The following is a 70,682-nucleotide window of genomic DNA, read 5'->3' as shown; positions in this document are numbered from 1 at the left end:
TACAAAAAAATATTAACATATTTACTCCATCCGTTTCAAATACATACTCTTATTTTTTTTCACACAGATTAAGAAAAAATTATTGAGAAAGTAAATTTTATACAAATTTTCTATTTTATTCCTATTTAATGTATTAAAAAATAATTGCACAATTTTCAAGGTGTAGTTGATAAGGGTATATTAGTAAAAGAGAATAATAAAATATTACTAAATATGGTATATAATTATATATTTGGAACAAACAAAAAAGGAAACGTGGACTTTATAATTAAAACGGTGATTTTAAGAATTTCCTTCAAAATTGAATGATGTGTTCAGAAAATTAATGTGAAGAGGCCGGTCAGGTCACACTACTTACCTGTTAACAAAAACAATTATTGAATGCTGGGGCACGCAGTCTTAGGTCCATTAGTTTTCCAATATATCGATTGGAGCGATGAAGTGACTCCATTGGATTTGTTACTTAATCCTAATCCTACATAGCAGATCACGAAAAAGAAAATTGAAAAAGAAATTTAAGGTGATTCGCAGATCAAATAAAATCAAATATAAACCCTTTCTGTAACTTGAAATGATGACAAATAATAAAAACGTAACATTGTATGATACCATTTCAAAAACAAATGATTGGTAATAATACATTTTGTTAAAGTCTAGGATAACAAGAATTGCTGTTATAAAACATTCTTGCTGTGTAGAGTATTCCAAAAGGAACTTATTACTGATTAAATTTTAAAAGTTCCTATATAATTCAAGTATGACATTTTTGTTGATAATTATGTACCCTACATCAATACTCAACTTCATTTTGCTCCTGTCTCACTTTAAAATAAAAGAAAAACTTAATTCTGATCCTGTCTAAAAAGATTGATTCAGTGATACTCAATTTTTAAGCATGGTGGGAGTGGGGACTCTTCATGAAATCCACCACTATAATATATTGTTCACACACACACACCCATTTATTTCATTTACTGATAACCCAAACATAATTATTATAGAATGGACCTGAAAAAACAAATGTATATCTATATCTATATAAAAGAATATTCAAGTCTCTTTCAGACAGTAACATTTCTTTAGTTAAGTCAATTTTTTTTTCCAATAACGTCTCCCGCCCCACATCTTCTCCAAACTGAAGCTGGCATTGCATTTCCTAGACCAACCACCGGAAAATGCAGCGCCACCGCCATTTCTATCTCAATCTGCGATTCCTTCTCCTCCTCCTCCTATCTCCGCCGCTCATCCTCTGCCTGAACCAAGAAGGGATTTATCTCCAGAGAGCCAAGTTCGGGTTTGATGACCCAAATGCCGTACTCTCCAGCTGGAATCCCCGCGATGAAACCCCCTGTAACTGGTACGGCGTCGTTTGCGATCCCAACACAGCATCTGTCACCTCCCTCGACCTCTCGAGCTCCAACCTCTCCGGCCCCTTCCCTTCCATCCTCTGCCGCATAAAAAACTTGTCTTTCGTTTCCCTTTACGACAATTTCATAAACTCCACTCTCCCAGATGATCTCGCCACTTGCCATTCATTGGCGCACCTCGATTTAGCGCAGAATTACTTGACCGGAGCGCTCCCCTCCAAGCTCGCGGATCTCCCCAGCTTAAAGTATCTGGATTTTACTGGAAATAACTTTTCCGGCAGTATCCCCGAAAGCTTTGGAACGTTTCAGAAACTCGAGGTGCTATCTTTGGTGGAGAATTTAATGGAAGGGACGATTCCGTCTTTCCTGGGGAATGTTTCGACGCTGAAGCAGCTGAATCTTTCCTACAACCCTTTCTATCCTGGTCGCATTCCGCCGGAGTTTGGCAACCTTACGAATCTTCGAGTGCTGTGGTTGACGGAAACTAATTTAATCGGGAAAATTCCGGATTCGCTTGGCCGACTCGTTAGGCTCACAGATTTAGACCTGGCTTACAACTCGTTAACGGGTTCCATTCCGGGATCGCTCACTGAGTTGACGCACGCCGTTCAGTTGGAGCTGTATAATAACTCATTAACCGGCGAGCTTCCGAGCACAGGATGGGCAAGAATGACGTCATTGAGGCGGCTCGATGCCTCTATGAACGAGTTGACTGGGGTGATCCCAGCTGAGTTGTGCTCGTTGCCCCTCGAGTCACTTAACCTGTATCAGAACCAATTGGGAGGTGAATTGCCAGTGGGAATTGCTGATTCTCCTAATTTGTACGAATTGAGGCTCTTCCAGAATCAGTTATCCGGGGAACTACCTCCGAATCTTGGTAAGATCTCACCTTTGAGGTGGATTGATGTTTCGACCAATAGATTTTCTGGTCAGATTCCAGAAAATTTGTGTTATCAGGGGTTGCTCGAAGAGTTGTTAATGATAGAGAATTCTTTTTCCGGCAGCATTCCGTCGACACTCGCTTCTTGCACGAGCTTGCAGCGCGTGAGGTTGGGGCACAACAAGTTTTCCGGTAACGTTCCGACGGGATTTTGGGGTCTTCCACGCGTGTCACTACTTGAGCTTGCGGACAATTCATTTTCCGGTGGAATTGCGAAAACTATTGCTGGCGCATCCAATTTGTCTCAGTTGGTTTTGTGGGAGAATAATTTTTCTGGCACTGTTCCAGAGGAGATCGGATTATTGGAAAATTTGACGGAGTTTTCGGGCAATAGTAACAACTTTTCGGGTTCTTTACCCAGCAGTATCGTGAATCTTGGTCAATTAGTAAAGTTTGATCTTCATGACAATGGATTATCTGGTAAAATTCCAAATGGAATTCATTCTTGGGAGAAGCTAAATGAGCTGGATTTAGCAAATAATGATTTTTCGGGTGCCATTCCAGATGAAATTGGGAGGTTAGCTCTTCTAAATTATCTTGATTTATCCGGAAATCAATTTGACGGCAAAATCCCAGCAGGGTTGCAGAACTTGAAACTTAATCGGCTCAACTTGTCGAATAATCGTCTCTCTGGAGACATTCCACCATTTTATGCCAAGGGAAGCTATAAAGATAGCTTTTTAGGCAATCCTGGATTATGTGGAGATATCGCGGGTTTGTGTGATGGAAGCAGTGGAGTAAAAAACAAAGGCTACGTTTGGTTACTGAGATCAATTTTCATCCTTTCTGGATTGGTGCTTATAGTTGGTGTGGTATGGTTCTGCTTGAAGTACAGAAAATTCAAGACGGCTAAAAGATCAATTGATAGATCAAAATGGACAGTAATGTCTTTCCATAAACTGGTATTCGGCGAGGATGAGATATTAGACGCCCTCGATGAAGATAATGTGATCGGTAGTGGGTCATCTGGTAAGGTTTACAAGGTGGTTCTGAACAACGGTGAGGCTGTAGCCGTGAAAAAACTTTGGGGACATTCAAAACTGCGCGATGATGGCGGAGATGTTGAAAAGGGTAACCTTAAAAGTGATGGTTTTGATGCAGAGGTTGAAACATTAGGGAAGATTAGGCACAAGAATATCGTCAAGCTGTGGTGTTGTTGCACGACCAGGGATTGCAAGCTGCTGGTTTACGAGTACATGCCTAACGGGAGTCTTTATGATTTGCTTCATAGCACAAAAAGTGGCTTGCTCGACTGGCCAATAAGGTTCAAGATAGTACTGGATTCTGCCGAGGGGCTATCTTATTTGCATCACGATTGTGTACCTCCAATTGTTCATAGAGATGTGAAGTCGAATAATATATTGTTAGATGCGGAATATGGAGCTCGGGTTGCAGATTTTGGTGTCGCCAAAGTGGTTGATGCAAATGGAAAGGTTGTTCAATCAATGTCTGTAATTGCAGGTTCTTGTGGATACATAGCACCAGGTTAGCAACTTAAATATATTTCAAATGTCATTTGTTGCGATAATCTTTTTCTTGTTAACGAAATCACACCGGTATTTGCAGAATATGCTCACACCCTACGAGTGAATGAGAAGAGTGATGTATACAGTTTCGGTGTAGTCATTCTGGAGTTGGTAACAGGGAAGCTTCCCGTTGATCCCGAGTTTGGGGAGAAGGATTTGGTAAGATGGGTGTGTTTCACATTAGATCAGAAAGGGATAGATCATGTAATCGACCCGAAACTCGATTCCTGTTTCAAGGATGAAATATGCAAAGTATTGAATATTGGCCTCATCTGCACCAGCCCACTTCCTATCAATCGTCCATCTATGAGACGAGCAGTGAAAATGTTGCTAGAAATTAGCGCTGGAAACCAGGCAAACGCGGGGAAAGACGGCAAACTTACACCGTATTACTACGAAGATGCTTCAGATCAGGGAAGTGTAGCCTGACGGGTTTTAGTTATACATGTTCTATGGTAAGGTGAAAAGATGAAACTAAAAAGGAATTGGCTTTTCTCTGCAAAATGCAAAGGAATCATTAATCAACACATTTCACTGTCTCTTAGCTTGGAGGAATTTTTATCTCTGGAATCCTTCATTTTATCATCTAAGCAGTACTTTTCAGTTGGCTGTCGGAGAGATGAGTTGGTGCCTTTAATGGCAAATACCAGACATTTATGCAGGTTACAAAAAAAGTCCTATCTTATGAGTTTCTGTTATTTATTGCAACCACTGGGTAAGATTGCATTCAATTACCTTGTGACATGTATAAAATTTGTGCTGCTTCAAATTTTACGAGCCCACTTTAATTATTTTGTCCACTGTACTTGCATATAATTATGATTCTGCGATCAGGAGACCTCCAGACTGTACGATTAAACGAACCGTCAAGAAAGAAACTTGAACAAATTTTTTTTTAAAATGTTACATGTACACATTGAATGTACACATTGAGTTACTAGTTGGATTACACGTTTACTTTGAACTACAAAATTATCTTAATACTTTATTCAGAATTTTTTTTTTTCAAAAGTGCATTATAGTTTGGTAATTTTAAATACAATGTGCAAGCTAATATATAATCCTCAATTCATCATAACCCGTTTTAAAAAAATGTTTTTTAGACATCTGTTTTAGTTATATTTAAAAATAAAACAAATTTCAAAACCGCAAATGTTTTTTTTTTGGTAAAAAAATTATATTTACTTTAAAAGTAAATTTATTAAGTGTTATTTTTAAGTTACAGTTTTATATCTAAATTCGCCCGACATATTTAAAAAGGTTAACAGTGTACGTGTTGCATGTCTACACCGTCATTGTTTTTTTAAAAAAAATTCATCCACTATTATAACTAGTTCATGAAATATGGATAATTTTGTAATTTTACAAATATTCTCTATTTTTAACATAAAATATAATTAATATATATTGTGCTTCACCTATAACTAACATATTATATTAATTTGCAAATTTTTTGAAATTAATAAACTATTTTTAATCTTTATTTAAATTTTAAAAATATTAAATTGAATAATCATATCATTAGTAACTTAAGAAAATCATTAAAAAAGCTATAAATTTAGAAATCACCAAACATATCTAACCTAAACATTTTTTCATGCACATGTGCAAGCGTCGCATATCAAGAGGAGCTAGTTTAATATAAAACTAATAATTTATATATTAAATTCATATATTTAAAATTTCAATGAAAATGGAATAATTCATACTATTTTTCAATTAACTATTGAATAATGAAACCTAATATTGATAAAATTTTGCAAGACGTACACTTAACAATAGTTTCATTTTCATATGACTAGGCTTCGCAAAAACCCCAGGAAGGGTGACTAGAGTGGGCTGGTGGAGATCAACTCAACCCTTGTTTCTAGGCCCGATACTTTTGGACTTATCTGTTTGAAAGAAGCCCATATCATTTTAATAAAGAGATGAAAATATTTATACCGTTTGGTAAAAAGAGGCCCATTAGATCAAACCTAATAGCATTTAATTATTGGAGGGCGAGGCAGATGGAGGATTACCGGAGTTGTTTTAACTAATAATTGTCAGCGTACTAAATTTTTTGCTCTTTTCTTATTCAAAGTTGATATAAACCCTTTATTTTACCTACTTTGATCCCTAACCTGAAGCTTTGCCAATACATTGGAAAAAAAATATTATATGAAAAACATTGAATGGAATGATGTCTTCAAGTACCACAAAGACGTCGTATTTTGAAATGGAAAAACAACTAGCTTATAGAATAACTTTTTATAAAAAATAAATAAATAAATAATAGGAGTCGTTCATGATTTTTGAATTTCAATACTGTCATAACGATAATGTACATTTTTTTACAAAAACATTGAATTAACTGAGATATTTTATTAAGATTTGATTTCGAATCTACACCCCAAATCCAGAGCATCCATTAGGTTCAAAATTAAAGGGATGATTTGAAATCTTTATGTTACTTAGCAAATTACATTTTTATGTTTCAATCTCAAATATTTTATGATTTGAAATTCTCCCACAAATGCAAATCAATATAATCAATCCTAGCGTAACCTTAAGGATATGGAAATTTTTTTTAGCTTGAATATTTTTAAGCGTTTACTTTCAATTGATTCAATATGCATTTTAAAAAAAATGTTTTCAAATGTTAAATCATACTAGCTAGCTAGCTACCTACAAAATGTATACAATATTCTTTAAAGTTTTCTAAAAATATTAATGGAAATAAGAAAGCAACCAAACTGAGTGGCTTATCAAACAACCTAACAATTTCCTAACCTTAGCAAGTATGTCTTTCCACCATTTCTTACCCAATCGAACCTCAAAGAACACACACATGCATGTAAACAAGTTTAATTAATAGAGCCTTTTCCTTTCACATATTAGTTTCATGTATTACTCTTTCTGGATGTACTTGCAAGCCTTCATCCGCCCTGATTAATTCCTTTATAAAAAATCAGAAAAGAAGTCATATAATTCTGGAGGAAAATGAGTTATGGTGACGTTCCAATCATCTATTATGTAGTATTATGTCTCCTGTCAATTTGTATTATGAGTTTTGCTGTCACGCTTTTCCTTCACTGCAAGAAGAAGCCATTAAGGAAGCGGAGTACCCTCCCAGCACCCAAAGTTTCTGCATCTTTGTATCCGTTGATGGAAATCGACACTGCCACCGATGGCTTTAGCCACCGTAGGATCATCGGAAAAGGTCGGCTGGGCACTGTGTATGCAGCGGTGATGCCTAAGGGAGAGCTCGCGGCCGCCAAAAGAATTCATCCTCGACTGGTTTTAAACAACGCCGGTTTCGGCTTTTCTTCGACAATCAAATGGCTTTCGTTATCTGATCACCCGCACGTGGTTCCCATAACAGGTCTGTCCAAGATACTTGTATGTTTCATATGTTGCCTATATATTGTATATACCATGATATATGTTAGAAATTTACTTGGACCCGGGCTCTCGTACCCAAGTTATTTAGTCAACCGATGTACTGGACACAAACCAAGACACCAATAGTAGTTTAATTTAGTACTTTTTATTCCATCATTAACAGGCTTCTCGGAGGCTCCAGGGGAGAGAATAATAGTAATGGAATTTAATGGCATGCTGAGCCTGGATTTCTACTTGCACCAGAACCCCGACGGGTTGGCGCTTCTCGACTGGGGACGGCGGCTGAGGATAGCCGCTGGCACTGCACGGGGGATGGAGTACCTGCATGAGGTGGCGGCACCGTCAATAATACACGGTTGTGTGAAGCCATCTAATATACTTGTTGATTCCAAGTTTTGTGCAAGAATTTGCGATTATGGGCTGAATTTTTTGGCACCGCACGATAGGGACGGGTTAGTGGGGTATGTTGATGAAGAATATTGGATTGGGAAAAGGTGTGCTTCTAAGGAAAGTGATGTGTTTGGATTTGGGGTGGTTTTGTTGGAATTGTTGAGTGGGAGGAGAAGTGAAGGAGGGTTGATTGTTGAGTGGGCAATGCCTTTGATCAAAGAGATGAAATTCAGTGAATTGTTGGACCCTAGGCTAGTGATTCCGAGTGATTTCAAGCCATTGTTTAGATTGGCTAGGGTTGCATTGGCTTGTGTTGGAAATTCTAGGAAAAATAGACCTTCTATGGTTCAAGTGGCTACTATTTTGAGCAATTTGGAGATGTAGCTAATTTGTTGATTATTGTTTTAAACATGACCTAAAATTGTATATTTTTTGTCACCTTATATTTATCTTTAGTCTTGTATCTTTACTTCTTTCTAATTTTAGTCTTATATATATAATCAAATTTCAATCTTAATTAGTTCTGTATCTTCTAATTTTTGGCCAATTTTAGTCATCAAGAGTGTTAATGTAGTACTACACAAATCAGCCCGACATTGATGTCACATCAACATTATATCGTAAAAATGACTAACATTAAAAAAAGAAATAAAGTTTGCATAATAAAACTGAGACAACATAAAAAATTAAAATTATAAAGAAAAAAACATACATGATTTAAAAAAATGAAATTTCAAGGGGAAGATTTCTCCATTAAAAACACACGCCGCACACGCACACGCACAAGGAGAATGTTTCAAAATTTCCCGAAATGAAAATAACATAATCTAAGGATACACTTAATAGGATATAAAAATGTGGTATAAATAGGAATGTTTTGATGGGATATAGGGCAGTGACAAAGGTTCATTCCACCTAATTTTCCCACCGAATAAGCGTTGTTTGGCCATGTACGTAGTTCTTCTCATCGCCTCTAATTAATTTGTCTTTACCTGATCATTTGTCTGAAATTTGTTCAAAATTTTTCTTTCCTAACAATATAGAAAGATAGTAACAAATCCCCTCATATTTAGGAAATCAATCAAGAAAGAATTTTTTTTAAAAAAATAATTATTATTATTTCCCCTAATCTCACGAAGTTGTCACTTTCGGTTGCAAGCCTAAATGTGCATTCTCACCTTATAAATTCGGTCGTAATGTCAATAATTTATGCATCATTCAATTTCATATACGGTCGAGGAAGTATATTTGTGCAGGGACGGTTGCAAAGGAGGTGATGGTACCTTGCACTCGTTCTTCAACTTTGTTTAGCACTGACATACCGTACAAAAATATCGAATTATTGAGATATCGTATCGAAATGTTTTCGATATACGCACATTTTTTTCGGTATACCGAATATTTTTTGTATATGTACAGTATCAGTATGGATTTTTTCCATATCAAAATTTCGGAATTTCGGAATCAGTACCGGTATAAATTTTTTTCATATCGATATTTTTGGTACGATATATCGAAAACCCACTTTATTCTCTAGTATGTTATTTAATCTTTGAATTATAATAACATTTATTTTTTAAAAAATGATTTAGTCACGGTACCCCACCGCACCTCACCTCTCACCCGGTAAAAAGAATCATTTTGAGAACATTTTAATTGAATTTTTTGACTTCATCCTTGAATTTGTGGGCTAGTAAAAATTTATGAATAGATAATAAAATCATAAGTAATATATATCTTTATAAATTATACATATGTGTCATGTGAGATCCTTTGTTTTAAAACTTATTCATGCACATATATCTTTCTTTATACAGATGTGAAATGTTATAAATTTTAGTTTTTTTAAATTAATTAGGTCCTCTACGTAATTACAAAATTGAGAATTTTATTGCTAATAGTTAGGATTAATAAAATCTTAACCACATGGAGTGTTCTCTTCTTTCCTGGCTTTCAGGTCATATAGCTAATTAATAAGTCATGTTTTTTTTAAAAAAATTAAGCTAACGAACTCGTTTTAAATTTTTAGGTACGTAGGGATAAAGAAACTGAGTGTGAACTGGTTTATATTTGGGCCAGGAAATTCATTTGATGGGTCCATTACCAAAAAATTATTGGATCGAATTCCATCACCTTTCAGGACCCGTTAGTTTTTGTAGGCCCATACAACTCAAAGCTTTGAAATTGGGTTCTTGTACCTAGTCTGACCTGGAGTCGTATCAAATTCAATAATTAAATTCTAGTACCATTGAATGAAAGAAAATCAAATGGTAAAATTTATAGATTATATATGTGAACATGCATATGTAGGATATACGTACTAACATAATATAAATTTTTTGATGGACATGATTCATGTAAAAGAATTATGAAATTTGGAGAATATGCATGAGTTAAATTTAGAATTTCACATTTTTTTAGAGTGCGACATAATTATTAAATATTAAGGGTCATGCATTGTATGACGGTGTAAAAAATAAACTTTCGATTAAATCAAGAAAATGTAAGAAGATTTCAGTTATGTGAACTTGCGGAGAAATAAGACATCCAAAATTGGAAAGAAAAGTATGACATTTATCCAGAAATAAGAGGCCTACTCCATACGCTAATGTAAAACCTAATCCCAGAGAATTAAGCTTCCTCGTTAAGCTTTCTGTTGCGTAGCTTCTTTGGGAAGGATTTATTCATCATCATGCATTGTATGAAAGTGACATGCACCCTTGTCAAACATAGTTATATGTATGTCGTCTAGCTAGCTACCTCATATACATACATACATATGAATATTCTAAAATTATTTTGCTGACATTATCATCTTAATTCATTTGGGGAAAAGAATATATATGCTCCACCGAGTCATGTGTTACCGTCTCGGTGGGCAACAACGCTTGGATCACTGGGATAAGGAGTTGGTTTTTGATATACCTTATCAAAAATTTAGGCTTGAAAAAAAATTCATACCGGTATCAATATTGGATTAAATTCTGAAATTTTGATATAGAAAAAATCCATATTGATACGTATATATAGATATCGAAAATAAAATTCGTATAACGAAAAAATGTTTGTATATCGAAAAAAATTCGATACATTATCCCAAAAATTCGGTATTTTGGGTTCGGTATGCCAGCCCTAACTAGGCCGACCCCCAATGATCCAAGGGTTTGTGTCGTAATTAGAGTTTTTTAATTTGATATTTTCCACAACCCCCAAATCCTCCGATATATAATAATCGAAAGTTTGACGCATCAACGATGGGTCCAGTACGATGTATGAATTTATGATATAATTTCCGTAATTCAAGTTCGAGTTAAAATTAAATATAAAGATGTTTAAAATTTGAGTTTTAAATACAATATCAATGCTGATTATTTGCACTTTGGTTTCAATTTTAGACATTTTTAACCAGCGTAACTATATATGTAATATTATATTAGACACATACGGTGCAACAAATTAAATCATTTCCGAACGCAACAACAACGTTAGGTGAAAAGATAAATTGAAAAAAAAATACTGTAAATTAGGGTACTAAGATTGTAGGTGACCGATCGATAACAAACTAAAAAATAAAAATGCATAAACATGACAAAAAATTGTAATTCCTCACAATAATTTATGCACAAAAAGTTCTAATTAATATTAATTAATTAACTAATCTTTTTTACTTTCCATTGTCAACACCTAATTATCTCATTAAATTTCCAATATTTTCTCTCCAATATATAGTACTGCCTCTTATCAATAACAAAAAAAAAATGTCGATGACATTATACTAATTTTGGATATATATGGTGTTGTGCATAGTATCACCGTTAGGGAAAAGTCTATGCTACCCCAAGGGCACTGTCTTTGGAATGACGTGACAGAGTATGATTGGTTAAAATCAGTAGGCCCAAGACGATGCAGAATAATCCTTCCTCCATTATATTAGGTTTAATTTTCAGTTAGCATCCGAGCATCTAAAAACAATATAATATTAAACAAAACAAAAAGTTTTCATGTTCACAGATAAAGTCCAAATATATATCCCTATATACCAATAAATCTAAGCTACATGTGGAGATCATGAATTTGTGAGAGTTGTGTAAGAAAGAGAAACTAAAGTGTACGTGTATATCTAGCTAATAATAGAATTGAAATGACATTATACCTTGCTTGAAAGGAGAAGTCTACGCCAAGAAATTAACAGAAAGAGTATCCAAGGGAAAATTACAGAGGTTAGGTATAATATTTATTCAAACACACACCCACGCATATATAGTTGGCTACTTTCGTATTAGGTAGTACGTATATATTGCAAAACCATTTATATAATTAATTTGTTCCAGTTAAATTATACAGTGGACTCGACTGAAGAAGAAGAAGAAGAAGCTTTATGGAGACTCTAAATGGACAGTTGAGCTGAACCCCTTTTCACTGCTTAGGTAAAGAGGTGAAACGTCCCTAGCTCCCATGTCCTAAAGAATCACCTCTTGCCCATTATCCACTCTATCCCATATATGTATCTTATAATTAATTATTCCTTCTTCATTCATTTTTATGGAAGCTAGCTGCCTTATTTTAATTTAGGTGTGTATATATGGTCTAATTAATTAATTAATTAATGCTTGTACAATATCCTAAATAATAATTATAATAATAATAAATAAATAAATAAATACAATGGATGTATGTATGTAAAAATCTAGAAACAGTCTACATTTTCATACTATTTGTAAGAATACAGCGACCTTTAAATAGCCACGATATGTATGAATTAAAATGGTCAAGAAAAAGAGAGAAAAATAACAATAATAGATTAATGTAATTTACAAAAACAAAAGAAAAACAAAACTTGACGTCCAAGCAACCAAATAGTTTTTAATACATGCACATAATCTATCCTTCATTCTTTTGTACAATAATATGATATAATTCAGCAATCATCTCTCTCACCCCTCTGCTCAGGTTCTTATTGCGAATCCAAAACTCCAGTGATCAAGAAAAGACGACGGAGAATCAATTATTGAACAGAAAAGCGAGATATCATTTGTCCACAATATATAATTATTTGTACGTTTCTCGATCTAATTAATTAACCAACCCTGTTTTTATTTAATGTCACCTTTTGTTTTTTGTGTGTGTATACATACATACATATATTCAATCTCCTCTAGGAAATTAAAATCTTGGTAAATATTCTATGTATATATGTTTTCGTGTCGACGAATAATATATATGTGTTCTCAGAATGTTTTCGGCTAGCTCCGATTGATTTCAGGAAATTGCTGAAGAAGAAGAAGAAGAAACCCCGAAGTGGGATGGGCATAAGATCTGTATAAAAGAAATGACTTGGTCTAATCATGATGATCAAGAAACTTCCCTCCAAATCATTTCTTCTTCTAAAGATAACACTAGTACTGTTTCTAATTATCCAAATGATGATCATCCCAAGACTTTAATTTGCCCCTCATGTGGCCACGCCTTGAAATTCCAAGATCAGGTTCATTTATATATATATCTATTGAAATTTCTTAATTGAATTAAATTTATATTGATTTTGACTTTTGATCAAAATATTTGCTGGCCGGGAAATAGACTGGACTCCAAGATTTGCCGGGGCTGCCAGCGGGGGTGAAGTTCGATCCATCTGATCAAGAAATTCTTCAACATTTGGAAGCCAAAGTGATGTCTGATATACGCAAACTTCATCCTTTAATCGATGAATTTATTCCCACAATAGAAGGTGAAAATGGAATTTGCTACACTCATCCTGAGAAGTTGCCAGGTTGTACATTCTCTTCGCCGCCGCAATTTGATTTTTTTCTGGCCGACATATATAACAACATATGCGTATACGTAAAGGACAAGTTATATACATACGTGACCAAATTAGTTATATCTTGAAAACCCTAATTTGCTTTTAAAATTGGAAATTAAGTCGGTGTCTAATTAACTTTGAAATCTCTGGGTACATTTTTTTTAATTTTTTTTTATCGTCATTAATTTAGATTAATTTTGGACATAGGACAATATACCGATACTCTACGTATTAGGATTGCACTTTCACTTGTTTATCGATTCAATGAGAATGATATATGAGTGATTAATTAATATTAATCGTCGGCCATATATATGCTAGCTTTTGATGTGTATAACTTAGTGTTTTTTTAAAAGAAAAAAATTTTCCATCTTCAATTTGAATGAAAACTTAATATTTACAAAATGTATTTTCTTTTTGAATTTAAATTATGCAGTGTTTTTTTTATTAACAAATATTTATTATAATTTATATCAATACAAGTATATACAACTGATCTTTTCGGGGAAAAGAAACTGATTTAATTAATAATAATTGTACAGTTGGAAGAGTATGTGAGTTTTACATTTGGAATGTCAAATATTATATATTAATTAATGGTTTATTAAGTACTTTTGAATATCATGTTAAATATCATGATTAATATTAACATAACGATCAAGATTTGCGATTTGCATATTAGATAGCCTCTTTGGGGGAAAAAGCATTAATCCAGTTGATTCTGTATCTATTTACACATGATTGTGCATGAGGATTAACAAAATTAGATAATGAGATATTTTGTTTGATCAAATTTTAAATTTCATCCATATTTCAAGATAAACGATGCTAATTGACATAATGAAATTTCAACAGGTTGCATTTCTAGTCACGACTATTGTTTATTTTAATTATTAATTTATATCTTACGTACCCCAAATTTTGCTGAAGTTCTTGACCTATATTTACACATGCATGCAGCAATTAGCTAATTTGTCTTCTGTAAATTCTCATTGATATATATATACAGGAGTAAACAAAGATGGCCAGGTGCGCCATTTCTTCCACAGACCCTCGAAAGCATACACGACCGGTACACGAAAAAGGCGTAAAGTCCACACAGATGCCGATGGTGGCGAAACCAGGTGGCATAAAACAGGCAAGACCAGGCCCGTTAATTCAACTGCAGGAAATGTGAAAGGCTACAAAAAGATACTAGTTCTCTATACCAACTATGGCCGCCAACGAAAGCCCGAAAAGACAAACTGGGTGATGCATCAATACCATTTAGGAGACAATGAAGAGGAAAAAGATGGAGAATTAGTTGTCTCCAAAGTATTCTACCAAACACAGCCTAGACAGTGTGGATCATCTGGCATGAAAGAGTCACTCATGAATCCTAACAAATCGAGAGCTTCAAGCCAGAATAATAAAGAGAACACTTTCGCGAAAAATGGCGGTTTTGTTGAGTACTATAATCCTCCTCCCTTTATTTCATACAGTATTGGAAGCCAGAACCATCCTAATAGAGACAGCCCACCTCAGATTATTCCGAATTTGGTTGTTCATGGTGATGGATCAACTTTATTTCAAATGCCTTCAAGTGCAAGCAAAGGTAAATGAGGAAGTTGATGAAAGAAATTCAGAGAAAAAATAAATTGAACATTTGTTGTTAATAAGTTAACAATGATCGATGAGAAAACTTTTGGTGCTGGTAGAAGATATATGCTTGTTGGTTTGGAACAATATTTATAATTTAATATTGGAGAGAAATTAGTCATACTCATGAATAAATGATTATAATTAATTATATGTCCTTTTTCGTAGAATTTAATGTATATTTTAGACTCCTTGAAATATGATGTTGTTGTAAGAAAAATATTGTAATTTTCCTTCTGATATTTAAGTTTGTGCAGAATTTGTTTTTTATATTTTGAATGAGACGTGATTTATTTTGAATCAATCTTGGTTATCTTATGATCTCTACACAGAATCAAATTTTTCTCTGATTCAAAGGTTAGGAAATTTGTTTAATCCATTATAATTATGGGAGTAAAAAACAAAGAGTGCAAATTAGAAGTCTTTACAAAGAGAGAAAATATAAGTCACTGGTTTTTTTTAAAAAAATTCTTTTATCTCTGTTCTCACATGATTTTATTTTAATCTTCTTTAACTTCTGAATTAACTACAAAAACAAGAGACAATTCTTGTTGATCAAGAAATTTTGTTATTTTAATTATCGTGAAGGTGTCGATCAACATTTTTGGAATATTTATATACAAGAGGTACTTGTCATGTTGATTTATTAAAATAAAATTGTAATTTAATGAATATTTACCTTTCCATGTTATATATATATAAATCATTTCCATGTTAGATCGATATTATAACAAGAATAGCAATTTTGATAAGATAAAATAAAAAAGAAAATTGTGACTTAGTTGCTAAAAAATTTTACATCAAGTCGGCAAAAATTTGAAATTTATGGAGACAAGTTTCTATATATTTAAAATCGACGTTACACACAATTCTTAATTTAATCCGCGATATGATGCTAAGCTTCAAATAAGTCCGGCCTATTTTTAAAAACGTGTACCTACAAGTTACATCTTCAAACATTCACCATTGGAAGACGTATGAAAGTATTATGGCCACCAAATGCATGTACCGTCTGGTGTCTGCTGTGCATGTGTATCCGGGAAAATTCCGATCGATAAGATAAGGTGGATTATTATTACCAGTATCTGGAGATGCACAAATGCCCAAATTTTTTGCGAGTAAAACATATTGTAAATTGTTATAATCCAGAATCCAGATAGTGTTAATGTGTCCATTGAGTCACCCTGCAACCATAAAAATTTTAAAAAGGAACCAGAAAGAGACTAACAAATGAATATCAAACCTTCGAGTAAAGTACAATAACACTGTTTAAACAAGGCCATCCTCCGATCTAACAACTACCAACCTCGAGAAAACACACCTTCCTAGGAAAAAAAACAACGATTTGCACCCTGATAACAACTCAATGCTAGCCTAGCAACAAGTGCAGAGAAACCATTTTCGAACCAGAAGAAATATGGACCCAAAAAAGAAGAAACTGAAGGATTACATCACACCTCCGGAGTTAGTTGACTCACCCTAGCCTATAGGTAACTTCAAGGTACAAGACAACGAACCAATCTCTGCAGTAAAACCGCTGAGGAGTTTGCCGAACTGATCAAGAACATAATGCTTGCTATATTGACGAGGTTCAACTTACAAACACTAGACACAGAAACCAATTTGTTAAATCATGACTTCTGAAGAATACATTTTTCATAGAGTGCTAGAATGTCTTTTTTGTTGGGATTCCTCAATTGAAGCAGTTCAGCACCAAAATTATGTTTGGTAAGCTCTTGCTTCAGTTTCTGTACAGTAAACTTGGTATAGTCTTCAGAATTGGTTTGTTGACTATCGGCGTCCTCGTCACCCTTAAATACAGAACCACCATCTTCTGGAGAGGTGAATTTTAAAGGGCTCGTGTTACTTTTAGCCTTTTTATTTTCTCGGGTTGCTCGGTCATTTGTGCCTGTATCATGTACTGAGTCGAAGCCCACTTCATATTCATCTGTCCTACCACGCTTCGCATGAGAAGCAGTTCTTAGTTTGCCGTCCAATGTTGTTTTTTCACTAAATCGAAGAGTGTTGAATTCTTGAGAAAGTGAATCAAGTTTTCCCTGAGTAACTTGTAGCTGAACAGATAGGGCCTCGGCCCTGTTATTTGCTTCTGCATGGGCAACGCGCTCAGACTCCAACAAGCTCTCAAGTACGTGCACAGTATTCTTCCTCTGGTTGTTGCTCGACTGCAAGTGGGTCTCGATTTCCTTTTCCCTTTCTCTAACTCTTCCCTCCAGCATTTCCACCTTAAATAAAGCATCCTTTTCAGCTGCTTTATACCTCTCCACTTCATTAGCCAAGTCAGCCTTCTGCCTCTCCAAACTTTCTGCATACCTCTCGGCTCTCTCAATTTGTGCTAATCTTTCCATTGCAACTCGCTGGAAGTCACTCTTATCCTTCTGAGCAGAGACTGCTTCTGCCCTGGCTTCATCAGCCAATTCAGTTGCTCTTTTAGCCTGTATCTCAGCTGTTTTACACCTTTCATGAAGTTCCTCAAATCTGTTAAACTGTGTTTGGTATTTCTGCTCAAGGTATATCTTTTCCTGTTCCAGAATCTTAGCATTGCTTTCAGCTGATTGAGAAACAGTATTTGCATGTTCAACCTTCTCAATTAACTCCTTCATCTCAGCCTTCAACGTTGATGTTTCAAAATCATAATTCTTAATCTTTGACTCAGCAGCCTGCCAACAGCATAAGAAAAAAACAAAGAAGAAATGTCACATATTAAAGCTACAAATGCACACAACAAATAGATGCACTACTATTTGACATCACTAAAAATAAATTTGAGCAACATCAAAATCACAATCACAATCACAAGAGCATGGATAATAATTTTACATATATATTTTGTCCCAAGTCAAACAAGTACTAGAATCCCCCCATCAGCTTGCAGTAAGAAATTACATTCACTTTGTCAAGAAATAGATAGACCTCACAAATCAAGAAAACAGCCATACTGAGTAACGAATTCATGGACTTTAATAATCACATGTAAGGGTGAGCATTAGTTCAGTCCAACCGAGTAAAATGACCAAATTGAACTAATTAGCCGTGTTATTTCATAAAATTGCTTTATATATTATAGAAATGTTGACTTATTCAAGTTTGATTTCAGTTAAAAGTTTCCAAAACTGAACACCCAACAAATTAAATAAACAGAAGAGAGAAATTCAGCTTTATGCATATTTCGCTCAAGTTAGTTAGATTTATGTAAGCTTGATTCAGTTTGTTCAGTGATGGCAAAAATTCAGCTCAGTCAGTAATTAATTCTATTTATGAAAAATTCAGCCGATACATGTAATTGTTTGAAAATTCAGTAGTCATCAACAGAAGGCGACCTGTTTGAAAATTTATCAATTTTACTCATTAGGGCATTTCTGCCGAGGGAAATAATGAAAATAATAAGACACTGTAGAACGCAACAGGGGCCTGTTCACTTATGAAATACTGCATTAGACAGTAAAATAAGTCGCAAAAAGCAGTAGGTTTATCTCTACAATCTATCACTTTTGTGTCAAGCATACCTTTAATTCCAAACTAAGAGTAGTTAAATGCTGTTCTGCTTGCTCAAACTTGGATTGCTTTTCCTTAATTTCAATTTCCTGCCAGTTCATGCAGATAAAATAAAGTAAGATAATTTTCATATACTTAAAGAGGTTAAAAATGTAAGTACAATAATTGTTGAGATCCCCTAAGATTGAGTTGAGTTTTGTGAGTGTATATTAGTGTGTGTGTGTGTGTGTGAGAGAGAGAGAGAGAGAGAGAGAGAGAGAGAGAGAGAGAGAGAGATTTCCACCTTTTCTGCTAGAGAACGAGAGAATTCTGCCCTTAGAGCAGCTTCTTTTGCTTGTGATTGATGATTAGTGCGCTCTTGGATGGAAGCTGCTTTTTCAAGAGCAATTTTCACTTCTCTGACTGCAACATCATATTTACGCTTCCATTCCTCTGCTTCTTCCATGGCTGAACCAGCTTTCTCTTGAGCTGCTGCTAGTCTTGCTTCTGCAGCAGAACTTTTGGATCTGAGCATAGCTAATTCCGCACTTGCCTGCTCTTCCTCAGCTTTCTTCTTTGACAAAACCAGGTCATATTTCCTTTTCCAATCCTGTAATTCCCGCCGTTCTGTCTCAAGGGTTTTTGATAAGTTGGAAGATTTCTCTTCCAGAGAACTACATTTCTTCTGCAAATTGGTTATACGGCTCATATAATCGTCTGTGAGCTTTTTCTTGTCATTGATAGCATCTTCATAACGTTTCAAATATTCAGACTTGTACTTCTCACTGGCTTCCAGTTGCTTGTTAAGCAAACCCATCTTGTCCTCAATTGACCGACATTTCAGCGCAAGAGAACTCTTCTCGGTCCCAATCTGGTCTAGTTGCTTCCTTATTAAGTCCATGATGGGACCTTCCAAACTGCACTTCCAAAGACATCAGACATAGTTTTGGTACATAACCAAAATAAACAGAAAAAGATAACAAACCTCTGCCGTAGAAACACAACAGCTTTCCGCCACTTCTCTGGTCCGTGACACGTATCTTCATACTTGGATAAAAGCCCATCAAGAACCTGAAGTGGATTTGGTAAACCATTTAGGATGTGTTTGGAAGGAAATAATTAGATTTGAGAAAAAAAAATTGTGATGAAATAAATATGACTCCATATTATGAGAATTTATAATTCATTGCATCTATTAATAACCCAGCTTAAAAATGGAAGGTGAATTTCAAATTCATGCAATTCAACAGTATCCAAACAAGTGTGGCATATTTAAGTATCAGATTTGAAATTCTTTCAATCCAAATTCGTCCACAATAAACTATGATTCCTCCTCCTAAAGATACAGAGGGCTCAACATACACTACTCATGGAGCCAATTATGTAAGAGGAGAAGCCAGTTTTCATAAGCAATAATACCTTTATAACTGTATCCACTTTTGCACCAGGAGAATGACAAGCTATTCTCAGCTCCTTCTCCATATTCTCTATGGTGTTTGTGCATTGAAGATAGGCCTCCCTAAAAGCATCCTTTTTGATATCCTGCAATAACAAGCAGATCATGATCCATAAATGTGCAAGCAAAAACGTAAAAGTATCACCTAACTGCAAACATGACTGTCTACCTAAAAACAAAATCCTGAAATACAGATTTGTATAATTTCTGATGAAAAAGATGTGTACTAGAATTTTCACAGATCAGAGTCAAATAACATTTAAACCAGACCTAAAGTTAAAGAGAGCAAGCCTTCGGCAATTTTTTTGAGCCAAAGTTGAGTTTTATTTTTTGGCTATTGTATCACTAAAAATTCATTCACATTAAATTATTTTCCCTGTAAAACCATAAGAGTGTTCTCTATTCTTTTTTGGGCTTTTACCCTAAAATGAGTCACAGAATCAGATTCGATCAATCAGTTTCTTTTTGTGTATACACACTACAATGTCAGTTCCCATAGTGATCACCCTACCGCATTTCATCTCACTAGTGATTATTTATGTACGGAGTGAGATAATATAGTCTGCTGAAACAGAAACTATTGTTCCCATAATATTCTAAATCGGGTTTTTGGGCCTGATTTATGAACTGATTCTTTTGATTTGGTTTATTTAATTGTGTTTGTAGCAGTAATCAAAACATTCAAAATTCAAGCTACCAGAGAGCTCGAGCACTAAACTAGAGTTGTGGTTCTGTAACAAGTGAATTTGTGTTTAAATATAAAGTTATCGAGCTCCAACGAAAGCCTGAATTGGGTTGGTCAAGCTACACAGGGCTCAAGCTCAAAGGTAAGTATAGGATTTGGCACGGATAATTTGAACCCTTAGCAATAGCCAATTCAAATGAATAAGAAAATATATAAAGATAATTACCTCAAATGCCTTTTTCAAAAAACTCTGAAGACGGTTTTCATACTTTTGTCGTATTAGACCAGCCCCAACAGCAGTAGAATTGAATGCAGCCAAAGACTTCTGAACTGCATCTTCATGTGCTTCCCTTAGTGCAACCTATAAAACCCTGATAATAAGCAAACATGGAGATGTTCAACTTTCAAATAAAAGCAAAACTTACTTCCTCTGGAGGCTTGGCACGGTCAAAAGCAGACATATAGACCTCAGTAGCCAGTTCGTAAGCTCTCTGACATTCAGCTTCCTCGACACTCTGACATGAATAACCATCAAATATTCAAAATAGAAGCAACAGACACAAACTCAAACTGGGACAGGTCAGAGATTCATGAATGACTTTGAAACAAATGCTACGTGGTGTAACAGAAAAGTATCTTTACCAATCCTTGAGAGAAGACTAAACCAACAGGGACATGTCGAGAAGAATAAAAAGCATTCAAAGTGAAACAGCAATGGAACAAGGGAAAAGGACGAACATTGAAAGTAGAAACATAGCTCACTCAAGAGGCGTTCAATTAATACTGACAGAATACTCAACCAGTTTTTATCACAAGTAGACAAATTATTAAGAGACCTGCATGCAAAAAGTCAAACTAACCTGCCAAGAAGAGGTTATAGTAGGCACAGCACCATTATTAAGAGCATCGAGGAATGATTGAATAATACGAGCAAGAATGGGCCCTGTCATCACCATTGCACCAACTTGCTTGGGTCTCGTCCTTTCAAAAACAAACCTTGTGAAAGCATCTAAGCCGGACCTAAATTCTGGTCTCAGTTTATCCAACTGCATACGATGGAAATATTAGCACAAATGGGAAGAAGTATGCAATGAAGTAACAAGACACTAGCAACCAGCTACTTACCGCGATTTGGTCAAGCCTCTGAAGATCATTTTCATTGCTCAAAGGTCGTACAAGTGTGAAGCATTCCCTATCCGGAAAAAGTGCTCGAATGGATTCTCGTATCTAGTCATTAGTTTCAGGGGGGAAAAAAAGGCATCTCAATGAATCATTCTAGATCAAATAGAAATAGTAGGAATAAATATTCGATGATAGTTATGTTTCAATCACAATAAATGTTACCAGCAGTATACTAATAATAGGGAGAATACTGAGTATTAGTATCACACACAAACCATAATTAAGCATTATATGTGAATAAACAGGAAAAAGAAAATGTAACCTCATTTTTGGCAGTTACATCCCTTCCACCACCCTGAACTGGTCTTAGAGCAAGCTCTAGATAGTCACGTGGGGTGATTTTACGATTGTCCTCCACCAAGTCTAAATAAAAATCCTGCAAGTAAAAACGATATAAATTTGAAAAAATAAAAGACAAGCAGTGAATGTAAGCCAGTTTTCTTGGCCTTCCACTTACGGAAATGAGAAGAATGTCAGCTGTCAAGAATATAATAACAGATATTGGGAATTTGGGATCTATAGACCATAATTACCCTCAGAAGCCAGACAAATGTTGGAGAGAATTGCCCTAACTCCGAGGCTGTAGTCCTTCCCCCGGAAGCTCTGACACGAATATGCTTGGTCATTTCAGTCACAAGTGAGAGGCGATCAAGAGCAGCTTCATCAATTCCACCCATCTAAATTGAATAATCACACTCAGTAATTTCCCATCGTATGAACCATTAAAGGACTGAACAATAGTAAAATAACTAATAACTACCATCACTAACTTAAAGAGAACCTGTCTAACAATACCAAAAGGCACAAAAACCAACAAAATAAACATAAATTCCATAGCATATTTCTAGACATTGACATATAGTGTGACACCACTTTCCCACCTGGTTGTAAATGAACATGCTTGATAACAGGACAGCCAACGAAAAAATCTGCGTACTATATGTTCCCTGTAATGAAAAAAAATTTCATCAACAAACTCAATGATTCATGAAAACCATGTTAAGAGTTAAGAAATTAATATTAGACATATTTTGAACAATTAGGATTGCTGAAGAGACATGCTGCGAGCAGTTACAAAAAGTGAATCTAGCCGAGAATTTATTTGAGACAGGTATAGATAGCTGCAAAAAGTGAATCTAACCGTTTGGTCATATGCATCAATTCCTTCTGTGTCCAAGAGTAGAAGATTGTATTCTGTTCCATCAAGTGCAGTTCTCCGTAGTGGGGTGCTCCACAACCAAAGACCTTTAGTACAAGGACGGTGTGTTGACGCTACTTGAAATCCACTGCTCCTCCCAAGAAGCTAAAACAAAAAATTCAAACAGAAGCTAAATAAGCAATGTCGTTTGCCAAACAGTGCTAATTTAGTCCAAATAAATAATGACGCTTTTAAAACGACGCCAGTTTTGAATTCCAAACAATTTTGTACTTTCTTTGGCACTACACACACATTATAATGAAAACACATAACAAGTAGATAAGCATGGATTTATTCTGGGCAATCCAAAAGACAGTATAGCTAATTATATAGATGATTAACTGTAAGTTCCATATATCGTCCTGAGTCACTCTTCACTTTTATTATCTAAAAACAATAAATTGGAAAGCCAAAAAGGATTTAATGGAGACGGATTTTGATTTTTTTCACTAAAAAATGGGGCCAACTTTAAAAAATTCTTATGCATCTTTTGACACTAATAATGATGTGACAAAATTGTCATTCTATCATGATAAAACCGTGCTCTGACAATGCCAAGTAATCCATGGTTTGATTCAAGCGAGGTGACTAAAATCCTAAGAGAGCTCAAAAATAACATTTTAAACACCACCAGTAACAATGAAAATTGTTAGCACAACAAGAACGAAGGTCTATTGCAGAATCTTCTTTAAAAAAGGATGATAATAAATAATCATGCATTTGCAGCTAAAGTCTATCTTATACCGTGAAAAGTTCAAGGAAATTCAAGTCCTGGGTTCTTGGTATTTTTTTGAACCCAATTTCATTTCACTTAACTCCGTAATCCACTATCTTGTACTTGAGCAAGCCGCCAAATTTAAAAAAATAAACTCATAACCCAAAAGCATCATATATGAAATCACACTTTCTGTCATAAATTAAAAGGAAAGAGGAAAACCCTAATTCGCAAGCGAACACAACTATCTAACAGCACTTACGCAACAGGTGAATCCAAAACTCTTAATCCATAAGCCAAGTTTACAATTTCAACAAAGCATAACGCAAACCCTAAGTAATGGAAAAACACTCGAGAACAAAAGTTTTCCAAACAAATGCCCCACATTTACCTGATTGAGTATAAAACTCTTGCCCTGTCGAGCACGACCGCACACAGAAACCACACCCACGGGCTCCTTAACCAATTGAAGAACAGCAAGCGCCTCCGGATCCATGTGAAACTTCCCCTTGTCGTCGGAGTACACAAGACGGATCGGCCTCGCAGGTCCGGCGGCATAATTGGCGGGCGGCGTCGGGAGGGGTGTTATCGGAGACGGCGTCTGGGGAGATTCTACGGCTGCGCCTCTGGAGAAAAGCCTCTTCATGATCCAAGCCCCGGTTAGTATATATTTTTATCACTAGAGGAATTTGGGGGAATGTTCGAAAGGCCTGAAGGAGAGCTGGAGGGGGAAAGTCGGAAAGAAAACAAAAGGAAAAGTTTTTTTATTTTTATTATTTTTTAAAAAAAAAAGGAAAAGGTTTTGTGACACGGAAGCGCAGGGGTTTTGATGACGGGGCCTCTGAAATTACCATTTATGTACCGAAAATTGAATCTTGTAAGGGCATTATAGTCATATTTTCACTTCTTAAGCAAACCCATATAGGATATCCATATTATATTACAAAATATTTAATGAAATGTATTTTACGAAAAATAGATGTCCTAAATCGAAAGATTTTGGACAAGTGGTTTAACAAACAGCTAACCATTTCCCATTCATTCTTCTTTCAGCCAAATTTCATCGTATCAACTTCGAGATCCAAGTCAAACCTTTCTATATACTGAGCTAATTGTAGAAAGATATATAACACGTTTACTTACATTAAATCTTTAATATTGTCTTGTTCCATACGTTCTGATTTATTATCATCTCTTTTGTTAATTGAAGGCATACTGATACGACAATAAATGGAGAAGCGGCGTAAAAAAAGAGATCAAACCGAATATCACTCGGCTCTCTATCACATAGCTCATACAATTTTGGTAGTTTTCCGTTAGCATCGTTCCACAATAATTTGGATCTACTTCCGGATTTAAGTATACATGCTTTCAAATTCAAAACCTTCCAAAATTAATAATATAATAATGATCATGAAATAACAAAATCCATACATGCACCTTCCGGGAAGCCTTCGATCCACACATTTTAACCATGCAGTGGAATAGCGTGGATTACACAAACATTTTTTCTAGCTTGGTGCATTTCTGTTATTTGAGTATAAATTAAAATTGATATGGTGAATCAAAATATTTTTAGTTCTTGATATATTTGGAATCCTGCTGCTGTGGATTTCGACTTAGGGAATTGACCGGAAGTATGACGGAACAGGTAGAATACTTAAGGTCGCCTATAGAAATTATTTAAGTTTCAAAATCTTACATATTTTTTTTTCATTTGAAGAGCTGTATTCAAAAGTCCAGATAATTAACTTTAATCTATTCCCTGAAAATTCTCAAACGTTTTGAATGTTCGCTAATTTCACATGAAAATACTTTAATTTATCCCACTGTTCACTTGTCTATCACAAATATATTATAATACTATAATTAAATGTGAAGATTATTATTATTATTATTATTTGGGCTTAACTAATGAGATGCTTTCTGTAAGCTTCCTTATGGCCAGATCAAGCACGATCAGTACTGGATTGCTTGTTCACGGTACAAGAGATTTGAAGTTTTGAACCCAACTTGAAAAAAGAAAGGAAAAAGAAAATCGGAAGACAAGTGAGCAAAATCTAAATGTAAGAATGCAATAGAAAGCCAGGGAAAAAAATATTAATAATAATGTACAAATGCAATGCAATGAAACATGGTCTGTAACAAACGAAAAATATATGGAATAAAATACTTTGAACTATATATGAAGACATAAATGTAGATGATCTAATCGAGAAGGAAAACGAAATTTCTTTAAATAGATCGATATATAAGAGGGAGTAGATGTATTCGTTGTAAAATACCATGATATATTTTAGAACTAACTGGAGAAAAAAAAATACTTTCTCAATGTGTTGTTTATGTTTAGTTAAAGTCTTACAGAATGATTTAATTTCTTGAGCACCATATAAAAAAATGATTAAACTTCTTTGTCTTTTTTACATGTTACGCGCATTTTTCAAATTTCAGTCATTTTAAGTTTTTGTATGTGTATAAGAAATTGATGCGACATATAAGCTACTGGATATATCAATCAAAATATGGTATTAATTAATTCACAAAATGTAATTAGAGCAATAAATTATCCACTTGGCTCTGTTAGAAATGAGATTTGGACCTAACTCACCTCAAAAGCTAGCTCAAGAGGGGAGGTTTGTCCAAGCCTATATATTAAACTTCCAGGCAATTCATCCAACTGATGTGGGACAAACTAACATCCGGATTCAACCCATTGATAAATTGATCTGCTTGAGCTTCATCATTTTCTGCTATGTGCGGAGAAAACTTCAACAGACTAGTAAACTTGGCTACACATTTCTCAATATTCAGTTGTCCCTGCTGCAAACTAGCAAATTCCACTCCTTTGTCTTTTCTGTAGACTGGAAAGAACTGATGATGAAAAGCAATTTTAAACACAGACCATGTGATAACTGTACCTCGATTCTCCGATGCTTACTTGGTTTCTATCCACCAACTTTTTGCAACTTCATGCAGTTGATGTGCAACAAGTCGAATCCTACGATCATCAGAATAGTCCAGGGAATTAAATAGCCCCTCGCACGTCCAGGAATGAATTGACTGGAACGTGGAGATCAAATTAAATGGGTGGCCCAATTATGGGACGGGTGAGGCCAACTATGGGTCATCCAACATATAACGATGGAACCCGGTCTCTGATACCATGTTAGAAATGAGACTAGGACTTAACTCACCTCAAAAGCTAGCTCAAGAGGTGAGGTTTGCCCTTGTTCATATAAAGAGGTCCAGGTTATTTAGCTAACCTATGTGGGACATAAATCAATACACCAACACACCCCTCTCACGCCCAGGAATGAAACGACTGGAGCGTGGATATATGAAATGGGTGGCCAACTATGGGACGGGTGAGGCCAACTATGAGCCGTCCAACACATAACGGGAACCCGGGCTTTGATACCATGTTAGAAATGAGACTTGGACCTAACTCACCTCAAAAGCTAGCTCAAGAGGGGAGGTTTGTCCAAGCCTATATATTAAACTCCCAGGCAATTCATCCAACCGATGTGGGACAAACTAAACACACCAACAGGCTCCCAAGGATGTGCTAATTGATGGAGTGGATGAGCACTTGGCTAGATGTCGCACAGGTCTTGACCAGCTTTGTGATTTATTGCGTTTATCTGGCTAGCGTAATTTGAAGGCTATTGCGTTAGTTAGAAAATTTATCCAGTGCGCACCTAAAGATAAAGGTTGTGGGTTTTCACATCATAAAAATAAATAAATAAATTATCCATCAACTTGAGGTAGCGCACCAATCCTTGCTATATATCTTGCCACTTTAATTAATCTTGTCAATTTGTGTTTTAGGGGCTGAATATATATGTATAAATTTATTTATTTATTTATTATTTATATGCATTGAATTGTTAGGAACATGAATGAGGCATAACCAAAATTTCAACATTAGCATTAAATGCTAAACTTAATCAAGTGTCATGCTAAGTACATGCAGTGTCATGCATGTATTCAACTCTAATCGCAAATCAAGTCAGTACAGGTGGGACACTCCGTCACCTCAATACATACGACATTTTCCCTTTTTTTTTTAATTTTTATGCCAATATCTGATGTTAATCTATGCTAACAGGAAAATAATTTCCGTTCTATATTAAAAATATTCGGGATGAATATCTCGTTTTAAATAAATTATGCGGGTTTGTAATTATTTGTTTGTTTTCAAGCGAAATATTTATCCAAACATCTGGTGTAAACATATCGAGTGTGTAGCATATAATCTCTCTGGTATCTATATCACTGATGGATTAATTAATTTGTTAATAAATTAATTATCCGTTGCGGGGACGACTTTCAATTACTTTGGACAGAGATAAAATTTATATATACTGATAAATAAAATCAAATTGGAACATTATATTTATTATTCGGACGTTGTTCAAGTGCTGTCTTAATTCTTTTGGCAGCTCTCTTAGATTTAATTTGAACCTAGAAATTCTATAATCTTATAACATTGAAAAATCTAGAGTCGTCTTGTTATTTATTGTCGGCGCAGTTGACATCTCTAGTAGTTCATCAACTGCATTTAATTTCATTGTTTTAATTATCTGCTGACATTTTTGCACCATTCATACATCTGACCAGAATTAAGCCCGATTTTCTAGCTAGGTTTATTTCAGAATTTTTTGCTATATGGACGAACTGAAATGTCGATCAATTTTATAAATGTGTAGATATTATTGTACAATATTATGGTGGCATCACATATATTGATATACGTATCACAAATTTTCGATTATAATCTCACCATTTTAATTTGTGAAATAATTCTCTCTATTGATGGCAACAAACCTCCAACCATTAATTATGCATTACTTTGACTTGGTATTCGTCCCAATATATTATTATGACACAAAAAAATCATTAAAAAGGGAGAATATATATTTTTTTCAATACAATAAATGTGTAAGAGATCTAAAAAATTAAACTGAATTATATATTAGTCGTCTAAAGGTGTGATGTAACACTAGGTAATAGAATGTGTCATGTAGATGAATATATATATAGGTACCCCGCGTGTACAAAACAAATTGATGAAGCTATGTAATTTTTATCCATTTAACAAATATTGTTTTTATTTGACGTCGTAATTAGCTAGCAAGAAGTATAACCTTGAAATAGGATAATGACGTGACTCCATTTTTTTCCTTGACAAGTTGTCATCAACTTAAATTTGCAGCCTAATTAAATTTTGTATATAAATTCCCATATTTAATCATCCATTCCAACATTTTCCATATTGCATATATCACGCAACAAAACGAATTAAGTATGCGATGGAGCGATCTCAATATAATTCTCAAACCCAAAAACATCCACTGATCAAAAACAAGAAAAGACTCAACCAAGAGCAAGTGAGGATTCTGGAAACCAATTTCATTTTCAACAACAAGCTCGACCCGGATCGAAAACACCAGCTGGCGTTAGAGCTTGGTGTTCCCCCTAGACAAGTATCCATATGGTACCAAAACAAGCGTGCTCGTGAGAAGAATCAAAGCCTGGAGATGGATCACCGGGCGTTGCAGCAAAGGCTCGAAAACGTGTTGGCTGAAAACACGGGCTTGAGGGGAGAAGTGGAGAGGCTGAGAGGAGAGCTGTGCAAGATTCAAGAATTGTTCAATGGCTTCAATTCTTCGGTTTCCAGCTCCTGTGATGAGGTTGGGAGCTCCAAGCATGACTTGGAGAGGGAATACTATGCGGCTCTCATCGGTGCCGGTGCGGCCGGAGGCGGCCAGTTTGTGGCATTTGGAGGGTTGTGATGTCTAGCTAGTTCTCGATCGTCTGCACTTGCTTAATTGCAACTTATCATGTAGATCGATCATCATCTCAAACTAGATTTATATATATGTTCCCAATACTTTTTCTTTTAATATATAGTTAAGTAATATCGCTAGCTACTACATGTATATGTGTGCGCGCGCGTTTTTATCTTGATATAAAAATAAATTTCAAATGTATTAATTAATTTCAACTTCAATGAACACGGCTCATCCCTTAATTTAATTTTCTTGCATATACGATGATATAATTAAGCGAGCTGGTTAATTCTCCGGCATGGACAAAAATGGGAATATTATACCCAGACTATTGAATTATTAGTCAATCATTACTTTATTTTAATTAGATAGATAGCTACTTTAATTTTTGAAATACATAGTTCTGTTGTACAATTTTAGTCCGATACAGTAGACGCCTAGAAGGAAAATAAGCTTCAAAATTTGTGCATCTCCTGAGAAATATTCATTATTCATAATTAACAAATAATTAATACTAGCTTCATCATATATATATACTTAATATTTGTTCTCTATGATCTCCATTATCAGTACCGTCGGAAATTTATTTACACCATTTGCATGATTGATCTTATAATCCACACTACAGTTCATATGCGCAATCGGAAACCAGCTTCAAACGACTCTGATTTCTGATGCTCCTCCAGCTGCATGCTTTCCATCTACACTATCTCCCTCTTCTATAATTTCTTTTATTTCATCACCATCTTCATCGCGAGCATGACGTATAAATAAACACTCTGAAGCATCAAGTGTAGCAAATGGAGGAGACGATTGTAGCGATGCATCGAGTGAACCTTCTAACGAAGGCCTTCCTAACTCGTAGTAATTATTTCTTCGAGCCTGAAGATTTCTCTTAGCTTTTGCATGCCATCTTTTTAGACCACCGGCGACTTCTTCGGGGAACACAGAGTTTGTCATGGTTGTACCCATCTAATGATCATTTACAAGTTGCATTTGAATCAAGTTAGTTAATATATACATTGCATTTTAAGCTTTAAACCGTGGAAAGAGTTCAAATCAAGATTCAAGTGTACTGGTCAAAAAGAAATATAATCTTCTAAATATATAATTGAACTTTTTAATTATATAAGGGTCCAACGTTGCATAATTTGTTATCTATTTATACCTGGGTGACTAGAGCATATAGTGGCAAGGCGACGTAGCCGCTAAGGATGGGAATCACCACACCCATGGCAAGTTTTATGACTATATCTTCAGTTTTTCGGTGGAAGCAAGTTCTCAGTCCAAATTTGTACTGTTAAGAAATCAATTGAGTTACCGGCCGGATGTGAGATATTTGAACAATTAACCGGTTTCGTGACAATATTTATGCTTACCCAAGTCCATGTGAAGAATGCAACTTGAAAAGAGTTCTGCAGTGACAGATTAACAAAAGGAAAGAATTAAAACAATGGATTCGAGAAGCTATACTAAATGGAATCGGCAAATCTGATCATATATATATAAACGTAGTCTAACTCGATCGGTACCTGAAATGCAATAAAATGCACAAGGTGGAGAAGAAATTTTGGTCGATCAAACCAGAAGAAGTGGTCGCTTGGCCTGACAAGCAGAGCTCCTACGACGATACGAGACTTGTCGTTCCTATCTAAGCACATTTTAGTTATGATATTCTGTAGCTTTGTTCCAACCACAAGTAACATCTGGTAATACAATATTGAATTACTATATGTTGACGTTTATTTTATAAAAAAAATTATAATGGCGTATGATTCTGTACTTGCCTAGTCTTACCACTAATGGAATGAAGGGGAGCCAAAAATAGTTACGGAATACTGCATGGATAATGGAGAAGTATATATTCTGGTCAGCATAACTCATAAGATATATCTGTAGCACTGGAATTTGTACAAGTACATATATAGGATGAAAAAGGTACGAGAAATACCATTTGCATTTAAAAATATGAAAAGTACGGAGAAAACCCAGATCCAAAGTCTGCATGCAGAGAGTAGAGAAAAAGTTTAGTATTCTTGTTATCATTGATAATAAAACAAAATCAAGGAATAAATGAAAAATCACTAGTGTTTACCGCATGCCTACCACCACTCTGAAATCTTTATCCAATGCTCTTTTGATGCACTTTTGAAAGTCAAAGGTAGTTCCTTCAGAAAAATGAGCCTGAGGCACAACATTGGAGTAAAGCAAGGATTGAAGTTGATCAGCTAGTTGAATTGGTAAATGTTTCACAAATTGTGTGAACAAGAAATTTACCGCGATGAAGCCATGTCGAAGAGTGAAATAATCTACTTTGTAAACAGATCCGTAGAATTGACGAAGAAAACAAGCCTGACAAAATCTGGCAATCAACTCTCTTTATATACAAAGTAACATATATATGAACTTTTTTGAAGTACTGACCGGCAAACGGAGGAATCGATTTTCGCTCCAAAATTTCAGGTGCCGTTTTCCAAATGATGTTTGATGAATGAACTGAAATCTTCTTGGATCTAGATGATAATTAAATCACCACTGAAGCCTTAATTCTCACTTGTCATGATATATAATATATGGCATATAGTTGCTTCTGATATTTAAGCATTAAAGAAATGTCATGACTTGTAACTTGAAAATAAAAGGTCTCAATCTGTATATTCAAAAGTCATCCAATAAATTCTAGATATGCCTATGATACAATTCAAAGCTGGAATCTAATTTGAATGAAGATTTTACATACTTATGATCATGCAGAAATGTGTCTCTGTTGATAATCGGTTTGTGATAGCTGTTGCCACTGAATTCGTGGATGTACTGTCTTCATAGTAATATCCTCATCAAGTGGTAACTGCTGAAGTGTCAAAAGATGGGATGAACCGAGAGGGAGCTGAGTTCATGTGGTTAAATTATGCTTCTATTTTGTGTGCTAGCCTCGATCGGATGGTGGTATCAAGTGTTCTAGATTGATGAGGTAGGCCATTTGAGTAAGAACTTAGGGAGTGTGATCGCTCTAGGTGCGTGGATGCACTCTTAGAATATTATCCTGTGCGGAATTGAGCTAAAGTGGCTTATGAGATGAGGTGTGGCTGAGCTACTCAAGCTATGAGGTATTGATTAACTTATACACCTATCCCTTCCCAAAAATGAAGTGTCGTTGACAATTAGATCCCCATAAGTTGACTTCTCTGTTTTCATTTCTCAAATTTTCAGCACGAAAGCTAGATAATAATTTTCGACAATTTGTTTCAATCGTCACCAAGTTTCTAGAATCAATGTGAAAATGGGAGAAAGAATGAACATGAAATCAATCTTGCATATGCACGATTAATTCTTTCAAGAAATATCGATGGATTAAAAAATTACCATTTGAAAACTGATATTCCAGAGTTCTAGTTTCTGCTTCCCAACGTTCCCATCTCTTCATCTGAAAGTTGAATAACAAAGACGCAGTTTCGTGTCACTCAACAAACGATAATTAAGTGCAAAAACACACCTCATTGAAAACTTTAATTAGGAGGCTTTTCTACGTGCATATGAGTCTACTAGCTAGGGTGGGAAATATTGACAAATCTGTGAAATCTACAGTGCATTAATGAGAAATGAACACGTACGTAAGGAGAAAAAAAGGCCAGATGTATATGAATGTAGGTACATATTTTTCGTCGAAAGAATAAAGTATTCATTTACCTTTGCGGTCCCGAGACTGAATGTAAGGAAACTTGACAAGACGTGGAAGAAAGCCAAGAAAAATATCAACATTTGAAGCTGCTGGACTCCAACGTTTGATAATAACGACGCCTTCCCCTGTTAATTACCAAATCTTGGATCATTGAAAAAATTCAACTTTAAACTTTCAATGTTTGTCTTCTGGCGCATCGAATATATAAACATGTACTTGTTTGTTTTCGGAGAAAAAGAAAAAGAAAAACACCTCTTCTTGACATTTGGATTGCTCTTGTTCAATGGTAAGGCTCTCGCAAGGAAGAAAAGACTCTGCAACGCTTTCCGGGATGCATATATTCGCAATTGGCTTTTCCAATACAGTCAGCAACAGAGAAATAAACCCCAAAAGCATCAAGTCTGTTAAATCAAACACCTAGCTCATGAAAATTCTGATCATATAATTATATTAAAGCAATTTGCATGAGCAGTTGAATCAAGCCAGCAAGTACAAGTTCCTCACCTGATTTGAGTTCGTTAAGAGCTTGAAGAAGCGAGTTTCTTCCCTTCCTCTTCAAGTACTGCACCGCACCCAAAAACACTCACGTTACCGCGGTATAAAATCTAACTGCAAAGTGTATACATACATGTCTCGTCCTTGGCTAACATGAATAAATGTATACGCGACCAAACAAACAAACAAACAAACACACGGATCACGAAGAGGACTGAATTTTCTACCATTTCATTCCGAATTAATGTCCGGAAATTCTTTTTATCTGTATGGTTTTCACCTTAGCCAAGAGATGAAGACCATGCTCGATGAGTAGGGAAGCAGCAACCAGAACAAAACAAACGGTAGCCACTGCCCATGACGGAGTGGTTTCGAGCGTCGCAGTTTCTCCGGCCATTCTCCGACCGCCACGAATCTTTAGACGATCGCTATATATATGCTCGAGGTGGCAAATATTTTTAACGTGTGAGTTTCGATGCATGAATCATGAGATAAACGAGAAAAAGTTGGGATTTGTCTCACAAGATCAATATGTGTTCCATGTAACAACGCATATTAGTCAAAGGATACAATTAAGCAAAAACGACAGGGACCCGAATCTATTTCACATAAGGTCTCAACATAAGCATATCGAATTCATTATTATTTTCTTGATGAATCTTTTAATTAATAAATTAATATTTATATATTATTAAATATATATTATAATAACGGTAATTGCTTTAATGGGACATAGGTTGGTTCGCATTACAAATAAACCCACTTGTTAAAATTAAGTATTTTTGCCGTTTATTTATAAATAAACGCGATATTCTGACAGCTAATACTAATATCAGATTTTTTTGTCTTTTGATATAAATCAAGAAAATCATCCAAAAAAAATTACAAACAAACTTTATATTTTATCTTTATGTAATTCATTCAAAAAATGATTACAAATTTTCTAACACATTTAGGTTTCGTTTGGACATATAATTTAAAAACGTTTTTAGTGTTTTACAAGTGAAACAAACATAAAGTATTTGTTTGGATTCAATTTTTATAAATTGTTTTTGAAAAATATTTTTTTAAAAGTTTTCTCTAAGTATAGTTTTTAAAAAACATTTGAGAGGTGTTTTTAGATGTTTTATAATTGAACTATGGAAGACAAAGATTAACAACATTACTTTTGAAATGTTAAAATGTTTTATAGAATAGTTGTTCAAACACATATTTTCTTAAAACAACTTTTAAAATATTTTATAATTTTTTTAAAAAAATACTTTTATAAAAATGATTTATAAATATGTGTTCAAACGTAACCTTAAAGAGGTGCTAGCATTAAGGGTTCCATTTTAATTTGGTAAGTGGAATTTTATGTTTTGTTGACTAACATACCTAAATCGATTTTGCACTCTTGGATTTTGCTTTCACATACTACCTATCCTTACGTTAGTAAGAAGCCAAAAATTCAATAACTCCATCGAACCCCAAGACATAGAGATAGAGGCTTATATACATATATATATATATACTTATTAATGATTTTTTTTCTCCCCAGGAGCGGATGACAATTGACAAATAGAGGCAAAAGGGCCGGGGGCATTTCAGCCCAGAATTTTTTAAATTATCCAACTAAAAGCCCAGATTTTTCTAAATTGATAATTCTTAATTTCTGTTTCAGGTTTACGTTTTATCCCAAAATTACGATGTAACATTTTGAATTTCGAATTATTGTGAGCACTTTTGGCATTTCAAATTATAGCGAGCAGGTTTTTTTTATTAATCATAATTTGAATTGTTTAAAATCGTTTTATGTGAATGTATAGTAAATCTATACTTACTATATAAGAAGTAAAGAGTATTATAGTAACTATTTTTCAATTAATTTGGTGAATTCTAATGAAAATTACAGTTGTATTCTCATCTATGCAGTAAGTTAAAGAGTAACTAGTTTATTTATAATTATCATATCTTATATGTTTTTAAAATTTTCTTAATTACTAAATATTTTGTTATACTAGTCTAAATTTTTAAATATTTAATTCATAATATAAAAAATTATATATATGTTAGCATCTCATGCAAGGTGCGTTGGCTTACTGTTATCGCTGATGAAGGTTTTCCGGGTGGCTCGGAAACTGTCAGCTACACAAGCCGGTTCTTGAATTTAGATGCTATGTTATTCATGAATTTTCTAGTACTCCTAGGTTTAATAATGACGGATGTTAGGATGGAATGGAAGAAGTTAAAACTATCTTACCCATATATAAATCATAATAATGTGATACAAGTGGATTTTGACAGGTACAAATTCTGGTGCAAAACCATTTAAAATATTTATTTATTAATAAAGCTTCACGATGAAACAAAAGGCATTACAATAATACAACATATTTATTTGTTCATAATAAGATACCAGATCCATTTCCAGATTTTCCAGGTTTTAGGAACCTGATATCTTTCAATGGCTTGAAAAACTTAAAAGACAATGGCTATGTTCACAATCAAATGCACCAACATGCACAAGAGTAGAAAACAAACAAACACAGTATCCACCCAATCAAGTTTTCAAACACAACTCAAACTTCCTCGGTTGAGGCACTTGGGTCACGTGTGTTGGGAAAACGATAGGATTCAGGATCTGGGAGTGTACTTAGAGACACAAACTGAAGCCACCTCTTCTTTCTTGATGGTCCATCTGACATTATAAGCCAATATATGCCACCATTCAGGGTTTTACAAGTACAACAGCTGACTGATTCGATGGTAATAAAAGGAGTAGACTAACAAAGACGTTCTTCGTTACAAGCTGGTGCAGCTGGATTGTCACCTTTAGTTGATGCAACTTTTCCCTCGGTAAGGGGAAAACCAAAGAGCCTGCAACTTTTTTTGCACATTGAAACAAATTTCTGATTGTCTCTGTAGAGCTGCGAAAGTCTCATTTGCTTATGCTCTTCAGAGGGCTCTGATGATCTGATGGCAGGCGGGGGCAATTGCTCGGTACTTTCAGAAGATGGGAACCTACTTGGGACTCTTAGAGAGGCACGGAAAGAATCTCCAATATTGCTGGTTTCAATCTTCTTCCGAGTGCCACATAACGACATAAATTGAGATGATGGTGAATTTGATTGCTGCAACATTAGAACAGGAGGAGATGATCCTGGAACGAGCAAAGGTGAAAATGGTGTTTCAGTGTTATAAACATGGGAAAGAGTGGACCAACTATTTCCATGATTCGGCACCTGAACTCCATTTAATATGTGAGTATCATTATTTTCATAAACTTGACAGGCTTCAAAGCGCGTTCCAAATGGCCGGATCGACACAGTTTCTTGACCTTGCAAGACCTTGTGGAATTGAAAGGGTTTGTTAAACAAAGTAATGCCCTCAAAGGAATTACTGGCATCTGCATGATGAGGCATGATGTTGTTTCCTTCTGCCTGAATTCTTGATTCAATGAGACCGGGAAGGCACCTTGTGTCTGAAGGGAGCCTAATAGGGGCGTCCAGTGCAGTGTATGAAGGACGAAACCCGAATACTTCTTGACCTTGCAAGACCTTGTGGATCCTTAGAGGCTCCCCGAAGTCTGACATTCCATTCTCATCTGTCACAAAGTATAGACATATAACCGATAAACATTATTTAAAAACGACCAATTGGAATGACTTCGGGAAAAAAATTTCGTTTTTGTTGCAGGAATATATAACCTCTGGGAGCTGGAAAATCTGCTTTTGTAGTGGGAAAGCTGACCCTACTTCTCTTGGTGCCTGGTAACAAAAGGCTGTTCGGTCCAGACACTGGACCGGATGGCTCAATCTCCCAGGGGGAAACCCGACACAGACGATTCACCTCCATATCATCCCATCTCACCTACATGAATCTCAACAAACCGCAAAACTAAGGGTCAATTGCAAAGTTGGGTATAGGCAAAAATAGGATGCTCCAGTTATATGTTGCAAAAAATCATTTGTGAAAATCTCCCGGTAAAATGCATTCACCGCACTAGAAAATGAAATCTTGAAAGCAAAATATTTAATATAACAAATCAGTACATACCAATAAGCACTTCCACTTTGAACCAGGCCATCTTACTGGATCCACATCACTGGCCCCAATAATGAGCCCACTGCACCAGCCAAAATATGATTAATTCGATAAAACACTGCACCATCACGAAGTCCAGAGACATTGATGAAAATAGAACCTTCTCTGAGAAGAATCTTCTGTTTCAAACCGGATTTTAAACCTCATTCCAGATGAAAAGGAATGTGTTAGGCTCTTGGAGAACTTCTGATAAGGTACAATGATCTCGCATGAACGACCTCTGCAAAACATGTTTCAAATACAGAATTACCAACCATGGAAGAAATCTTAACAGTAAGGTCAGATATTGTCATTAATCAACTCCAGAGATGTATTAACAATTAAACATTGATGCGCGAGAATCAATAGAGACGTATTACCACCCTGACAAAAGATCCAACATCATCAAGGATGGCTAAAATAATTTTTTTTCAAATAACTTGGGTTGACCATAATTGTACTATGCAATTCGCTATCAACATTGTTTATAGTTTAAGAACTAACAGCATTTGATAGAAGTACCTAGGATTATAACAAATGTTAAAAGTGCTTTGCATGGATATGGAGTTCACCACCCCAGCAATGCTGCTAGCATTGAATTGCTGGCTATTAGGTGCAAGAATGGTGGCACCACTTTTAATCTGAGCAGCTCTACGAATTCCGAGCCTCAATTTTCCATCACCGCCTCTGCAAAAGAATAGATGATGAGACAGTTACATGGATCGAGTTAAAACAACTATCAAGTTATATGAATTCAAACCTTAAAAAAAGCACAGCATCCCCAGACGTCAGCTTCTTCTTGTTGACAAATGCACTCCAACCAGTAGTCAGCAAATGTCTGCGAGGCTGACCTGCTCCAGAATAAAACACTTTGTATTTAGTTACATTTATCAAGTTATGTAGATCTGCGACGACTAAAAAAGTTCAAGAACCATGTAAATAAACACCACCACAAAAGTTGAAGTCCTACCCCTATAAATATGCCGGAATTTCCACTCAATACCATGCAAATCCTTAGCCACGAGCTCTTGAGAAGGTCTCTGCTGTTTGTGGTCCTAGATCAAAAGAGCATGGATACACCATCATCATGAGACAAAAGAACAAAGTGATACATGTTACAGGGAATGGAACTAAGAGAAAATGGGTGATTTGATAAATTTAGTCACCAGAGGAGGAAAGCAGTCCTCTGCGGCTCGGCGAGGTACAGAAAAGCCACCATGAGTGCTAGTATCAGAAGCTGTGAGAGTTTTACAGAACATATGAGGTGTCATAGACTTGCCTACATCTTCTACATCTTCATCTTCAGCTTCTGTTTCAAAAATACCATCCCTCCATTTTTGTTCTATCTGCTGAAAAGGAATTTATTTGATACGAAGCTTGTAGATCACCACAATGTAGATGAACTGATGTAGTGATGTCTAAATAATAAAGAAAGGCATCTCATCGACTAACAGTTCAAAAAATTGAATCTTTGAATCTTTAAAAGGAAAAATGGCATCTTTTGTTTATGTGAGTCAAAAGGACCTTTTACCCAGATAAGCAGTGCTTCATACTGGCAAATACAATAAATTTCATTTCCAGGAAAGATAATACTGCTACGTACAATTGACATAATTCAAAGAAAGAAATACCGCTATGTAGAATGTCTTCGAGATCAGCAAAGACATAGATCCCAAAATATCATCTCGAGACCCAAAGTATATTGCCTTCTTAAGGAAAAGATTGCTTGGAGGTTTCAAAAGGGATAGTGGAGAAAAGTTCGCTCTTAATACCCTTTTGGTCTAAATAAATTTGTGTAAAAAAAGGATATATTCATTCAGATCATTCAAGGAATAACCCCGAAATATGATAATTTTCCAAATTTTCTCATAAGTAGGAAAATATAAGACGAATTGCAGCTGACTGCAGCTAAACGATCAATGTAACGCTGGAAGAAAACTCTTACATGTGGGTCTGGAACGAGGGAAACTAGAGCATAAACCTCATCATTAGTTGCATCCGCCTAACAATAAAAATTTGAGTTTCAGCAAAAAAAAACAAAAAACAAAAATCTTGAAAGGAAGTAACGAGAATTAAGCGGGGGAAAAAAAGAGAGGCGATTCTCACATGGAGTTTGACATCAATGACGCGACAAAATACGTGAGGAGGGAGATCATAGGTTATGGCCGGGTGCTCCGGGAGGTGTTCCACGTGTCCCTGAGGGAAGTACACGACGGAGCTTCCTTTCTTAGGCAACGAAATCAACGGCCCAGCACAGGCGTGCCACAACTCCATACACACCGCCGCCGACGGCGTTTTGTCCAATTCCGAGTTCGCTGAGGCCGCCGACGACGAAGGAGAGCCGGAAAGCGACTCCGTTTCATCTTCGGTGTTGACGGTATTCAAATCGATTAACCCGCACATCATAGTCGAACCCTAAGCAACCAAAATCACACATAAAACAGAAAAATCCTTTGAGTTGCTGCAAAATCTCTACACACAAAATGTGGGGGTGTACTTGGAAAGGACCCACTCACATAAGCACAGATAGAAGGAGAACGAGAGAGAAAAGATGGGACCTTTTTTATCTTAATAGCGCACTCACTGCATTGCTTTGCTTTCTCTCACTGCAAACACGGGATCGCCTTTTCTCTGTGCATATATATCAAAAAAAATCTAGCTTTATTTTAAATGGGCATGAAGATTATCACTCACAAGACTCCCAACTTTTACGAATCCGCAGCATCCCATCTCACTCGCGCCTTGATTTTTACTAATAACGATAACAATAACTCTTGAACTTTTGTAATCGTAAATGCAAAAACATTAATATAATCGTTACAGGACTCTCTGGCAAGCTGCAGAAGAAGCAGCGCTGTGCAGCAGACTCAGCTACCTGTGTGGGGTGTGAGGAATCGAGGGTGGGCATTAGATTATGTATGTACATAGCCTATGCATACACCCATCTGTATCTACTTCTTGGACTGTAGCACACAGTAGAGAGGGTGTCAGTGTGTGATTTTTGGGAGTTAGTTGAGGGGGAGCTGGATAAATAATAATAATAATAATTAATTAAAAATTATGGGAAGGAGTGGAGGAAGAGGAGTTGCAGTAACAATAATAAATCAGAAATATTATTATATATAATATAATAATGTATAAACAAATAATAGATCATCTTCATAATAATAATAATAAGAGGTAAAAAAGATGAATTGTGTGCGCACATAACCCCCTTTATTTTCGGGGGATGTCTATTCTGTCCCCTTCCACTTCAACAAATCTCCCTTGTGTCCCTTCCCTTCATTATTTCATTTCACTCTCATTGTTTATTTTATTTATTTGTTTATTTATTTTATATATTTTCTGACTTGCTAGTTGCTACTAACCCTATGAATAACTTCACAAATTTTGATATTTTAGTTAATTAATTTGTGATCATATTTGATCATCACCAAAAAAAAAAAAAAACTCTTACAAAAAGTGACCGTTTGTGATTTCGAGGTCCGACATGACTATACTTATAAAAAATTATTAATTTTTATATTAAAAATATTTTTTTCAATGTAAATATGAATATCAACCGATTTTATAGATATTAATCGAAATTCATTAAATCAATTTATAATTATTAATTTGAATCAAGTGAACGTGCCATCATGATTAAATTAATGTCTTGTCAAACAAACAATGACTTCAATTCGATCTCTTTCAGGAAGCTGATTGGCGGATATGATGTTTATGCAAATTTTAGACATCTCTGAAGATGTAATATTTATGTATAATTTGTGTTAGACTAATTATTTTTTGTGTTTTTAAAAAAAACATTATATAGAATATTGAGGAAAAAAACTTTGATATTATAGTTTGAAAATCAAAGACGGTTATATATTAGCTATAATAATCATGGTACTGTGCGGATGCATCCAATTTGCAACTCATAATTGAATTAAAAAAATAATTACCTTAAACAAATATTATTTTCATGTGTGTAAACTATTGAAGGAATAATCCAAAAAGTTCAAAAGCATGCATAAATTCTTGGTACAGTTTATGCTTCTAGAAAAAATAAAACAGATTATAAAATACTATTAGTGCTAGCTGTACAAAAAATCAACTGATTAAAAATGGATATTGATTGTTGTTTACTATAATAACTATGTTAAGATAATGCTTCACCAGGAAACGAAGTTTCAACTTAAAATATTCCAGCTCCAGTCAACCGCAGCATTTAGTGATGTGCATACACTTGCTTCGTTTATTGACTCATTTTCCACTACTTATTTTCCTCTCTCATTTCAACATATTTTGAAATAAAAAATAAAAAATTATAGGAAAAAATTATTTGTGGCGATCTACGGCCCACCAACTCGTTGCTCGATATTTATATATAAACTTTTTTTTTAAAAAAAAACCCCGATAAATTAGAATATATATGATTTGATTCAATTAAAGAATTGGATGAAGGATAATTGTGAAGTAAAGAAATGCACATCACCTAAAATGTGTTTAATTAATGGCTTATTCCAATTTTCTTCTAATGGGCAAGTAGTACTTAGGCTGCCCAAATTTTGTGCCGTGTGGCCACACTATGCTAGGGGCTTTCAATAATGAGTTCCCCGCATCCAATAGGCCAATTAAGGAAGAAAAAGATCCAAGTTGCCAGCCAAAGGCGTTGATGTTATCTTTTTGTTGGGGCAATAAAGCAAGGGATTATGACTTGCACACTATTTTTAGGTAGCCAAAGATGGTCCCAATTTTTTGATTCTTTTGTGCTTGCCCTACACATGCTTTTGTTAAAAAAATTTAATTTAATTCGAACATGACGCCAGTTAGGTTATGTTTTTTTACATTCCATTTTGATAATTTTAGTACTTTTAGATTTAATGGTGGGTGTGTCAATAGTTATTTGTATAAACATGATTCGTGTTCGTGGTGCATCTTAATTATCTTGGTGTATAAATAGATGTGTAACCAAATAAATGATGCGATATAAAAAGATTAACATTACTTTTCAAGGAGTTAGTCAAGGTCGTTCTTCTAAATTTAAATTAATGTTTAAAATTTACGGTTAATTTTTATAAAGGGAAAAGGGTGAATATGAATTTCAAAATTAAACTCTATTATGTCATTATATATCTAAAAAATTTTGGGTCCAGACTGATCATAAATGGTACATATGTAGCATCAATACTAAAATAGGATTAGTTGGACAATAGGTATGCAATGCAAGGGTTACTTTCAATGCAAAATAACCTGAATTTCATCAAAAGAACAGTTTGTTTATTTTTATTTTTTTTAAGAAAAAATTCAACTCGCACGTATTCACCCGCAGCTCATTTTGACATTTTGTGGTATTCGTTCAGTTAAACAATCAATATTTACATATTTTTAATAAAAACCTTATTAATTTAATCGGGAGAAAAAAAAACAGAAAAAGATAAAAGGGGGAGAATAAGAAAATTATGGCGAAAGGGTAAAATGGTAATATGAGCAAGGGAAGGACAAAAGCGTGACAGTGAAGAAATAGGAAAGTCCCAATCGTAGCCATTCAATAGCGTAGGCGGGTACAGCCCACGACAATAACCCGGACAAAACGGGTTACATTTCAGTATCCAATTGCGCATTACCCCCCCCTATGCTTTTATCCTGTTTCGGATAATTTTCTCCCCCACGCGCAATCTCTTTGCCGTCAACATAACCTCCTAATTATATATATCATATATGCTTGAATTATTTTTTTTATTTTCGTCAAAATGGTTAGCGTATAAAGTCATAAACCCAAATTATCGATAAAGAGGGAGGAGCCTGAAGCTATAAGATTTGGTATGGAATTCTGCTTAAATGTGGATGTGACAAATGTTTGTGTGTTCTCCGATTCGTTTTTTGTGTTCAAACAATATTCTCCAAGCTTAATGAGGATCTTGGGACAGATGACGTCTTAGTTATGGATTTCCGAGACCTTCTTAATGCTCCTCTCGATTCTCTTTGATTCAGCATATGGAGCGAGTGGCAAATTCGACTGCCCATTACTTTGTTAGAAATTAAGATTAGGACCTAACTCATCTTAAAAACTATCTCAAGAGGTGAGGGTTGCGCTTGTCTATAATAAGGGCTCCCAGGAACTCTATCCTACCGATGTGGGACAATATTTCAACACACCCTCCACATGCCCAGGAATGAAATATTCCCCCCCCCCCCCCACACGCCCAGAAATGAACATCTGGAGCGTGGAGATATTAAAGGGTGGTCTAACTATAGGCAGCCCAATTATGGGCGGTCCAACACACACGGAGGGCCTGAGCTCTGATACCATATTAGAAATTGAGACTAGGACCTAACTCACCTCAAAAGCTAGCTCAAGAAGTGAGGTTTGTGTTTGTCTATATTAAGGGCTCCCAGGAACTCTATCCTATCGATGTGGGATAATATTTCAACATACCTAGTTAAACGAGTTTGGATCTCGAATTCGAATTTTGAATGGGTTGATGGTGGCTATCCCCTTGATTATAAAATGTTGTAATGAACGATTATTTGGTTTCGTATTAATATTTGCATTTGGTTTTTCCAAAAAAAATTATAGGAATCGGATGCTATTTACCAAGCTTAACTTTAACTAGGCTCCATAAGATGGATTTTAGGAATTTATATTAGGAAAAGTTGTTATGTTAGTGATATATATGTTTGTCTTTTGCGATCATGTCATATACAAGGTTCTAAAAAGCGCGAAGCGTCACAGTCAAGCTTCAAGCTTCACAAGTTTAAACGAGTTTAGAACAAGTTTAATCGTGAAAAAACGTTTTTTATTTTTTGCATAATTTTAATTATATTAAGTTAATTAATAAAATAAATAATATATAAACATAAATATTTTAAGAATAAATACATAAACTTTCAAGTTAAAAAAAATATAAATTTTAAAATAACAAATTATCTAGAGTAAAATGTTTGTGTTAGGTTATGTTTCATCTCTTAATCGCAAATAAAGAAAATGTACGAAACAAATTTAATTTTAATGCATTTAAGGGGGTTTTTTAAAAAAACTAATATTATTAATTATTTATCATTAAAATTAAAGTTAAAAGTTGAAAATATTTAAAAAATTAAAATTAAATTAAATATTATTCTAAAAAAATATATTTTTTCACGCTTTTTTGCACTTAATATGGTCAACCAAATGGTTGATCGCTTTTTCACGCTTTTGCCCAAAGCGAAGCTTTTTGTTTACGTTTCACGCTTAATCGCGCTTAAACGACACTTTTTTACGCTTTTTAAAACACTGGTCATATATTATATATATATATATATATATCATCATCGTCGTCGTCATCAAATTTTAATTTTAATCTGCTATATATATTTGTATTTTTGGTAATTTTAATAATTTTTTCCAATTTGGTAACTGACATGGAACCAATGCAGCATTGATGTCATGCTGATGTGTAGTGTCGCATCAACACTCCAATAAAAAAATTGACTAAAATTTAAAAAATAAAAGACCACGGGACTAAACCTCGAATTTATAACATGGAGGACCAAAGCAAAAAAAAGGACGAAATCATAGAACAAAAAATACATTTTTCCCAATACCAAATTCTTAAAACCCATTATAGACTGGTTGTAAAAGATGTCAGTTTTAAACGATTATTTCGTAGACGATGGTTGGCTATACAACCGAAATCTCATTCGCGTGAACCCCTTGAAACAAATGAATGAAACTAATTTTTTGTTTTGTTAGAAACAAATGAATTAAATTTATACCTAACAAAAATGGAAGGATGTTGGTTCACACATCACAAATCCTTGTCACCTTTTTTAATTATGTTTTCCTAATTTGACATGCACCATCACATTGAGGACACTTAGAAAAATGATATTTGCATCCAAAATCTATAAATGAGATGAACATATATCGACTCTGGTCCCCCCACCCCCTACACAAAACACTTTCTTTTGTCACCAATATGTCAAAAGTCCAGAATGCCCCCCCTCAATTTCCGTGGCAAATTTTATGCAATTCGGCATTTGGAAAATGGGAGCTCAAAGTCTCAAACCATTATTCCTTGGCAAAAAGACTCAATTTTATATCATGCATCAGGAAAAACAAATATTATTTATTTAGATACAGAAACTGTCATAAATTTTCCAGATTGGTACATAGATCTAGCTAAAATAAAAAAAAATAAATAAATATAACCATGTGAAGAAATAGATATATAACCATATGTAAAAGTATTCAAATAATTCTAAAATCATATATTAGATAAGAATAAATATATATATAAATTGAAAACCACACACACATATATGCTACACATTTCTATACTAAAATAATTAATATTAAACTTTAAAATTCATGATAAAATCAAGTTTTGCAATATAATAAAAAGATAAAAAAAAATTATGCACATGCATGATGCAAAAAAAAAAAAAAATTTTGATTATGTCTCTCAAAATACCAAAACTGCATGTATCTGGATATCTAAAACAAAATACTAAATATTTGTGAAAAATAATGTATTGACAACATAAGAAGATGCGTTTGATAAATTAAAGTATGCTTTATGTTAAAAACAATATGTATAGAAATTATGCATGTGTTCGAATATTAACTTGGTACATATATACATACCTTTTAGCTTCTTTCTACGTGTCATAAATGTTTTGGCTACGGCATCATGAATTCCTTTGATACCAACTGAATTTATTTTTTAAACCTAGTGCTGTTAGATATTAATAGAAAAAAAAATGGGCAGTAAAATTTATTTTAGCACTAGGGAGAAATGAACTTTTTAATTGGTCGTGATTAAGGGACCGACATGCAGGCTGCAGTTAGCACGCAGTAAAATAAATTCAACCATTTGGATATTGGAAATATTTTTCTCACGATATTATTTAATTTAAGTAAAATCGTAAAAACAAAAAACGTAGAAGAAAACAAAATTCATTTCTTATGTTACCAAAGAAGTACGTTGGGCGATTAAGCAATATATAATAGAATATTGCATAAACTTGGCGTTTGAGCTGTTATTGAAACTATAACTTATGTGTGTAATTTAAAAAATCTAGAGGTATTTTTTCATTTCAAAATTTACGGGGAAGTTGTCCTCTTGCATGCCTTTTTGTGGTGCCATCCTTGCCAACAAATATACATATTTTTACGAATATATTAATTCATCGGCTTAATTTAATCCCCCCCCTAACCACGTGGGATTGCTTAAACAACAGGGTCTTAAGCTTTTGGTAAATTGCGGGGAGCATTAATTATTGTATAATTAGCATGTAAACGGACAATACACAAAATGACAGCATGCAGTGCATGAAGTACTACGTAGCCCAGCTAGGATAATAATATATCTGTCGGACTATGCAGTACCCCACTGTGGAAATGTGTGATTTCTTGTTATAAGATACGTTTCTATTAATAGATAATACATGGTATCTATTTGTTACTACAAATTTTAACCATTATTTGTAATTGGTCAATGGATTTTATCTCTATAATATTTATTATGATGATCTTTTCGTATCTAGCTAAGTACAGTTCTTACTGATAGGAAAACATTTTATTTTATTATATTATAAGTACTCTTTTGAAGAAGCTGGGAACGTAAAGTAGTAATTATTATGTTCCAATTAAAAATGATGATATTGTTTGCACTAAATTAAATTATGGTGATTAATAATTAAATTAAGGGTACAAAATAAAATAAAATGTCAGTGAAAGTTTGAATGAAAATCCAATGTTTTTTTTTTTCCGGTAAAAAAAGAATTAAAATGGGTCGACCACATCGGGTGGACCAGTGAAAATGGTCTGGTGAAGAGATGATAATAAAAGAAAAAAAGAAAAAGAAAAAGAAAAGAAAAGAAAAGTAGAAGTGAATGAATGGGTAAAGAGACAAGGACTGATGAGAAAGCGGGGTTTGGCGTTTACAGAGAGGCCCTCGACTTTTTCGCGGGCTTTTACTGAAACCCGTTTTCTGGCAGTCAGTCCCTTTGTGGGGCAACCCCCAAAACCCGCTTTCACACCACTGCTTTATTGCTCACTGTTTTTGTACTGTACGTGCATGCCCACCCTCTCTCCTCTCCTCCATCTCTATTTCATCGTACTTTTTGTCACGTCAATTACACGCTCTTCCATGCATATTATTACACACTTTTTTTTCTTTTTTAATAAATAATAGCAATTCGATTATGCTATGAATTCATCTATTTTAGTTGGAAAAATTATTGAGAAATCAACATTATATTTATTCGGAAAATGAAGTAATATTTACTTACACCCCGGGGCCCGGTACTCTTCTTCTACTTGTTGAATAACCGAGTATCGGCACTCTGTTTTTTTTTTTTTCCCAATTTAAGTCATTGCTATTTCATATATTTATTCCTCGGTTGTTCTTAGATCTGAAATTCATCGTAAAGATGGTTTTAGGAATGATATCTTTTTCTTTCTTTATAAATTTCTTTCCTTTTGAGTTAGATGTGTTGATCATTTTTTTTCATCACCCTAGATTTTGAAATTAATGACTATAGAAATGATATTGTTATTTATACTCCAAAAAGTGTTAATTACACTTCAAATTTTATTTTTATTGTGTTAGTTGACAAAATTACCCCTTATTTATGACTTTCTAAATACATATTAAATCATGTTTGACCTTACAAACATATATTTTGCATTCATTATTTCATTATCTCTATTGTTAATTTTAAGAATATATATTATCTTATTTCAATTCATTAAATATTTGAAAATTAATATTTGACCAGAAAATAGATTTAAGTCTGGGAAAGATATTTTTTATTTTTATTTTTTTCCAAAAAAAAGTTTTCAATTACCTTTATTTATTGAAATATTCACTTAGTTTTATTACATAGAAATAAATTATTCTAACTATTATAGTTTTAATTATTTTATTTTATTGGTTTACAAATCAAGTGAGTAAACAATATTATATAATTTATACTGAAACTAATATTACAAATTCACGACATATTTATAAAAAATAAAAATAAATATTATTTTCTACCTTTTGAATATACTATATCATTATTAAAAAATTATATTATTATTTTTATAAGTAAATTATCGAGTCATATATATAAACAAATGTAATTAAAATGTATAAAAAAATTTATAACTATATCAATATTTAATAATTCATTTAAATATTTAATATTATTGCTATAGTGTAAAAAAAATAAAAAAATTCTTCAAGTTCATTCAATATGATGATATATTATATTTGTAATCGGTTTACTATATAAATCTTTTTCTATTTTGAAGATTAGTTTTAAGATTTTCTCTAAAATTAATTGATTGCTTATTTATTTGTTTATTAATTATTCAAGGAAGTTAATTTATATTAGGTTTGTGTTTAAATTTTAGAATGCTTTGAAAACTTACTAAACATAAGAAAGGATAATATTGCCAATATGTATAATAAAAAAATTAAAAAGTGGAGTGTGATTAGTATTTTTTGAATGTAAATAACACTATTTTTATATAAAAATAAATAAAAGATTTTATCACCAATGACGACCCTAATGTCTAGTTAAGAAACTCATTTTATAAATATGGTAGCTAGCAGCTCAAAGACAAAATATGCCGTTAGCTAGTGTCCAGTTGAAAGGCGGTTCTCGGTTTAATTATAGTTTTGAGGTGCATTAATTATTTTTATTGATTTGAATATTTAAAACGTGATATTTGAAATGTTGTGTGATTTAAAATATTTAAATTACACAATCAGAATAAACTATAATTTTTTATAAATCGATATACAATTGATATTGAGTGAGATGGTTATTACTAGCTAGCTATTAAATACTCATACTCTTGAATATGAAGTTCAAATTATGATTAGATTTATAGCTAGAAAATTTCTAAGAAAATGATACACGATGAAGTTGGTGGTGGTTCCATATTTTCTTCGAACTTATCATTTGAAAAGTACTTCACGAATTCGAAGAGCGGAGGTATTTAATGGAAAAAGTGTGTAAAGAAAGTAAATAAATATCATCGTTAATTAACAAAATGAAATAGATTACGCTACCCATTAACATTAGTAGTTTTAGGCTCCACGTTTTCCATACAAACAATTGGATATTATCCTTCACCTCGTCCGCAATATAAAATATAAAAATAAGTAATAATCACGAAAGTACGTATTTATATTTTTGACGGCAAATACAATATAATATTGGTACAATATATATATAGATTTACCAGCTAGCTAGCGAGTATAGAGAGAAAGAGTTTTATTAGAGAAACAAAAACAAAAATAATTAAAGCAAAACGTGGCAAGGAATGAGAAAGTTGCCAAAAGGAACTAGACCGGTCGTTTTCAGAGCAGATGGTGTCGGCTACTGAAAAGGATAAATAGCCATCGATTTGCGCGCATGTGGATCGTACGGCCACAACACCGCCAATCAAAATAAAATCTTATTGCATTGTCCCACCCCACGCAACGACGACGTATTCCACCCCCCTTGGTCTTCGCTCCTGTGCTCGCGACTACATAAATTAAATATCTCATTTAATATTTTCAGAATCCAACAAATAAGGACTCGACACGAATGACAATACAATTTAATTTTTAATAATAATAGTAATAGTTCCCTAAAAAAATAATAATAGTAATAGTAATAATATATGATATGCACCAATAATTTTATATCAACATTATTGAAGAAATCTGAGTCGCAGAATAAATACAATTTAATGTTGAATGCTATTTTAAATATTTGAATTTAATTAATATCCCGATTTTCCCATTTTGAATTCTGTTGGCCATTAAAATTTCCTGAGAAAGAAACGAAATTTCTTAAATGCATCCGCAATGGAACGAGATGATCTTCTCCACCACACAGCGGGAATCGTTTTTCAAATAAATCTTTCATTACGGCAAATTTTTTATATATATATAATATTTAATATCGTGAACATCTATATTTACATGATTATATAATCAATTTTTGTTATTATATAACATAATTTTGTATGACAAATGAATTATTATATTGAATTTTGGAACGCAAACATTGATGTACATGTAAAAAAAAATTTCTATATTATATATATATAGTCTTCCTTAGTTTATGTTTTATAGAGGCTTTGAATTGAAGTGGAAAAGATTTTGATATACCTACAAATACATTATTTATACTAGCTAGAAAATTTGGCACGTGTGTAACGAAATATTTTCTGCTACGATCACTTTCTTATTATTACTGATCAACATGTTATTGGGGAAAAAAATCATTTGAAAAATTAGAAGTCAAATGAAAAATATGATGAAATTGAAAATTTATGAAGATAATTGGAGTTAGTGTCTGGTGAGTTAGTTAATTGATATAGTTTTTTTTTTGTTTAAAAAAAATTGTGGAAGAAGACGCGGGTGGGTAGTGGGTAATAACTAATAAGTGGAAAGGTGAAGTGAGATAGAGGGAATGAGGAATAAAATATTAGATGAAAACAAATACGAAATACGAATGTGTGAAGCCAAAGGGTAAAATGGTCAAGAAAACATAGTGTCCGCATATTAGACTAAGAGAAACGGTTTGTAAAGGGCTCTCAACTTTTATAAAATAGTATAGATATTGTCAACACGTCCTCAAGCTTTCCGAATTCTTAAGTGTGTTTGGTTCCATGTATTTCATGGAATTTGGTGAGATTTGGAATTTCAAATCTCATTTTAAGCGTTTGGTATAATGAAATTTTAAAATAAAATTGATATTTGGTGGGGTTTGATAAGATTTGATATAACTAAATGAAATCTTAGAAAATATGACAAAATTTCATGGGATTTTGGTTATATAAACAAATTTTTTTTTTTTTTTATTAATCTTTTCAAGCTAACTAAAAATAGCATGTCCTCGAAAAAACAATACATTTAATTCATAAATAATTTGTCATACACTTTTAAAAAATTATTTTGAAACCATTTAAAATATTTGTATATTTTTAAAAATTTTATAAATTCTTTATTTTTAAAATGAACTTCAATTATTTTTAATGCTAAGAACTAAATTTATCCTAATTTCATGACTTTATCTTAATTTTCTTTTATTGACCTTTTTTTAATTATTAAAAAATTTATTTAATAAAAAATAATTATTTTCCTTATATTTATACATTATTTTTTATTGCACATGAATGATCCAATTATAGAGTTTATACATATATATATATATATATTTTGCTATTTTATTTAATATGAGTGTTATATATATATATAGCTGTGTGTGTTTGTGTGTGAAAAAAATATATGATGTCACGGTCATACACTTTTTTATCCACAGCTTTTCAATTCCTTTCAAATTGAGAATATATTATCGTCTTATTGGGAAGAGTAGATAGCATTCTTTTTTATTATGAAGTATAAAGCTAAGTCAGTAGTAAAATTAGATTAATAGATTAAAAAAAGTTTCACATAATTTGTTACTGTTATTAATGTGGGAATATTTATTATTTTATATTATATATGCAACATGTGTGTTTAGATGTGTTGAGAAGATTAATCCCTCGCATTTAAATGCACTCTCAATATTTCTTGTACTAGTATTGCTGATTAATCGGTGTAATAATGTAGACGTTTGTATGGCTGGAGATTGCGGAAAGTGTTGCTACTTTTCATCTGATTATTCTATGCTATATTTGGAGTATTTTTTCTCCCATGATGTGGTCAAATATCAACCATTGGATCATCAAGACATATGTCAATTTTCATAAAAATATATGGGTACCACGTGATCTAATGGTATTGAAATAGAGAGAAAAACACTTTCGATATAGCATAGACTAACCCCTTTTCATCGGCATTTCGAGGAATGCTCGCAAAATCGTAATTACTTATCGCCCCATGACATTTTTAATAACAAATATAGAAACAATTTATATGATCTGTAGTATTTTTAATTTTAAAAATGTAGTAGACTGTTGGAAAAAACACATAACGTTAGCAACAGTCTCGATATCATTATTTCATTTTGCGATGAGCACAAAATCGCCGAAATTAAAAAAAAATAGTTAAAACACAATCATTTTCACTAGAACTTGGTCGCGGTATTTGCCGTTTCCGTTGGATTTGTGTGATATAAATAAAGATATAAAATTAGTTAAATTTGACATAAATAACTTTGACTAATACCTATGCTGTATTATTATTTGATAATATCAGAGAAAGCATTTAGAAACAATAACAAAAGGGTTGGTGGCACAGTTAAAGAAAATATTTGGTAAATATGTAGACTAGAGGGACACATTGAGCCTCATCATATGTTAATTAAAAAGATTAATTGTAAGAATTAGTTTCTTTTGACAACGCTAGCTAATGCCAAGTGTAAAAAAAAAAAAAGAAAAAAAAAGAGGCACAGAATAAAATCGGATCGATCTCAATTCTCACCCCTTAAAGGGGTAATTTTGATAATTGCGCAGATTTTAAGGTAAATGCCTTTTAATCAGCGTGTGTTTGGTTAAAAGGGTGAAAAATCTGTTGTACTGAAATTAAAAGTAAATTTGGATAATTGTCAGGTTGGCAGATTAATGAATCTTGTCTGATTGATTTCATTGACCGTGGCAAGAATAGACCACCTATGTTATTTTTACTGACCCGCCCGTAAATTATTGTGGAATAGGCTGTACTTTTTTCAAGCTGGGACAGTAATAAATCATGAAATTATTTTCCATTATCTTGGATTTCGAGAAATGTACTGTTTTCCTGTAATGCAACTGAATCGGCATAATTTTGTTGTCTATTTTAGAAACTCGAACTTTTTTATTATTTTTAATTTCAGGAAAATGTAGCACTGGAATAGAGTAGAGACACAAGGGTTAGGAAAAGATTTTTGTCTCGCATAAAGTAACTATATAAAAAAAAAACAATGAGTAGTAATTGTAGTCTGTAGATCATACTATAAAATTAATCTACACATTAAAATCTTGCCAAACAAATTTTTTTTATCACACCATATTAAGTATCCATATACTGTTACTTGTTCTTATCATGTTATTATATATCTCACATTAAAAATCAAAAGGTGTCTTATTTGATAAAAAAAAATTTCATTCAAGAAAAAAATTCTTATAATGTTGAAACTGTAACTCGATCTTGCTTTTATATCTATTTAATTTAATATATTTTATTTTTCATATTTCATTGCCGATCAAAATTTTTAAATAAATATGATTCTTCCATTTATAATTTCCTGAACAACGCGTTTTAGAAAGGTGAAAAAAAATTAGCTTTAAAAAAAGGTGAAAATTTTTGTTCATAATTGATTAATTTCTTTGCCCAACTATCTTTTTTAAAGTTATATATATATATATATATATATATTGTAATTATATATTTTATATTTGAGATATAATTTTATTGTAGATCTTTAATCGTATATAACGTATCTAAAGAAACTCTTGGCAGTAATTGGATCATATAATGTGATCTAAATCGGACAAAGCCCAAACTTGTGGGAGAATGTATCAATCTTCCTATGTTTGGGCTCGTAATGAAGCCCAGCTGTGTCAACAGCCCAGCTGCAATTGTTTTTACCCATTCCTCAAGGAAAAGGGAGAAATTATAAAAAATAAACACAATGATCCCTATTAACTAGAATTCCATTTTTCAATTGCTACGATCCTACCTTAAAATAAACCTGAAAAACATGAAAAAATGGACAGGATTTGTACATAGAGTAGAAACGGCCTTAATTAATTTGCTACACACCAAGAAATCTAATGACACTTGAAGGAGACATTGCATCCCTTGGAATTGGCCCTTTTCAACCTTCGTTGGGAGTCTGTTAGATCGTTGGAAGTCGATGCAGTGGACAACATTTTGGTCGGGGATGAGTTGCATTGCAAAACCGCCGCCGCGGGGCACTTCAAGATTCCTTTCAACCTTGATTTGCTCGAACAAAATGCCTCGTTCAAATCACCGGAAGGTTCTTTCCTTAAAAGCTCAGATGATGAGTGCATTTGAAACATATCATGGGACGAATCATCTCCAAAATCATGGATGAGGAAAGGGATGTCTCTAAATTCGGGCTTTTCGACAACGTTGTCATCGAGCATATGGTCCACTTCTTGGATTTTAGAATGATTCTGCAACTGGCCGCTTTTCTTCTTGCTCTTAGGTAGTTTGAACAATCCTTCTGCTAAAAGATGGAGGGAATTCAAATTCTTGAAAAACGAGCTTTTCTTGGGAGAATGATGATCCGGTTTTTTCTTAACATCACTTGCACCCATTAGCCCCATAGCAATGACGTTGATAATGAAGAGCTGACAGATTGCACATTTGATCTGCTCGTGTCTCTCGAACGAGGTTGCATCTGTCAGGCCGACCATTTTCTTGATTCCAAGAATTTTCCGGGCCAACTCGGATAATTCCCATCTCTTATACTTGGTGTCCTTCAAAATTGTGGCAGCTAGATAACCAATGTCCACTTCACATTTGGTCAATCCCAGTTCTTGAAATGGAAACAAATCTTTCTTCTCAGGGATCCCGAATCCAACAAAATGGATTCTTTTGTCCGAAAGGAAGTTTCTGATACGAAGAGGCAATTCCTCCCCGGAATTGAACCTAAGAATAACGCAACCAACACCGAAACACAACAAAACCAGTAGCACAGACGGATCACGAGGGTGACGCATCACATCGAGCCCAACAATGGGGGGACGGTCCCATATCTTTCCTTCGGGGAAGAGGAAGTCCATTTTGCACAAAGTTTCGAAATCTTTTGTTTTGAACGTGATGGCTTCCAGCTTAACCTCGAAGCGGTTGGTTTTCAGGTAAACCGTACCCGCCATTCTTGATATGATTCGATGAAGATTTGATCAACAACCAAGATATCTCAGCTTCAGACAAAGGTTGCTTAGGACAGGGAAAAAAGCGAATCGGTGAAATTTTTGGCAATTCAAATTCCAAGTCATTATTCTTCTTCCACAAAATACTGAAGGTTCACAAAATTTTTCCTATATTAAAGGCAAACCGCAACACCATAACAGAAACATATCGTTGGTTCATTTGGACTTGAATATTATAATCTGCACACGAGGCAATAGTGACTTCTGGACTTTATTTTGTATAAATTCTCACTTAATTACACTTTGAATTAGAGCATGATGCATGTACATACATAAATCTTAGAGTAAAATGTAATTTCACGTATGTCACATTATTTTTTTTACCATCAAATATTTATTTGGAAAACATATATAATACCTATATTCTTTGTCCATAAGATATTATATTTGAATATGTTGTCAAAAACAAATCTAGAAATTGGAGTTGAGGTGAGGTTCAACTTGATATAATATTATCACCAAAAAAATAGTAATGCATTAATAACTAAAAAAGTCATGACATTGTAATGTTCAAAGATGTGCCATAGAGTTGAGTAGGTGGGTTGGGGTTTGGGTATGAAAATAGTAGATTTAGTGGGCTAAGTAAAAGAGAGAAAAACAACTTAAAATTGTTGTTTTGAAAGGTAGCGGCTGCGCGTTTTTATGTCATAAAAAAAAATGGATATTTTTTCCATCATTTATCAATGACAAAATTGTTTTTTTTGTCTGTATGTTTGTCACTTTGCGATTTTCATCATTTATGTTTTTAGATTTAAGTTTTAGCTTGCTATCTTTGTTTTTTTGTTAATTTTAATTATTTTTCTGACGTGACGCTGATGTGATATCAATGCAATTCTGATGCGGAATTAAGATTTATGGTGTTACATAAATATTTTCAAACAAAAGGGAATAAAATTGTCAAAAGTTGGAACGTGTGTTACTAAAACCGAAAACATAAAGCGATAAAATTATCGGATCGAAATTGCAATTTACCGTGAAAATATTCAGGAAGGAAGGAGACTTTTCTAACATGGCGACTGTAATTAATTTTTTTCCCCAGTTCTGAGCTGGGGCTCACGCATATGCCTTTCCCTTCAAGATACTCGTCATTCAAAGCCTCCTTTCTTTCTCCGCAAACATGGACAAACGCAGATATAATGAGTATGTTTTATTTTTAGATTTAGGCTGCTCCCACTAATACAATTAAGGAAATTAAGAGAGGAAATAACACTGATCAGTAATGGTCCTTCCTCTATTGAAGCTTGGAACTCTGGCTCTGAAAACTCTGAGCAAACCCGTTGCCAATAGAATCAAGAAAGAGGCCGGCCTGCACCCTAAGTTCCGAAATTTCATCGTTGGCATAGCTCAGGTGAATGGGTGTGATAGAATATCTGACCATTATTCCACTATAAGAATTGGGTTTTTTTTTTCCAAGCTTATTATTTTAAGAAAACGATCCGATTTTGTTGCTCTTTAAATGCTCCTGCTTTATGTCCAGATAATCTATTGCTTCTGCCTTGCTTTGGTGCTCTTTGAATGTTGTTCTCTCTGTTGGTTGGTTTGAAGCATTTTCCAGTTAGCAAAAAGAGAATCAAAAGTTTTTCCCAATCTCGACGCCACTGGCTGTCTAACATGGGGAATCGGAATGATTTTGTTCGATTATCCTTTTTTGTCCCATATTTAGCAATCTTGCCATCTTATTGACTTGTAGCTTTGCTAGTAGTAAAATGTTTGATTTGGTGGTAGGTATTTTTGGGTTTGGGGGAGGGGATTTTCTTTTTCAGCTATGATGGTATGAAGACTTGAGTTTGGGGAACATGGACTTTTCTGCAAAATAAATGTGAGTTGAAAAGATGTTTTCTTTGGGTACTTCATGATTGTCAGATGATAGATTTGGTGAAAGGTCTTGGCGTTGTGCTTTTGTTGGATCAAGTTGCCTTTGCTTAAGCAACTTAATATTGTCCTGATTGCGGTTACTAGTAAACAGAATTGGCTGTTGGGAGTTTTGGATTATGGTCCCTGGCAGAGAATAATCATCGAGTAATGACTTGGGCCAAAACCGTATTTAGTGATATAGTTTATGATGACATATTTTTTGTATGACTATCTATGAAACACTATGCTGATCCTATATGATAAAGCCGTTCCCATCAATTAGCCTGTACTTTGGCAAGGAGTAGTACCCGTAGGGGAGATGTGCAAAGGAATATATATGCTGAATAGTATGGTATCATTTGTTTGTCATGTGGTGCAGATTTAGTTTCTCCATCTCTTAGTTTATTGCTGTATTTTAATTTCCGTTGGTACCTTTAAGTTGATGCAACTAAATGTCAATGATGATATATGGAAAATATATGGTATAAAATTGATCAAAAAAGCAAGATTGCTGCTGAGAAGAAGGGATAGGGAGTCATATAGGACATATCAGTGCGACTCGTTCAGATAATTATAGGATTTTCTGCAACATGATTTTGTATTCCTTGAAAAATTCTTTGGTTTCTATTTGAGATCCATCGATCACACTTAATCTTGCATTGTCAATGGTCATAGGTTGCCAATGGACATCCTTGCCTTGTCTCAGATTGTTTTCAAATGTTGATCTCGTGAACTTTCTTATTTATAGTAATCATGATTTTACTTTGATGTTTTCAACATGTTAAAATCTCAGCCTCCTCTCGGATGCAAATATTTTAGTGTAGTTCTTGTCAATCTGTTTTTGAATTTTGAGTTTGGTTTTCAAAAGCTCGCTAGACACTTACAATGGGCTGGAGTTTTAAAGTGTGGATTATGACTTTGAATTTCACAAATTCATATATGAGATAATGAGACCCGCTAAATCTATTGGTGAAATGTGATTTTCCACCTTTAACTTAGTGTTGATTTCATGCACTTAATCGGCTAGTCTATTTTAAGATTGAAATTATCATCATTCTGATACATTTCTAATTGAGTCAGGCCAATCATAGGATAACAACGACCATGCAGCGGCGCTTATATGGTCATGCTACTGATGTTGGAATTCGACCTTTGGATGAAGAAAAGGCTGTTCATGCTGCTGTGGATCTAATGGGGGATGTTTTTGTCTTCTCGGTAGTCTTTCTTTTTAGCTTCTCATTTTCTTCACTACATAATTAGTAGTATAAATAATATATGATGACATTGAGAAGCACCTACAGTCTCATTGCTTTTACTGATTCTCTTTTGAGATGGAGGGATGATGTGTGGAACATCATTGTAATGCCATTGGTTTCCTATTCTGTCGCAATAGCTTTATGAACTAAGTTTTTTTTTTCTTTGAGCAAATTATGAACTACTTTTGAAAGGTTGTCTCAAGTTGCACCTGTCTAGATTTCCTGTTCGGAATCACAAATGGACGGATTCCCTTCCTTCATTGTGACTAGTGCAATCATAACAAAATGAGTGATCTTTCCAACGCATTTTATGATGTTCCAACATGATTAGGTAGCCGTAGCTGCTCTGTACTTTGAGGTTCAAAGAAGCTCTCGGTCGGAAGCTAAAAAGGAGGAATTTCGCAAGCAAGAAATAGAGGTACTGTTCCATGATATTCAGCTAATACTAGTTAAATAGGCTTTAATTAGATGTCGTTTTGCCTGTATTACTTAACATAGCTGTTTTTTTTTTGTCAAGTTCTGTTTTGGAAACAAACCAACTATTTGTTGGAACGTGTAGAAATTCAAACCCCTTATGTTGACTCTATGACTAGAATTGATCTGTATGTGTGAACCAGTAAGGGCAGTATCTGACACAGTTAGAATCAGCATGCTGGTGTAATATGCTGCTTGTTTTATAACGACATTGTATTTACTGGTGTATTTTTAACTAGTGCTGTGGAGTATGAACTATTAAAGGAAGCTGCATAGCATTTTCATACATCATAAATACAGTAAACTGGATGGCTCATTTTATAACTAAGCCACACTTTCAAGGACATTTATGTAGAATTTGTTATAGTTTTCTACCCTTTAGCAAATTATCATGCTTTACAGGGAATGAGACAACGCGATGAGGAATTGCGGAAAGAAGTTGAGCTCCTGAAACAAAAACTAGCAGAGATTGAACGGTTGGCCACCAGCCGTGGTTTTGCTGGTGCATTCAGTTTTCGACAAGCGCAAACTGAAGAAACCAAGTCAATACCTGCTGCAGCATGATTTGATATGAGGAAAGAACAGCTTATCTGTCTCTTTACTTTACGCGAGCCATTGTGATTGAGCTTTACTTCTTCACAAAGATCACAAAAATAAAGTGTTGCGTTTATCAAAATTTTGAATTCCTTCATATTTTCTGATTGTTTTGATTTATGATGATTGAATATTGGGCGTGAGTCGTGCTTGGACTTTCTTGGCTTAATGATCAAAGAACATTAATATGCTTTTGTACGTCCAATGAAAGCTTATATTGCGCATCATTCTTCAGCAGGAATCTTGGTGGGCGTTAGACAAATCTATCATTTTGCCCCTCAACAGGAATATTAGGAACAATGTTTAAAAAAAAAAAATAGTACTGAAAATCAAACCATGTTATAATGGGGGCTTGTTGAACCGCGGTCTGCCTCGACCGGTCTTAGCCTGCCATCGAACAGGATGGGCAGACCGGCCCACTAATTTGATGGATTGAAAAAATATTATAAAAAACTAAAAAGCAATATAACAAAAGTATATCTAATTTTATTAAATAATTAAATATTAAATGATAATATATAATCACATATTATTTATTCAAAAAAATATTTAAAATCACTAAATACAATCTTTTTCTTCTTGGGGTTGGGTCGTTGGAAGAGTGGAACCTAATTAACCGCTCTAATGTTGTCAACTTATAAAAATTATCATTATGTTGGCAGATGGAATTTTTTTTACAAAAAATTGATTTTATTTCGTCTTCAACAAATGGAAAAAGATGACGAAGCTTTGCGCCTGATTTTTCACAGAGATGGATTTTTAGTTTACCATGAAGCTAGCTACTAGTGTGATTCTTTTTTAGGGTATAAAATGATGGTAATTTGTGAGGGAATATTGATACACCCCAATATATATATCCACAGGAACACGACCATTCATTGCACGTAATAATCCTGCAGCACTCAACCACCACACTCTACTTCTTGATCCGTCAAACATAAAGAAGCACACGTTTTTTAAGAAATTGCCAATTCAAGATATTCTCGTCCTTTGAATATTGACAACACACAATGTATCATCCTTACAAACCTGGTGGATAATTGAGTGATTTTAAAATTACATCCATCGGGAGAAATACACCAGGTGTACGAAACAAAACCAATACCTTTTTGTTTTCTAAATGTAATGCAAATATATGGAATATATATATATATATATATATTTCTCTTGACGTAACATAAAATCTTCACCAACGGCGGAGCCATAATTTTTAAATTACTCGGGCTAAAATTTTAAACTCTTATGCAATATATAAGATCCAATTTCTCACGCAAAGCGTCATACAATGTATAGCTCTTGCAGACCAATTGTGAAATCATTGCAGCGAGAAGCTATAGCCAGCTTCATGAATTCACATGAAAATCAAGTACCAAAGTCATTATAATTTACAATCATATTTTATAGTTTCTTGTTTTATACCGAAAGAGAGTAGAAACACTTGATTGTTTTGGATCAACAAACATATATAAAATTAAAGCATGCACCACCTATGGGTTGCTGCCTCTAATCAAACAGGTACTCGACTCACGCACCTACAGCAAAACCTTCTTTCTCCCCCTTCCACGATTCTTCTATTTCTGTATAGAAATTCAAAAAACAAATATCATTAAGTTATCCATTACATAAATTTTATTCACGAGGCTCCAAACATTACCTACATGTTTGGTGCATGCTATGTTAATAAAAAAACACTTTAACGCCTAAGAAAAACCAATTAATTGCATTAAGATTTAATTTCAACTATATTTAAAGACTCAAAAACCAAAATATGCTGCAAGAAGATTTTTTCCATAATTTTCATAAAGTAAAAAAATATGATCAAAGCAAGTCAAATTTAAAATATCCTAGTTGCATTACAAAACCAACAAATCTAAACAAATTTGTCAAGAAGTCAAATTTATGAGGAAAAAAAATAAAATTAAACGCCACTAATAAATATTTTCTAGGTTTATAATAAATTTCCGGAACCCCAAGCACTTGAAAAAAACTAAACACTACTATGTAGATGGAAATGTAAATATTTTATTAAGGAAAACTGCAATTTTGGTCTTTTATGTTTGTCACTTTGCGATTTCAGTCCTCTATATTTTCATATTTCAGTTTTAGTCCCGTATATTTCGATTTTTGGCAATTTCAGTCCTTTTTATTCGAAAATGCTTACGTGACACTATACACATCAACTCCACATTAGCACTGCATTGGTGCCACATCAGAGCAACATAAAAAAAAAGACTAAAATTGCCAAAAAAAAATAAAGATAGCTGGTTAAAACTTAAATCTGAAAGACCAAAATCGCAAAGTGACAAACATACATGACTAAAAAAATAATTTTTCCATTTTATTATTATTATATTAGAAAACAAAATTCATATATATAGATAGTGTTTGGAAGAGTTTCTAAAAACATTTATCATCTCTTTCTTAACAAAATTTTAACAAAAAATTCAAAATTTTGTTAAAGAAAGACTAACTAATATATTTAATAATGACAAGCTTGTGGCGGCATGCAATTAGAGGCTGCAGCAAGCATTAATCCGGGAATAAATTTACCAAATGAAGCTGGGTTCTGTGATGATCATGAGTGAAAGCTCGCAAGAGGTAGTAGAATTGGCCATGGCAGAGGGGTTGCAAGGTAATCCCCCACTCATTTGTTAGAACAGGTTGCCCCCATGACTGTATAAGCACTGCGTCATCTCCAAATGCCTGTTTCACGTTGAACGGTCCCGATCCCACCTCGAAGCACACATCATTGATAAACACCGTCGATTTCGTAGTCGGGCCCATTTCTCCTGTACCTGCACCAACAAACATCCAATTACCACACGTCACACCCCCACCTGCATGCTCTAAAATCAGCGTCACAGGAACCAGAAAGAGAGACAAATATGCATATGTCAATCCATGCACAGAGGTTTTAGCTAGGGGGACAGTGAACATGAATGTAAGGGAAAAAAGATTAAATCTTTCCTCGTCTCTTTCCGAATATGACATAAATGTTAAGACTAAACGGTGAACATTACCAGTCACTTCTGTGACATGACTTTACTTGCACACGCGGGAATATATATGATGAGACCTGCTTCTGATATGGCTATTCAGATTCGGTCGATGCTATCCTACCCGGGTCGGGAGGGCCCGGATCTTTTTGCATGTCAAATGATTTGACCTGCAATGATGATCCGAGCCGTCCGATATGACTTAGTGTCCTGAAGCCAGCATTGATCCGGCTTTTCACTCCCAGAAATATGAAATGTTCCATTGCAAATTTAGAAAATGAATAAAACTATACACTATACGATGATGTTGATTTTAGGGTACATGCATTACCTTGAAGATTGTGATCAGTAGTGGGGGATGGAACAGCGAGAGATGGAGTGAAAAGGCCATTATCAGCATTATTTGGAGCTGTAGCTACAGTGTCGTCACAAAGAAGTTGATGGAGTTTGATCTTTTCTTCTTCATCCTTCTTTAGAGAATCATTATTCATCAGCATGAGTTGTTCACTAAGAAGAAAAGTACTCGTTCCATTCCCAATACCGTGATGATCAGTGGATGCATCGGAAAAGCAAAACCCTTGTGCTAATGCGGCGGCGGAAGCAGCTGATGGACCTACGGTAGTGTTTTGATTCACGGGAAAAAAGAAGGGTTCGGCCAAGAACTCGTTCGGTACTGCTGGGAGAAAGGTTTGGTTCACAGAAGCAGTCGGAGAATTTATCAAATCAATCACTGTACTAGAACCGATAGGAAGTGCTTTTTGAATATCTGCGGAATTATTTGGAGAAGATTTATCGGAAGAGGACGATGAAGAAGCTTGGATTGTATGTTGCAGATTAGATTTGCTTGTATTTAGTTGCTGCAGGCGTTGCTTATGCTTGCTTCTTGATTTCCTGTTCTGAAACCAGTAGAAAACATTAGCATCTCCAACTTGGCCATACTCTTGCAATTGAACCCTAATCTTTCTTATCTCATCCCTTGGAGGATTCACCATCCCGGAATTAAATATTGCTTCAAGTATGCGAATTTGCTCCGGTCTGGGGTTCCACCTTGGTTTCGGCTCTGGGGTTCTCTCTTCACATCCAGGAACTGAAATAAACAATCATTCAATAAATACCACCCACAAAATATACAATTTTGGCAAATCAAATCAATCCATGACAAAGAAAAAAGTACAAAAAAAAACACAACTATATATGCATACCTGGTGAGTAAGGGGTTCTGTGGTAAGCAAGTGACATGAAAGAGGAGGAGTTTAAGTCATGCGGCCGCCATTGGTAATGTGCAGAGTTGCAGGGTTTGGACTTGAACATGCTAGGCCAGTGTTTGTTTGACGAAGCCATTTGCAGAAAATCTTGAAAACCCGCAGAGAAGAATTTAATCCTCTTGATTTTGCTTGCTTGCTTGCTAGCTAGTGTTGATTTCAGTGACGGAATGAAACTGTGGAATTAAGGGTCCTATCTAGCTCTTTATAATATTAGCCTTTTTTTCACGTCAGCACCTACTACGTACGCACTCCTGTTTATATACCAAATAAAATATACGTACGCTTACATGTGGTAAACTATTTCTTGATAATTTTAAGAGCAAAGATTTCAAAAAAAAAGCAAAACCCACAACACGAATCGCCTGCAAATTCGTTAACTTAAATGGAAAGGGAATTAAATATAAAGCCAAGTGGGATAGTACATCCCCATACCACTTCCTTGCATTCACGCATATTTCATTAAATATCAAAATTATTGGTTCTTTTTTAACTTGGTGTTACACTTAAAACCCAACATCGCAGCTTTATATATATATTAGAATCTTGATTAGACTAATGGACAGAAAGAGCCCCAAATACACGAGGGGGGATCGATGGTTCAGAACTGAACTGTACTGCACATGCAAACAGAGATAGCTAGCTAGCTTTTGAACTTGTATGTATATATATTATATATGTACGTACGTATATTGTTTTCGTAGTGGAAGGTTTTTGTTTAGCAGGTGTACGTGGATATATGCTCATTAATGGAGGGAGCAGAAATGGACCGTAAAGTGGGCTGAGAGTACATATATTATAGTAATATTATTACTGTAATTCAGAAGAGGTAGTTGCAAGAATTTAATATAAGAGTATTTTCAAAGTGAAGAGGGGCACATAGGGTTTTGGGAAGTACATGGTGTTTGGCTTTGTTTTCGTCAACAATTTATAATGCTTCTCATTTCAAATGGATTCAATTTTCTTTCATCAGGTGAAGAAAGTACAAGTATATTACTATATGGATTTCGAATTTACAAAGTTCGTGTGTGTCTCTCTATATTTGTATGTTTGTATAAAATTATTATAGTTATGATATTGGAATCGGCTAAAAATAATAAATTAATAATATTTTTTTTAAAAAAATATTTTGAGAAATTGAAATTATAGATAATAGGAAATAAAGGGATAATGTTCACCGTTCAAATATGATGGCATGATGTCATCTTCTATTCATCGCTAAGTAGTTTTCACTACTTATACAATCATAAGAGCATGAATAATATCGTTAGAATGATTATATATTTTTTAAAAAATATCTTAACTTAATCCAAACTCAAGTATATATTCAATGTTTTAACCCTTAATTCTTAAACTTGCTTTAATTTAATTTTTCATGAATACCAAACGTACGTATAAGGAAGCAAGAATGTCCGCTGCATTAATTAAATTCAATTTGTATACGTAATCATACAATCTTAAATAATCTGTCTCTCGATCCTGGTAAATAATTTAATACATTAATGGCACCTTTTGACTCGATGGAAAGATAATTAATTATTGAGAAGGAAAGTTTGAAAGGCGTTACATTTTGGCTGGAAAGAGGAAGGCGGCATTATATGTGTATAATGTATTTGTCTACAATTCCCCGTGCAATGGACAGTCAGTCACCAAAGAGTAGTAATTGTTTGGTCTACGTAATGTCCGTTTGATTGAGACAACAAAATAATCAAACCCCAAATTACAAATTACTACAGTAGTACTTATAAGGTTTTATTTGGATTGATGAACTTGAGATATGATTAATATATCAAATTCATTAATTTCGATTTTTCCACTTGTTTGGATGAATGAAAATCAAGTGGATTTCAAATTAATTTATATCTTAAGTAGGGTGTTCATCGGTCGGTTCGGTTTTAATTTATCTAATTTTGGTTCGGTTTTTCGGTTTTTGAAAATTGTAATCCGAAGTCAAACCTTTCTACTACGGTTTGGTTTGATTTTTGTATTATAATGGATTGGTTTATACGGCTCGGTTTGGTCGATTTGATCATTAATAATACATAACACAATAAAAAAAGCATAAATTTCATCCAACGTGTAATTTAAATACCCCAACACACAACTTAAAATTATAATCATATCATGAAAAACAAAAAATAACAAACAATACAAGGACAAACATTCACCACAATCTTATAATATTTTCAAAAAAACAAAACAAAACAAATTTTGATACGGTTATTTCGATTTTGATACAATTATTAAAATTAATAATATAAATAAATTATAAAATATAATATATATTTTTTTTAGTAAAAAATTTAAAAATAAAGTTTAAATAACTTACATAAACAACAATCAACTAAAAATTACATAAACAACAATCAACTAATCAACTATAAATTACATAAACAAAAAAAAAATGAATTAAATAAACAACAATCAACTAAAAACTATTCAAAATGATTATTCATTCACTAAATATCATCTCATAACATATATAATATAAATAAAAATATAAAATAAAATTATTAATTTAATTCAATTTCGATTTTTTCAGTCGGTTCGATTATGACATATATAATCCAAAATCGAACCAAATAAACTTCGGTTTTAATATTTATATCTGAATTACAAAACATGATTTTCGGTTCGGTTCGATATTTGATTTTTTCGGTTTAAATTTCCGATTTTTTTTATTTTATCCGAAATATGAACACCCCTAATATCAAGCTACAAATTTCCTAATAAATCTTAAGTATAATTTGATCAAATGCTCCTCAAATCAAATCCAAAGGCAACCTTATACCTAAATTTATCAGCATCACTTCCTTCTCTATTGAGTGCCTAACTTCAGTGTCCTCGTTTTCTTACAAATAATTTATCAATATATATACCTACCACCACACGCATAAATGTTTTGCATGAATCAATATTAATGATTCAAATAATAATTGACTGTCAATCAATCCTCATGATCCAACGTATATATGTTAAACTGCAGTTGGATTTAATAAGGTGGGATCTTCAAGAAAAAAAAAAGTTGATTTGTACTTTTGGTGATAGTTATGAATAATTTCTTCTCACTATCTTCCCAAAAAAATTATCCAATTATATTTGTATTTTACGTGATTAACGTAATTTATAGTCTATTACGTTAATTTAAAAATTTATCTTTTTACTCTTTTCGTCCTAATTATATAAATCACATTTCTTTTTTTTTTTTGTCTCAAATATGTAGACATACACCATATTTAAAAATATTTTTGTACACTTCTTTACTAATACACTCATATCAACTATATCTTAAAAATTGTGTAATCAATTTTTGAATACATTAAATATGGATAAAATTGAATTAAAGTTTGTACATAATTTGTTTTCCCAATTTTTTTTAATCAATGTGAAAAAAAATTAAAATCATATAATCTAGACGTAAAGAGTATATAATAACTCGTCACATTTTTCTCTTTATGGCCTTTGCTTCCACCCTTTCTTCCAATTTTTCTGCGGCAAAAATGGAGGAAAATTTAAAAAATTGAAATTCTCGAAGGACAAGTGGCGGAGGACCAAGATTTGACGTGGAATCATGGAGCAATTATGCACATGAAAACAATGAATGTCGCAGTTTTATACTACACAAGATTTACTGAAAGAGGTATGTGTGTTTTGCGCAAAATGCGCCAACAGCCTTCACTAAATGGAAACGTGCTGCGAATAAATGCACAACAGGTCTGACTTCATGCACAAATTTATTTGCTGCACATGAAACCACAATCTAATTTTACTGCAAGATTATGTAAAAATTTTATTATGGAAGGCCATATGATATATAGGCCTGTTAATGGCGGTACCACGATTTAACAATCTTAATCTCCTTCCCCACAATTACCTTATAAGTCACACAAATGTGTTGATTTTTAAATGTCATAATTATGTGCGTTTGGTTTTATATATTAATATAACATGACCATAAATATGCATGGATGCTGAGTATATATGTATATAACCCTTTGACGTATTATCTTCTCGATACCATAAATTCATCAATTATTCATTCACATATATATATATATGAAATTGAAGTCCAATCTTTAAAACATGAAGTAGAATTGAAAGAATCCATGATCCGCGAAACACGGATACATCCTCATGTTGCCTGTGACATTTTTCATGGGGAATTGATACTTCTTGCATCACATATTTTACCAACATTTCTTATCATGCATCGACATTATATATTTATGCTCACACATATATTTATCACATACTCAATCTGTAAAGCCCACCTGTGCATGCTATACGTATAATAGTTATTATATATAGTACAATATAAAAGTTACTATATATAGTATATACATTTGGTTAATATTAGTCGAGGGTACATGTATATTGATTTCTTATATTACCGAAATGTTATGAATGGAGGGGGATATACACATTCTGTTGGGCTGTTAGCTTATTGGTCCATAGAGAAAGTCCAAGCCCACAATATTCAATACAACAATTTGCAAAATAATAAAAAGAGAGATCGAAGAAGAAATTACCATGCATGCAAGAACGAAACTAGCTCGCCATAGTTTCATTTTCTTGATCCTATTTGCTGAGTTTTGTCTCAGCCATTTGATACATTGATTATATATTGATGGAGTGGCGAGGGAACTCTGCAGCCAATCAGCTTAAAGTGGAGGTTACCGAAGAAACAGATTACAACTTACAAGGGGGTTTATCTTCTTGAATTAGTTGCGACCGTTGCTGATTGTAAATATAAAGTAGCATGAAGGCTGAACGTAGTCTTGCATTCTTGAGTAAATAATAACACTTTGAGAAAGTTGGAAGTGATCTGCTGAACTTGAAGATTGTGTAAACATCAATGGTGTTGAATCGATCAATATAAAGATAAGTGCATATCTTTTTCTTGCTTATTTCGATTCTGCGTTTCGGCTTTGTTGTTCATGTGCATTGATTGAATTAGTGACTGATACTCATTGATCTCTCTGGATTGTAATTTGGATTCATTCTGAATTTGTGAATCTCTATTTTCTCGAAGGAATTGGTGTTCGGATTTCAACAGCTAGCGTTCAGGTCGGGCATGCACGATCTTCTTTAATTCTAGTTAAATAATTCTTGTTGAATTCTGATTGTGCTGGTATGGGAAAAGATTTAGAATTCAGGAAAGAGACAGAGCTATATGTTTGATGGGGTTTAAAAAATATTTGCGGAATACATATTGATCACCGAATTGAAAAGTGATTTGTATTCTTGTCAATTTAAAAAAAAAATCCTGGTTTTGATCGTGGATTAAAATTGATGTAGGTTGTTCAAAGAATGACAGAGACCAGATATGGTGGTCGAAGCCAAGAACCATGCGCCGCATGCAAACATGGGAGAAAAAGCTGCGCACCAGACTGTGTTTTCCGGGAGAATTTTCCGGCTGAGAAGAAGAGGGAATTTGAATTGGTTCAAAAAATCTTCGGCGTTATGAGCTTGAAAAGGATGATGAGTTCAGTCAGTACACAGGAGCATAGAGATCGAGTAGCAGAATCTGTCGAGTGGGAAGCTAAAGCTTGGGCCGATGATCCTATACATGGCCCCTATGGACAATTCAAGAGACTGGAACAACGGCTAAAGGAACAAAGGGAACTTAGCAACACACACCGGCACCACACCCCAAAGGGGGAGGTGCCGGAAAACAATTGGCCGGACGAACCACAGGCGGCGCAATGCGATGCATCTCCCGCCATTGAGAATGGTAATACAAGTCCAGTCCTGGGTTTGTGTATTAGTCCTCCATCTCAACTAAGCCCGGAAACAGGGGATGAATTAATGCCTAACTATTTCCTCCACACAATCGGTGGACCGGACAGTCAAATCGGGCCGTTGGAAACACCTTCTTCCCGTGGTTGGGCACAACAGTATAGAGATGATTCAAAGTTTTTTATCAATGACTATGAGGAGCAATGGAGGAGGGGGAGCCAGGCTTCTTTTCATACTTCACCTACAATTGGTACTGATTTCAATTTCAACAATGCTTGGAATCAGAATGGTACAGATATTCATCAACTAAACTCTATGAATACTCAGCACGCAAACATTACTTCTCCAGGTAAAGATCTTACTAGATTCCCAGATTTCTCGTTCTGTTATCAAGGGTCCTTTCAGTGTACTTTCAAGCTGATTGTTTATTGTCCCGATAATTCCAATGTTTAGATTTCATCTGTGAACTTCCTGTTTTTTGTTTTTATCCATACCCAAACTCAAACTGGATTATTAATCAGGCTATTTTTTGCACGATTGCAGGCCAATCTAGAGCAGGAAACAAGCTTCGTCGAACTAAGGATACAACAGAGAACAATCATGCACGCTTTCCTTGATGCCTTCTTTGTTGGTGCCAAACAAATAACCAAAATTAAACTCATGGTTACCATTTTCTGTAATTGCATTTTTCTCAGTACTTTTCCGTTTTATAGATATCATGAGGAATAGTCTCTGTTTGTGGAAGATTCCCTCTTAGTTTTTCTTTGCCAAATGTATCTTTCCACGGTTCAAAATGTGTTCAAACACGTGAAATTTGGGGTCTCCGTTTTTTCTTCCAACACACGCTTGAAAAAGGGC

At 34.0% G+C, this 70,682-nt stretch overlaps 9 protein-coding genes across 13 annotated transcripts; 5 read left to right on the top strand and 4 right to left on the bottom strand.

Annotated features, from left to right (window-relative positions):
* Positions 1-1,114: 1,114 nt before the first annotated feature.
* On the top strand, positions 1,115-4,621 carry LOC140863830 (receptor-like protein kinase HSL1). Its single transcript, XM_073267552.1, has 2 exons — positions 1,115-3,792; positions 3,874-4,621. Exons 1-2 carry the CDS (start codon positions 1,176-1,178, stop codon positions 4,260-4,262), a joined length of 3,006 nt encoding a protein of 1,001 aa, XP_073123653.1. The 5' UTR covers positions 1,115-1,175; the 3' UTR covers positions 4,263-4,621.
* A 2,025-nt stretch (positions 4,622-6,646) lies between these two features.
* LOC140867451 (serine/threonine-protein kinase-like protein CR4) lies at positions 6,647-8,042 on the top strand. Its single transcript, XM_073272518.1, has 2 exons — positions 6,647-7,197; positions 7,381-8,042. The coding sequence occupies exons 1-2, from the start codon at positions 6,816-6,818 to the stop codon at positions 7,989-7,991; spliced, it is 993 nt and encodes a 330-aa protein (XP_073128619.1). The 5' UTR covers positions 6,647-6,815; the 3' UTR covers positions 7,992-8,042.
* Positions 8,043-12,529: 4,487 nt separating this feature from the next.
* LOC140865280 (NAC domain-containing protein 73) lies at positions 12,530-15,299 on the top strand. 4 transcript variants are annotated; one of them, XM_073269870.1, is made up of 4 exons: positions 12,530-12,662; positions 12,871-13,092; positions 13,188-13,377; positions 14,420-15,299. In XM_073269870.1, exons 2-4 carry the CDS (start codon positions 12,937-12,939, stop codon positions 15,010-15,012), a joined length of 939 nt encoding a protein of 312 aa, XP_073125971.1. In that variant the 5' UTR covers positions 12,530-12,662; positions 12,871-12,936; the 3' UTR covers positions 15,013-15,299. The 4 variants fall into 4 exon arrangements, with proteins under 4 accessions (XP_073125971.1, XP_073125973.1, XP_073125972.1 ...); XM_073269872.1 differs by having other exon boundaries at positions 12,855-13,092; XM_073269871.1 differs by having other exon boundaries at positions 12,840-13,092.
* A 973-nt stretch (positions 15,300-16,272) lies between these two features.
* LOC140860264 (uncharacterized) lies at positions 16,273-24,532 on the bottom strand. Its single transcript, XM_073263200.1, has 14 exons — positions 24,168-24,532; positions 23,005-23,166; positions 22,745-22,810; positions 22,397-22,540; positions 22,126-22,239; positions 21,807-21,908; positions 21,542-21,727; positions 21,107-21,196; positions 20,908-21,042; positions 19,960-20,082; positions 19,526-19,611; positions 18,845-19,457; positions 18,573-18,650; positions 16,273-17,726 (listed from the first exon to the last, which is right to left on the bottom strand). Exons 1-14 carry the CDS (start codon positions 24,420-24,422, stop codon positions 16,680-16,682), a joined length of 3,201 nt encoding a protein of 1,066 aa, XP_073119301.1. The 5' UTR covers positions 24,423-24,532; the 3' UTR covers positions 16,273-16,679.
* Positions 24,533-29,088: 4,556 nt separating this feature from the next.
* LOC140867627 (homeobox-leucine zipper protein ATHB-52-like) lies at positions 29,089-29,571 on the top strand. The gene has a single exon (XM_073272683.1). It carries the CDS (start codon positions 29,089-29,091, stop codon positions 29,569-29,571), a length of 483 nt encoding a protein of 160 aa, XP_073128784.1.
* Positions 29,572-30,051: 480 nt separating this feature from the next.
* Positions 30,052-34,139, bottom strand: LOC140867625 (MLO-like protein 12). The gene is made up of 14 exons (XM_073272682.1): positions 34,023-34,139; positions 33,752-33,809; positions 33,500-33,648; positions 33,256-33,372; positions 32,932-32,992; positions 31,993-32,081; positions 31,846-31,920; positions 31,664-31,752; positions 31,520-31,569; positions 31,366-31,406; positions 31,101-31,274; positions 30,948-30,983; positions 30,737-30,865; positions 30,052-30,540 (listed from the first exon to the last, which is right to left on the bottom strand). Exons 1-14 carry the CDS (start codon positions 34,137-34,139, stop codon positions 30,223-30,225), a joined length of 1,503 nt encoding a protein of 500 aa, XP_073128783.1. The 3' UTR covers positions 30,052-30,222.
* A 1,912-nt stretch (positions 34,140-36,051) lies between these two features.
* LOC140861726 (auxin response factor 3-like) lies at positions 36,052-40,861 on the bottom strand. 2 transcript variants are annotated; one of them, XM_073264743.1, is made up of 11 exons: positions 40,683-40,861; positions 39,914-40,222; positions 39,753-39,809; positions 38,974-39,156; positions 38,778-38,862; positions 38,568-38,658; positions 38,330-38,494; positions 37,929-38,048; positions 37,781-37,850; positions 37,432-37,594; positions 36,052-37,328 (listed from the first exon to the last, which is right to left on the bottom strand). In XM_073264743.1, the coding sequence occupies exons 1-11, from the start codon at positions 40,731-40,733 to the stop codon at positions 36,508-36,510; spliced, it is 2,115 nt and encodes a 704-aa protein (XP_073120844.1). In that variant the 5' UTR covers positions 40,734-40,861; the 3' UTR covers positions 36,052-36,507. The 2 variants fall into 2 exon arrangements, with proteins under 2 accessions (XP_073120844.1, XP_073120845.1); XM_073264744.1 differs by having other exon boundaries at positions 38,974-39,153; positions 40,683-40,860.
* Positions 40,862-56,684: 15,823 nt separating this feature from the next.
* Positions 56,685-60,025, top strand: LOC140864437 (uncharacterized). Its single transcript, XM_073268620.1, has 4 exons — positions 56,685-56,997; positions 58,584-58,718; positions 59,091-59,177; positions 59,636-60,025. The coding sequence occupies exons 1-4, from the start codon at positions 56,869-56,871 to the stop codon at positions 59,795-59,797; spliced, it is 513 nt and encodes a 170-aa protein (XP_073124721.1). The 5' UTR covers positions 56,685-56,868; the 3' UTR covers positions 59,798-60,025.
* Positions 60,026-61,149: 1,124 nt separating this feature from the next.
* Positions 61,150-64,286, bottom strand: LOC140866973 (WUSCHEL-related homeobox 8-like). Its single transcript, XM_073272042.1, has 4 exons — positions 64,026-64,286; positions 63,155-63,910; positions 62,378-62,622; positions 61,150-61,404 (listed from the first exon to the last, which is right to left on the bottom strand). The coding sequence occupies exons 1-4, from the start codon at positions 64,162-64,164 to the stop codon at positions 61,399-61,401; spliced, it is 1,146 nt and encodes a 381-aa protein (XP_073128143.1). The 5' UTR covers positions 64,165-64,286; the 3' UTR covers positions 61,150-61,398.
* Positions 64,287-70,682: the final 6,396 nt, after the last annotated feature.

The sequence above is a fragment of the Henckelia pumila genome, chromosome 4 (assembly GCF_033568475.1).
Source record: "Henckelia pumila isolate YLH828 chromosome 4, ASM3356847v2, whole genome shotgun sequence".
Lineage (NCBI taxonomy): Eukaryota > Viridiplantae > Streptophyta > Magnoliopsida > Lamiales > Gesneriaceae > Henckelia > Henckelia pumila.
The sequence above is the reverse complement of the archived record's forward strand: the minus strand, read 5'-3'. Positions and strand labels throughout refer to the sequence as shown.

Bases quoted from the DNA above. Each gene is read 5' to 3' on its own strand.
- LOC140863830 (XM_073267552.1), top strand. From the start codon at position 1,176: ATGCAGCGCCACCGCCATTTCTATCTCAATCTGCGATTCCTTCTCCTC. The intron at 3,793-3,873 runs GTTAGCAACTTA...CGGTATTTGCAG, and splicing joins TTGTGGATACATAGCACCAG to AATATGCTCACACCCTACGA.
- LOC140860264 (XM_073263200.1), bottom strand. From the start codon at position 24,422: ATGAAGAGGCTTTTCTCCAGAGGCGCAGCCGTAGAATCTCCCCAGACG. The intron at 22,541-22,744 runs GTGGGAAAGTGG...TATTCAATTTAG, and splicing joins GCATGTTCATTTACAACCAG to ATGGGTGGAATTGATGAAGC. The intron at 18,651-18,844 runs GTGGAAATCTCT...ATGAACTGGCAG, and splicing joins CTCGTTCTCTAGCAGAAAAG to GAAATTGAAATTAAGGAAAA.
- LOC140867451 (XM_073272518.1), top strand. From the start codon at position 6,816: ATGAGTTATGGTGACGTTCCAATCATCTATTATGTAGTATTATGTCTC. The intron at 7,198-7,380 runs GTCTGTCCAAGA...CATCATTAACAG, and splicing joins GCACGTGGTTCCCATAACAG to GCTTCTCGGAGGCTCCAGGG.
- LOC140867627 (XM_073272683.1), top strand. From the start codon at position 29,089: ATGGAGCGATCTCAATATAATTCTCAAACCCAAAAACATCCACTGATC.
- LOC140865280 (XM_073269870.1), top strand. From the start codon at position 12,937: ATGACTTGGTCTAATCATGATGATCAAGAAACTTCCCTCCAAATCATT. The intron at 13,093-13,187 runs GTTCATTTATAT...GCCGGGAAATAG, and splicing joins CCTTGAAATTCCAAGATCAG to ACTGGACTCCAAGATTTGCC. The intron at 13,378-14,419 runs GTTGTACATTCT...ATATATATACAG, and splicing joins TCATCCTGAGAAGTTGCCAG to GAGTAAACAAAGATGGCCAG.
- LOC140866973 (XM_073272042.1), bottom strand. From the start codon at position 64,164: ATGGCTTCGTCAAACAAACACTGGCCTAGCATGTTCAAGTCCAAACCC. The intron at 63,911-64,025 runs GTATGCATATAT...TGTTTATTTCAG, and splicing joins CAGAACCCCTTACTCACCAG to TTCCTGGATGTGAAGAGAGA. The intron at 62,623-63,154 runs GTAATGCATGTA...TTGTTGGTGCAG, and splicing joins TACTGATCACAATCTTCAAG to GTACAGGAGAAATGGGCCCG.
- LOC140864437 (XM_073268620.1), top strand. From the start codon at position 56,869: ATGGTCCTTCCTCTATTGAAGCTTGGAACTCTGGCTCTGAAAACTCTG. The intron at 58,719-59,090 runs GTAGTCTTTCTT...CAACATGATTAG, and splicing joins GGGATGTTTTTGTCTTCTCG to GTAGCCGTAGCTGCTCTGTA. The intron at 59,178-59,635 runs GTACTGTTCCAT...CATGCTTTACAG, and splicing joins TTCGCAAGCAAGAAATAGAG to GGAATGAGACAACGCGATGA.
- LOC140861726 (XM_073264743.1), bottom strand. From the start codon at position 40,733: ATGTACATACATAATCTAATGCCCACCCTCGATTCCTCACACCCCACA. The intron at 39,157-39,752 runs GTAAGAGTTTTC...ATTCCTTTTCAG, and splicing joins CCCTCGTTCCAGACCCACAT to CAGATAGAACAAAAATGGAG. The intron at 37,851-37,928 runs GTTCTATTTTCA...TGGCTGGTGCAG, and splicing joins GAAGATTCTTCTCAGAGAAG to TGGGCTCATTATTGGGGCCA.
- LOC140867625 (XM_073272682.1), bottom strand. From the start codon at position 34,139: ATGGCCGGAGAAACTGCGACGCTCGAAACCACTCCGTCATGGGCAGTG. The intron at 33,373-33,499 runs GTGTTTTTCTTT...GGTAATTAACAG, and splicing joins AATCCAAATGTCAAGAAGAG to GGGAAGGCGTCGTTATTATC. The intron at 30,984-31,100 runs GTACCGATCGAG...CTGTCACTGCAG, and splicing joins TGCATTTTATTGCATTTCAG to AACTCTTTTCAAGTTGCATT.